This window comes from Girardinichthys multiradiatus, chromosome 20, assembly GCF_021462225.1.
Source record: "Girardinichthys multiradiatus isolate DD_20200921_A chromosome 20, DD_fGirMul_XY1, whole genome shotgun sequence".
NCBI lineage: Eukaryota > Metazoa > Chordata > Actinopteri > Cyprinodontiformes > Goodeidae > Girardinichthys > Girardinichthys multiradiatus.
The window spans coordinates 10,982,356-11,054,444 of NC_061812.1; the positions used below are offsets into that span (position 1 = coordinate 10,982,356).

General features: G+C 39.8%; 2 protein-coding genes and 1 non-coding gene across 3 annotated transcripts; all 3 read right to left on the minus strand.

Annotated features, from left to right (window-relative positions):
• Window positions 1-13,444: 13,444 nt before the first annotated feature.
• Window positions 13,445-13,516, minus strand: trnap-agg. The gene has a single exon. It is a non-coding gene; the product is annotated as a tRNA-Pro (tRNA).
• A 947-nt stretch (window positions 13,517-14,463) lies between these two features.
• LOC124857148 (guanylin-like) lies at window positions 14,464-17,691 on the minus strand. The gene is made up of 3 exons (XM_047348282.1): window positions 17,563-17,691; window positions 17,106-17,292; window positions 14,464-15,348 (listed from the first exon to the last, which is right to left on the minus strand). The coding sequence occupies exons 1-3, from the start codon at window positions 17,632-17,634 to the stop codon at window positions 15,278-15,280; spliced, it is 330 nt and encodes a 109-aa protein (XP_047204238.1). The 5' UTR covers window positions 17,635-17,691; the 3' UTR covers window positions 14,464-15,277.
• Window positions 17,692-24,694: 7,003 nt separating this feature from the next.
• si:ch211-220m17.5 (guanylin family protein) lies at window positions 24,695-25,769 on the minus strand. The gene is made up of 3 exons (XM_047348442.1): window positions 25,602-25,769; window positions 25,249-25,441; window positions 24,695-25,125 (listed from the first exon to the last, which is right to left on the minus strand). The coding sequence occupies exons 1-3, from the start codon at window positions 25,674-25,676 to the stop codon at window positions 25,067-25,069; spliced, it is 327 nt and encodes a 108-aa protein (XP_047204398.1). The 5' UTR covers window positions 25,677-25,769; the 3' UTR covers window positions 24,695-25,066.
• Between the last annotated feature and the right edge of the window lie 46,320 nt (window positions 25,770-72,089).

The following is a 72,089-nucleotide window of genomic DNA, read 5'->3' on the forward strand; positions in this document are numbered from 1 at the left end:
GGGAGAAGAGCAGAGGAGAGAGAACACAGCCTTGGGGGGAACCGGTGCTGATGGTCAGGGAGTCAGAGACGTGCTTCCCCAGCCTCACGCGCTGCTTCCTGTCAGACAGGAAGTCAGTGATCCACCTGCAGGTGGAGTCGGGCACACTCAGCTGGGAGAGCTTCTCCTGTAGCAGAACTGGGACGATGGTGTTGAAGGCAGAGCTGAAATCCACAAACAGGATCCTGGCATAGGTTCCTGTGGAGTCCAGGTGCCGGAGGATGAAGTGAAGGGCTAGGTTGACTGCATCATCTACAGACCTGTTGGTTCTTTAGGCAAACTGCAGGGGGTCCAGGAGGGGGTCGGTGATGTCTTTTAGGTGTGAGAGCACAAGGCGCTCAAAGGACTTCATCACCACAGAGGTCAGGGCGACGGGTCTGAAGTCATTAAGCCCTGTGGTCCTTGGCTTCTTGGGAACAGGGACGATGGTGGAGGACTTGAAGCAGGCTGGCACATGACATGAAGACTGGAGACAGCTGATCAGCGCAGTGCTTCAGGCTGGCTGGTGAGACAGAATCCGGACCAGCAGCTTTCCGAGAGTTCTGTCTCCTGAAGAGTTTGTTGACGTCCCTCTCCTGGATGGACAGAGCCGTCCTCGGCGTGGGTAGGGGGCTGGTGGGGGGGAACTTCACGGTGGGGGTTGGAGGTGCCAAGGCCCCTCTTGAGGTTGGGGAGGTGGGGGTGGTGGATTGTGGCTGCAGCTGTTGGGGGGCGTCGTGGGGGATGGTTGCAGGACTGTCCCTTTGTCTTTCAAAGCGGCAGTAGAACTCGTTCAGGTCGTTGGCGAGGCGTCGGTCGTTGATGGAGTGGGGGGTTTCGGCTTGTAGTTGGTGATTTGCTTGAGCCCTTTCCAGACAGACGCAGAGTCGTTGGCCGAGAACTGGTTTTGGAGCTTCTCAGAGTACAGTCGTTTGGCCTCTTTCACTGCCTTGCCAAACTTGTACTTTGCCTCTCTGTATATGTCTTTGTCCCCACTCCTGAAGGCCTCTTCCTTATCCAGTCTTAACCTTCTGAATTTAGCTGTGAACCAGGGTTTGTCGTTGTTGTAACTCACCCTGGTGCATGATGGTACACAGCTGTCCTCACAGAAGCTGATGTAGGAAGTCACAGCCTCTGTGTACTCGTCCAGACTGTTGGTAGTAGTCCTGAACACATCCCAGTCTGTACAGCCTAAACACGCCTGGAGATTCTCCACAGCCTCACTGCTCCACTTCCTTGTCGTCCTCACAACAGGTTTGCAGAGCTTTAGTTTCTGCCTGTATGCAGGAATCAGGTGGACCATGATGTGGTCGGATTGGCCCAGTGCAGCACGTGGGACGGCGTGATAAGCGTCTCTGATGGTGGTGTAACAGTGATCCAGAATGTTGTCCTCTCTGGTCGGACATTTTATAAACTGTCTATATTTGGGGAGTTCGTGGGTGAGATTACCTTTGTTAAAGTCGGCAACTACGATAACTAAGGAGTCCGGGTTGGTCCGCTCCACACTCAGTATCTGGTCGGCGAGCATGCGCTGTGCGACCTGCACGTTAGCTTGCGGCGGGATGTAAACACCGACCAGGATGAACGAAGCGAACTCACGGGGGGAATAGAAAGGCTTACAGTTTATGATGAAGGATTCCAGGTCTGGAGAACAGTGCTGCTGAATCACTGTCACGTCGTTGCACCAACCACTGTTGAGGTAAAAACAGATTCCTCCACCTTTCGCTTTGCCGGAGAGTTCCATGTCTCTGTCCACTCTGTAGAGCTGGAATCCTGCCAGCTGCAGCGCAGAGTCCGGTATTAATCCACACAGCCACGTCTCCGTGAAGCACAAAACTGCCGATGAATAAAAGTCCCTGTTTTTCCCCAACAGCAGTTGTAGTTCCTCAATTTTGTTGGGAAGTGAGCGCACGTTAGAGAGAAATATTCCAGGTAACGGTGTTCGTAGTCTACGCTGGTGAAGACGTACCAGCACCCCAGCCCGTTTCCCTCTCTTCCGGCGTTTCACCGCATGAACAAAGGTGAGCGCACCTTTGTCCAGAATGTCCAAAAATTCCAGAGCAGTAGGCAGAAAAGTGGGAAATAACTCCTCTGGTGTAGTAGCCCTGATGTTCATGAGTTCTTCTCTGGTGAGAGAGCTCCGGGTACCATCACAGAAGACTGTTTTAAAGCAAAAAACAAAACAAAACAATGCGCACCAACACGCCGAGGCGACCATCTGCGGCGCCATCTTGGAAAGCATAATGAAGTTCAATTAGCAGTTCACTCCAAGTCATGTAGAAATATAGCAAACATATGGAGGTGCTCTTGTCCTTTGGCCTGCATGCAATGCTATGTTTGGAATAAAACTAACAGCACAAACCCCTGAACATATCAGCTCCACTTGTGAATTTGTTGGTTGTCACATTATACTGTGGGAAAGCTTTTTTTCTCAAGGACATGGGAGCTGCACAGAGTGAATGGAAAGATAATTGAAACTAAATGCAGGACAATCCTGGAAACCTGTTAGAATAGTTGAAACTGGGGCAGAGGTTTGGCTTCCTGTAGGGCATCAAAACTAAATGTAACCACTGTTCTAGTTTCCCCTATGAACAGCGCCCAGATTCTCTGACCTACACCCTATCAAATGTGCTTCCAATGAGAAAATAGTGTTTTAATTGGCAGCAGAATATGTGGTAAATAGAGTGCATAACTGAACCCAATAGCAAGGCTAAATAATAAATGAAAAAGCTACAACTAAAATCTAAATGCAGTGCAAATTCAACCTCATACTAAAATAAGGAAGGAAAATTGGTAAAGTTAAAGATGTACCAGTTTAATAAACCGTACTGGTCAGTAATAAACCAAGGGCAATGCACATTAACAGAGCACAATTAAATTTCAGCACAGTAGAACAATAGCACAAAATGTACCCATTAATGAGATATTGAGCACCGGAAGTACTACAACCAAACCGCACAACCCAAACAGACCCAAACTCAGAACTGTTCAAAACAACCATTTATACAGATGGTATACATAAGAAACAAATCACACTATTCGGTTTCTTGAACTTGTAAAGCTGTCCGATAGCTTTACACACATTGCAGGCCTGGTAGGCCTCGGTTAGCATTCGTCCTCGGAATAGCAGTTCCAATGACGACGGCTCCAAAATCACCTCGAGGAATGGGTTACTCACTCCACTATGGATTAATTGTTCCAACTCCGGTCCAACAGTCCGTTCTGGCGCACGAGCGTGGTTCGGTTCTGTGGATCCAGAAACTCGTCCATCAATGGCCCCGGCTGACCCTTTTTGTTCTTTTTTTTTTTCTGTTTCTCCTCTCCCTTACGGACGGGTACACTTTTTTTCTTTCCCTCTACAGTCCATCCGCACCAATCAAATTGCATAAACTTTATTTTTGCCCTTGACTGACCAGTAAGGTAAAGACAAGTGAAAAGATGCATTTACTGGCGGTAGTAAATAACAGTTATTAACAAAACACTGCATTACTATGTGTTTTTAAACCAACAGAAAATACCTGTATGTACTATAATGTTATGGACCTTTACCGTGTGTAAAAACTCCAATATGTGAGTGTAAAACATTAACCAGATCAAATAAAAGGTGATTATTACTGTTTAAGGTGAAAAGATCTACAATGCATTGTATCTAAGAAAATGTTTGAGGGGTGTAGGAGAAAAAAAGTTGTATAATAATAACCTGAGGGGTTACATCCACCCCCTTCTAAAAGTCCAAATGCCCTCATTGGACTATCTATGCAAAACAAATCAATTTACCCTCAAGTGGCTAAATTACTTGTCAGAAAACCCCAGCGAAACTACAGGAGGCACACACTGGAACACAGGGGCATGGCTCCGTCTTCCAATGGTGATTCTCACTCCACGGTGTACTATCACGAATGGCCTGCCGACAGAATGTCCGGGTTTGTCATAACTGAGCCGAATGACTGGTTTAATCTCTCGACGTGACTGATGATCACGAGGGGCTCTGCACTGCTTTCAGACTGACTAGCCAAAGGGAGCGCTCCCTCAGCTAGACCTGTGTCCGCCACAGGGTCGTCAGGCAGCTGCCTAACCTCTGGTTCCTCCTCAGCCTCTGAGACTGTAACAGCACTCATAGACTCTATTGGACAAACACTGTTTGAAGGTAGCGTTGAGTCTGTAGTGACGGCAGACTCCTGTCGGTTGCAGTGATCTGCAAGGAGATCTAGTGCTTGGGAAACAGACTCTCTCTGAGCAGTGGATAGGTACCACAAATCGTTTTCTTCCACCTCAGACATAATCTCCTTGTCAGTTCTTGGCATTGCAGTGTCATCATGTCTGTTCGTCTCGGTCTCTGCTGAGGACCTTGTTTCGGGTCGGTGGTACTCTAGTTTCTCTGCACGATCAACAGGAAACCGAACCAGGTGTCCAATAGGTAGGAGATGGTCACGATGCATGGTTTTGACAATGACTCTGCCCTTTTCTGGCTTTACCTTGTAAACCGGCAGACTTGGCAATTTTTCAACCACTATATAGGGGCTTGAGTTCCACTTGTCTCCAAGTTTATTCTTGCCAGGTACACCTTTAGCTCGCATAAGTACTCTGTCTCCTGGTTTTAGAACTTGATTTCTTACTCTTGTGTCATAGTATCTTTTGTTGCGCTGGTGGTTCTTGTCAGCAACTTTTTGTGCCAGTTTGTAAGCCTTTTGCAACTCTGCTTTCAGCTTTTCTACATAATGAAGGTAACTTTGGTGGTCTTTGCCATCGGGAGACGTTCCAAAGCATAGGTCAACTGGCAGACGAGCCTCACGACCAAACATGAGGTAGTATGGTGAATAACTGGTAGCGTCATTTTGCGTACAATTGTAAGCGTGAACAAGCAAACTGATATGTTGACTCCACTTCTGCTTTTGAGAGGGATTGAGTGTGCCCAGCGTAGATAGGAGTGTGGGGTTAAAACGCTCTGGTTGTGGGTCACCCTGGGGGTGATAAGGAGTTGTCCTAGACTTCTTTATTCCCAACATTTGTAGAAGTTCTTTAATTAACCGGCTCTCAAAATTACGCCCCTGATCAGAGTGAATCCTCACAGGCAGCCCATAGTGAACAAAGAACTTTTCAACCAAAATTTTGGCAACGGTTGAGGCTTTTTGATCTTTGCTGACGTAGGCTTGGGCATATCGAGTAAAATGGTCTGTGACTATGAGAACATTGGCCACTCCCTTCGAATCAAGCTCAATAGATAAAAAAATCTATGCAGACTTGGTCGAGAGGGCCACTGCTTGTGATTTGATGTAGTGGAGCAACCCGTCGAGGTAGAGTCTTGCAGGCAACACACCTGCCACAATTCTTGATGTAGTCTGTAGCATCAGAGACCATCTTGGGCTACAAAAATCTGTCTCTCAGTAACTCAACTGTGCAATCAACTCCAAGGTGCCCTGACTCATCATGAAGAGCCCTCAGTACTTGTGGTCTGAACTGACTTGGGAGAACTAGTTGTAAGTTCTGAAGGCCATCAGGTATGGAAACTTTTCGGTGCAACAGTCCATCTTTCATCAGGAGTTTTGAACTTTCCTTCTGTAGAAGCAATAACTCAGGATGTCTGTTGGAGGGCCAGACACCAGACTGAACTGCTCTCTTGGCAAGACCTATTGCAGGATCTATATCTTGGGCTTTGGCCAGGTCCACTTTGCTTAGTCTCTCCAGAGTGCTTAACTGCAGGTGAGTAAAACAAGCATGTGCCTCAGGAACAGCACTTGGCTTGGCCCCCAGTTGGTCAATAAGTCGTTCTGGGTGCTCTGAGGACGGAGTCCTGTCCACAGGGTGGAAAAGAGCTTTAACTCCAGAAGGGGGTATTATTCTCCAACCGCGTTCATCATCAATTGCATTTCTGGACAACCAATCAGCATCCACATTATCCCGGCCGGGTTTATATTGGATGTCGAAATCGTAAGTGGTGAGGGCAGCTAGCCACCTATGACCCATTGCGTTCAACTTTGCGGTAGTAAGTACGTACGTGAGGGGGTTATTGTCCGTCCTCACAGTAAAGCGGGCCCCATAAAGATAATCATGGAACTTATCCACAACTGCCCACTTTAACGCCAAGAATTCTAGTTGGTGAACAGGGTAGTTTCCCTCTGACTGGCTCAGCTTGCGACTAGCAAATGCGACAGGGCGTAAGCGATCAGAGTGTTCCTGGTTAAGGACCGCTCCAAGCCCGTCAAGGCTGGCATCAACATGAAGGATGTACAGCTTTGTAGGGTCCGCAAAGGCCAAGACTGGGGCGTGGGTGAGATACTGGATAATTTTTTGGAACGCCTCAGTGCATTCAATGTTTTTCTTTCACTTTCAAGCAGTCTTTTTAGTTTTATGGCAAACTCATCTGGTTCTTCAGCAGTTTCAGTAAGCAAAGATAGCCTCCACAGTGATTCACCAGCATGGGGAAATATCTCTTGAGGTGCTTTGCTAGGGTCGACTGGATTGCGACACTCACACAGCATGTCCGTATTCAGTAGAGGGACAGACTTTTGGGCTCTGACACGAACTCTGCTGAAAGCTTTAACTGTCTCCATCAACTCTTCAACCAGCAATGCTGGTGTTGATGGGAACTCCACTCACGACAAGTGCATAAACTGGATTTACATTTGATTCACTGCACCAGGTTTGAAGCTCCATTGGTGGTAGCGGGAGGGATGAGTTGGCCATTGTGGTGTGATTATAGTTATTCTAGTCTTGATTATAGGACAGCTACTCGGTCTAATATCCCAACGGTGCCTCCATTTTATGTAACCACTGTTCTAGTTTCCCCTATGAACAGCGCCCAGATTCTCTGACCTACACCCTATCAAATATGCTTCCAATGAGAAAATTGTGTTTTAATTGGCAACAGAATATGTGGTAAATAGAGTGCAAAACTGAACCCAATAGCAAGGCTAAATAATAAAAGAAAAAAACTACAACTAAGATCAAATGCAGTGCAAATTCAACCTCATACTAAAATAAGGAAGGAAAATTGGTAAAGTTAAAGATGTACAAGTTTAATAAACCGTACTGGTCAGTAATAAACCAAGGGCAATGCACATTAACAGAACACAATTAAATTTCAGCACAGTAGAACAATAGCACAAAATGTACCCATTAATGAGATCTTGAGCACCGGAAGTGCTACAACCAAACCGCACAACCCCAACAGATTAATAATGAGATTTTTAGCCACTTAGTGCAACCCTGCTGTCTCAGAACTGTTCAAAACAACCATTTATACAGATGGTATACATAAGAAACAAATCACACTATTCGGTTTCTTGAACTTGTAAAGCTGTCCGATAGCTTTACACACATTGCAGGCCTGGTAGGCCTCGGTTAGCATTCGTCCTCGGAATAGCAGTTCCAATGACGACGGCTCCAAAATCACCTCGAGGAATGGGTTACTCACTCCACTATGGATTAATTGTTCCAACTCCGGTCCAACAGTCCGCTCTGGCGCACGAGCGTGGTTCAGTTCCGTGGATCCAGAAACTCGTCCATCAACGGCCCTCTTTGTTCTTTTTTTTTTCTTTTTCTCCTCTCCCTTACGGACAGGTACACTTTTTTTATTTCCTTCTCTTTACAGTCCATCCGCACCAATCAAATTGCATAAACTTTATTTTTGCCCTTGACTGACCAGTAAGGTAAAGACAAGTGAAAAGATGCATTTACTGGCGGTAGTAAATAACAGTTATTAACAAAACGCTGCATTTACTATGTGTTTTTAAACCAACAGAAAATATCTGTATGTACTATAATGTTATGGACATTTACCGTGTGTAAAACCTCCAATATGTGAGTGTAAAACATTAACCAGATCAAATAAAAGGTGATTATTACTGTTTAAGGTGAAAAGATCTACAATGCATTGTATCTAAGAAAATGTTTGAGGGGTGTAGGAGAAAAAAAGTTGTATAATAACCTGAGGGGTTACATAAAGGTACATCCAAGGCCACAGCTACAGCTGCAATGTAATGGTTAACTAAAGGCACATTCTTGCATTAGAATGTCCCAGTCAAAGTTCAGACTTAAATCTAATCGAGAGTCTGTGCCTTAAACATCGATGCTCGAGATCCTGTCCATCCTGTCTGACTCAGTTACAAAACTTCAGCCTCTACATGTTCAAAACTGGTAGAGACACTCCCCAAAAGCCTTTCAGTTATAACTGCAGAGAAAATGTGGCTCTCCATATTTGACTCACAGAGGTGGAATTCAAATGCATGTAACGGATTTTTGTTTGTTGAAAACTTTAAGAAACATTAATCATTTTGCTACTAACTCAAAATTATGCTCCAATTTGTGTTTTATGGCTGTTTGTATTCTATGGCTTACATATATTCTCAGCAAAATACACTGAAGTTTGTGGTTATAAAGTGACTAAATTTGTAAAGGTTATTTTAACTCACTTTTCTGGAGAGTTCCTACCAGTTAAACAGGAGATAACAGAGGGATGTGACTTTAAAATGTTCTGCATATGTTAAATATTAGCCAAAAAACCATGAAGTTGCCTCTGTCAGTTATTACCCTGAACATGACCAAACCATAAGCAAAACACAAAGCTATTGATGTCATTGTCTTGACTCAGATACTTAAAAGTCCTCACAGTATGGCTGCTCATCAATTTGTTTGAAAACATGAATCTCTTAATACCTAATTTGCAATATCTCACTTCTAATATTTTGAAAGATATAATTATAGAAGAATGGACATAAAAAAAACAATACTAGAAACTGACCCTAAAACTGCTTATTTGTCAAGCTTTTAAAGGTCGAAGTCCCTTGATAGTTTCTTTTGTTAAAATATTGCTGCACAAACGGCCATTTAACCCATAATACCCAAATGCCACATGAGTTTGTTTATAATTTTGAAACCTAATGTGGCATACAGTTAATTCAACTGAAGTCATTAATTTCCAATGAAAAGCTGAAAGTTCAACTGGTGAAACAGTTTTTATATGTTTAGATTTGTCAGAAGCATAGACTGCAGAAAAGAATGATGATTATTTGGACAGGGAGACTGAATGTGCTGTTGTTCTTAAACATACAATTTATTGTTGTTGTGGAATTTTCTTATCAAAGTGGGTAGAAGTTGACTCATAACAAGAGAAAATCCGGACTTTGTCTTATAAGTTTTATTCAAAGGCATTCAGCGTTTGAAGACCCTGACACTGAGGTTAGTCAGTGAAACAGAGCCCCGATCAACATTTACACACAGTATTTATACCAGAACATGACTGTGTTATCTCAACTTCCAAGAGTCTGTGTTTTATGACCCAAACCCTTCTTGAGTTCAAAGGTGACAAGGTTATCTAGGAACAGACCTAACTGCCCTTCCTGACATCATCCTAAATGATGGGTCTTAACCATTAAACTCTCCAGCATTGGAATTTAGAGTCCATCTGCTCTAAAAAACAGAACACTAACAAAACACAGAGGTCAGAGGTGAGAGGTAGATGGAAGGTCACCTGTGGGTGATAAAACACAGAATCAAATGAGAGAGGTGAAGGGAATATCAGAGCACTTTGAAATAATTTTCCATTACATTGTATAATATGCATATGGAACATTAATAATTCAATAAAAATGACATAGCACTTTGAAATCACACAGTAATGGTATCTATGTCAAAGTACCTGCTACCTATGTCAAAGCTTACTTTGACGTAGGTAGGAGGAAGGGATCAAGCTGTGTACTTTTTGGTTGAAATGATTTACTATTAATTTAGTTCACATTTACTACCAGAAGTCACATCTTTTATATTTAGATATGTAAAAAAAAAAACATTTTTTCTTTATCTCTTCTTTTAATTTATACAGGCTAATTTGGCCATTAGTAGCCTAAACTTTAAGAATCTGGAGAACATGTAGACGTTTTCACACTTATAGCCAAGTAACACCTGGATTAATATGATTCCCAAACAGGTTACATTATTAAACATCCTCCCTCACATTGAGCGGTAGAGCTGCTTTGGATTAATCTTGTATGACATATCTGTTTCCAGAAAGCCAAAAAGTCACTATATACCATCAGTGTGGGGTGTGACTATATGAAACACACTGATAATGTTGACTAAAATGGGTTCGGTCTGTTGCAGGCCTTCTACCGTTCTTGTCACTCTAAAACATTTGCAACACCAGGTGAGAAACTTGCTTACACAGGCAGGTTGGTTTGGATAGCTTCTTTCCCTTAATAAATTAAATGATAATTTAATCAAATGTTTCTTGTATTTACTATAATTATCTTTGTTCAATGATCCAAATCATTTAAGTTTTTAACAAAAAGCAGAAACAGTAGTAAATTGTTGGAGGACACATAGTAAGAGTAGCTTGACTTGACAGAATGCACAGTGGGTGTGGGAATAATAACTGAAGGAAGCAGAATTTTGTGCCTCCAAAACCCCCGTTGGCGTTTTGGAGGCAGTCTCACAAAAGGAAAACTGACAAAGGAGTACATACATGATTATTTTGTTTAATTTGACTCAGGACAAGATGTTGGAAAAAAGACTGACATTCACATCTCTGGGGATTGGTTTCTCACTCCTATTAGAGAGAGGCACAGATACTGAAAACATAATCCTTTGTATAAAGTCTTCTAAGTAGGGTTAAGTCTCACTTTTTCTCATTTGTTCAACATTATAACTGGAACTACAGGATTTGGATCTGAATCTGTCACTCCAGAGGGTGCCTTGTTGTTTTTGCCTTTGCCATTTCAAAGATATACATAAGAAAATTCATTTGGACCATAGGTTTAACCAAATAATTTAATGGTGTTTTTCTTTCTTTGTTTGTTGGCCATGCTGTAGAAAGCAAACATGGGCCCCTTGTCCGTGTAAACTGGGATAAGCTCCCCGAGTGTGACACTGAACAGGATAAGAAACTCTCTTTTTAATATGAACAAGTTGTGGAAATGAAAGAACTCTTTCCCAGGGAGCTTAAATATCTTTGAAAGCATGTTCAGAGCAATCTCACTCCTGTCTTATGGCTCATTGAGACAGGAAACATTACCGAGGTTACCCTGAACTTAGCAAGAACACCATGTCAAGGAGTATTCCTCTGAAGATTGTGTGCTTTTGAAGTTGCAAGAGCTCTTTTAATAACAAAAGCTTGTGCAATGAGAAAAAAAGTGTGATATTTATGGTCAATGTACTAAACTAGTAAAAGGAAACCCAATCTCTTCTCAGGCCTGGGACATCTTGGAAATTTCTAGTCAAGACTTTGAATAGGTAATTGTCTGAATCTTAATTTTTGTTGAAAGTTAAGACAATGTAAGATCACAGAGAGAAAAGATAGTAAAGAACTATGTTTTGATGAATTTATTTCATGCCTTTTTTACTCCTCACAGTGTTTATGTTCAAAAAAATCAAAGTGGGTTTGTTCAGGAAATGGCTATGCCACTTCTGGTTTTCTATACAGTATATCACTAATAGTGACATACAGAATTAAACTTTTAAGATTGAAACTGACTAAAGCAGATGGTTTTAAACAACAGAACTATAGCATTTCCATAATATAACGGTCAGGAGCAGTGTAGTGGAGGACCCCAGAATGCAGACGACATCAAGCAGCGGAGGTGTGTAAACAAAAAGATATAAGAAATGAAACTCACTTCAGCAGGTGGTGGCAAAACAGGCATGGACAGACAGGCAGGCAAGACAGGCTGGGCATGAATAGGTGACAGAGAGCAGTGATCCATAATGTTTCTGAGGAGTAAAATAACGGCAGTGTATATATGGAGCATAGTGCAGGTGAAACAAGAAGACTGATTGCATGGTGCAGGTGGACCGAATGAAGCTGATTGCTGGCTGACAGAAACATGGCTGGAACAAAACAGAAATTCTGATCAAACCTAAGAAGCATAACTGTAACAAAACATAAACCAAAGAGCACTATGAACTGAAAACAACCACAAGACAACAAACCTAAACTGCATCATCACCTCAATAATAAGCAGAAACAAGATCCCAAAACACAATAATTTGGAAAGTATAATGATAATAAAAGAAAAAACAAAACAAAAACCAAACACCACCAAATCATGACAATAACACAAAAGTTTCTCTTTCACTGTTGAATAGAAATTTGGCTTAAAAAAAAAAATCATATTTTGTGAATGTTTGTTAAGCAAAATAAAGAAAGAAACAACTGTATAAATTCATTGCTTTAAATCATTTCTACTTTTAAAGAATGCAATGTTCTTTAAAACCACTGGTCATTTTGCAGTTTCCCAGCCCTGCAAAATCACATGCATGAAATAGCAGGGATTGCTGCAAAATTAACGACTCCATGTAGGATTGGTGCAAAATCTGCACTTGATGCAATCAGCTGGTGTTTCCCTTTATAAACACCAGTTGCATAATAAACTGAACTTGAGTGCTTTGTATTATAACTAGGACTGAATTGGAACGTGAGTCATTTAATTAAATCTGTCAATATAATTGGAATAAACTATTTTCCTTATGTATAGAAATTGGATCTGGCTGTCCTGTAAAGTGCCATGAGATCAAATTTTTTGTGAATAGACGCAATATAAATAATCTGAATTGAATTGAAACTGAACTAAATGAACAACGAGACACATGAAAGAAGGTAAGAATAAAAAAAAATCAACTAAGTCTGGCAACGCAGAGGAGAAATCATACCTTTGCAGGGGATTTTGGCAAGCTTTATGCAAGTTGATTGTATATACGCAGAAGACAATTTAGTGTAGGCTGCCCTCTGGTGGGTATAACCTTGAACAAACACACTGGAACACGAGAGCCGAAAGAAACAAAGTATATATTAAGGCATTTCTGCAGTGAAAGAAATGATTGTCAATTTATTTACAGTTTTTCTTGCAAATAAGAACTAACACTTAAACTGCAACTTTACAAAATGTATTAAAAAAAAAAAAGTCTGCATGTTAATAAGTTACTCAAGACATTTTGGGGTTGGTTACTTTTTAAGGGCAGGCCAGGAGAGTAAAACTAATGCTGTTCTGATTCAATTCAATTCAATTCAATTCAATTCAGTTTTATTTATATAGCGTCAATTCCCAACACATGTCGTCTCAAGGCACTTTACAAAGTCAATTCAATCGAGTAATTCAGATTTCAAGTCAGGTACATACATTCCAATTAATCCTAACGATCAAACAGTGCAGTCTGATTCAGTTTGTTATTCAAATTGGTTAAAAGGTTATTTTATCTAAGGAAACCCAGCAGATTGCATTGATGTATTTTTGTACATATTTTGGTAACACATCTCTTAAATAAACATCGAAGCTTATGTTAAAAGTTTTAACTGTGTCACATTTATATTTTATGGCAAGTAGAAATAACTATTTCAACTTACTCTTGTACCTAAATACATTTTTGGAACATAAAGCGATGAATGAACTAAAGCATATGTGGTTCACTTTAATCAGAAAATGCACGTGAAAACAGAGGGCTCGTCCGGGATTTGAACCCGGGACCTCTCGCACCCTAAGCGAGAATCATACCCCTAGACCAACGAGCCACAAACCCCTAAGTCTATCCCTCCGGATCTCCAGTGACGCGGTTGGTGATGCACGACGTCTTTTCATTGGTGATCGCATGTCATTGATTCATTGATCTTTTGAAGCAGATGTATTTCGGCGCTCAGTCGCCGTATCATTTAGTTTCAACAATTTGATGATTTGAATTAAAGATGAGCTATTATTCATCTACACATTATAACCGATGTGCTCCTTAATTCGTTTGCCTTAAAATCCTTAAAGAATTACGCATTAGGTTGTGGTACCTGCCCGTCAAAGCCCTATCCTTTACTTGATTTGTAAGGCCTGTAAATGAACGCGAGAGGGCGACAGTTGTTCGGCTGAGGCAAAAGCCAAAGATCGAACTAACACAAGATGGCTTACTATTTTTTATTTCCGTCCTCGGTTATGTGACACAAAAAAGTGTGCTTAACTCTCCTACAATATATGGTTTAAATAAATCTCCAAATGCTCACGTAAACCAGGCCTGCTACATTCAGTTCATATGGGCTTTAGTGTAACTTTAAAAAAAAAAATGTAAATAAATTCGGTTATCAAAGTATTTTTTTTTCCTTTCATTGGAATATCTTACTGTTTAGTCTAAGCTCTCAATTCACCGGCCTTTCTATGTTCCCACCCTGTCTTGGTCAAGGTGGGAACATATGGTTCTGATGACCCGAAGTAGAAACGCAACTCCTCCGCATTAAGAGGTGGGATAATAATAAGTAATAATCATAATTTACTGAATTTGTGCTACGCTTTACATTTTCAATCTAAAGGTGCTACAATATATAAAAATCCATATGATCAGGGTGCCTTTCGGATGGTGGTTTTTGGGAACACCTTTGGATCATCCAGAATGAGCTGGAGAGTGTCGCTGTGGAGAGCAATGTGTGGATTTGATGTTACTCCCACAGCTGGGATACGTGAAAGACAATGAATGGATGGATGGATTTATGGATGTTTTATTTAACTTCATTTTGATTTACTGTACATTAATTGCATTTTGTTTTTTTGTAAAGAGACAAACATTTCACTAATGCTACAATAATAGTTGAAAGAAGTGTTGTATTTGTGGGAGTTACAAAAAACCTAAAACAATCAGGTTTTAATGCACAATTTCTTCTGGGACAAACTAGTACAAACATGCGTGGGTCACCACTGTTTTTACTGGAATTGCTAGAGGTCATCTCTTTCATTTGATCTATCCATTATCTGATCCATTAGACTCGTTTGGCTGTGCGGGTTTCTAGATGATTGCAATGTAGAGGAGACGCAAGCAGAAGAGTAGCTGTACATAAAACTAAATGAAGGTTGTCTAAAGGATAGATGAGTGACTACCGTGAAAGCTGTGATTGAAGGCATCATCATGAATTTCTAAACATGAGCCCATTAATAGACCTACAAAACTTATGTTTCATATAGTAGCTACTTTCTTGGCTTTCTAATAGCTTGAATTTTAAGGTCACATCAGAGTGATGTGGTGAATCTCTAAGACAAACTTTGAAGTATTATTTGGTCACAAACAATAACTAAAATATGTATGCATACAAATGCCACAAATCATGATTTTTAAATGTAACTGCTATCCAAAATCCATTTTGTTGACCGCTGAGCCATGGGACCTTTTGGACTTGTTGATTGTTTTTTTTTTTATGTCAATGGATACCTTAAACATAGACATGTGGAAAAAGAAGCTATTGAAGATAAGTCCCCCTTGAAGCTCTCGATCGATGTGTTTGACCATCTAGCAGATGGCCCTTTCAGTCCAGACACCCAAAGCAGGAAGGGTTGGCACATATCTCACAAGTATCTGATGACATGATGATGTACACTGGAAAGACCAGAAACAAAGGGTAGATAAATATTCATCCTACCTTGAAATATGGGCTTCTATCACTCACAGAGCACTCTCAGCTTAATGAGATGCTGCTTGTAGTTATGATGGGATCCATTTCCCTTTCAGTACAGCTGCAATTACTGTATGCCATTTCATGAGAATAAAATGATCCCAAACGCTATTTGCTCAGTTTTCTGTAAGCAAATTATCTGCTGTTATAATTCCATTTGAGCAAAGTAACCAAATCGTATGCCTGGTGTTGGTGTTTAACCTTAAACACTTAACCTTGAGTTTTATCACTGAGGGACAAACTCTTCTTAAGCTGGAACTCTAGGAAGGAGCCCTTTCCTGTATTAATGTCACAAAAGTCAGAAATAGACATTGGTGCTGACAGGAAAATAGCTCGTGTTTGAGAAGGCCAGCTGATATTAAACATTCTGACATTTTAGGAAGTTCAATATTTGATTTCAATCTGTAATAGAAGATTGCATGGTGGATATGGAGCAAGCTGATTTCATTCAACCCTTCGCCCAAACTAACACATCAAACACCAAAAAGCATTTAATACAGTCAAGGAAAAATGAAAGCACAACCTCTTTGAAGTCAAACAAATGATCTAGCCTTTACCGGGTTCTGTATTGTATAAATCTTTTTACACTGTATAAGATGAACACAAGAGATTCTAAAACACAGTTAAATTTCAGTGTGCTTTTAGTGATCTCTCATATCCTTGTGGAAGAATTTGGCCACACCTTTTTTACCACATTGCTTCAGTTAATTGAGGTACTCATTTAAGCAGGACATAACACTATTAAATGCCATTGTGGGTGAGGTTTGGACTTTGACTGAGCCATTACAACAACTCTATGATTTTTCTTATTTAGCCATTCTGTTGTATATCTGCTGCTGTAGTTTTGGTTCTATTGCATGCAGTTTCAGCAATGCTTTAGCTGCTGAAAAGAAGGCCTCACAGTACTTCTGTGTGCATGGTTGGCTCAGTCACTGCAAAGTGCCCAGGTCCTGAGGTAGCAAATCAAGCCCAAATCATTATTTAGTTGATATATGTGGTGTTTGCACTGACGTGTTTGGCTTTTAACAAACATGACAATACGCACATTGACCAAACATCTCTACTTTGGTCTTATGTATCCAGTGTCTTGTAGTTTATCCAGATGCATTTGCGTTGCCTTATGTTGAACTTACATATTTTTTAGAGAGAACCTTCCCAACAAGGCATATTTGTTCAATCTTTTTCTAATTATACTGCAATGAACTTTACTGTTTAACACTTTAAAATGTAACATGCTCACTAAGGTCTGACATGGAACTCTGGGGTTTGTTCAGGTTCCCTCAGTAGAGGGTAACTTGGATGAATTTGCTTGAATTTCCAGTTCTGGGAAAATTACAAAATGTCTTTTGTTTTCATTTGTGAACAATCCTTCCCGCTGGAAAGCAATAAACTTCCTTTTTTAAAATGGTTGTACAGCCCTTCCTAGATAAATTGATAGCATCATCTACTTCTCTAAGGTCATTGGTGATATATTTCTATTTCCGCATTGTGGTAACACAAATCCAGCTGGTCTTAATGAGCTTGTCAGACTGGCTGATGATCAGGAAGTTAAGTGAATTTGATTAGACAATTGTTTTGCAATCATATAGATTTCAAAATATACATTACATGCAGCTTAGGGAAAAGAGCAAATACATAAATACTGTATGTTCTTAAAGAAACACCAATATTCTATCTTTACCTAGTCTTGAGAAAACAATCCCAGTGCCCTTTCCTTGGCACACTGGGCGAAAGACTTGAGGCAGGAGAGGGTGGGCACAAACTGCTGCAGTACTTGTCTCTGCAAGGTGAGGGTTAAGGTTTTCTTCCAAGTCCATCAGCTCCTTTAGCTGCTCCACCGCCTTCAGGGGAAAGCTCCTGTCCCCGATCTGCAGAGAAAAGTCAGAGAAGGCGTTGTAGGCATAATAAATGTGTTGCACAACCCAAATCTTCCACATGAAGACAGTTTGAAAAACACTTCTTTACAGGGTTTCTTTGATCAAAACGTGCTTGTTTTCGAATTAGACTAAAGTCCTAGAGAGCTTCCTTTATAAGATTTGCAGCATGGGGAATTAAAATAACATTTGTGAGTGTGAACTGAAAAAAAAAATAATTAAGAAAACCAGTTATACAAAAGTAAATATAAATTTTTGACATACCTTGACCTGCACACTCAGAGTTCCCCTCCACACACACAGCACCAACACAAGGGCAAGAGCAAGTACCCTCATTTTCAGATGAGTCCAGATACCTCGCAGTTTAGAGCAGTCTTTCTTCTGTGATCCCGGTATTCCTCCACAGCTTCTTTATAACGTGGTAGCACAGTTTGGTAAGTGATTTATTAACACAGACAACTGGCATGGAGAAAGAGAGGGAATGTAAGTGCTCAAAGATAATTAATGGCTGTTCCAATGTACAACGAGTGCTTTAGATCCTCTTTTTTTGTTTATGACCTCTCTTCTGTCATTTGTTTACAGCACTTACTGGGCTCTTTATGCCATCATCAGACCTCAGTATTGACTTTGGGAGTTGAAACTTACTCAACATCCCACAGTGCCACCTAATCAATCTAATTTCTTGATTTTTCTCACAAAGAGAAAGTGCAGAGCTGTTGGATGAAGAACAAGCCAATCATTTCTTGAAGCACTTATAATTGTTTACAAATGTCACTATTTTCCACCTGCTAAGTATTTTTTACTGATTAACAATTCATTTTCTCTAAACTACATGTGCTTCAAATAAAAGTGCTAAATTCATGCAAACATGTTTTAGATCTTTCTTCTGTTAACCAAAAAGAAAAAAACCAAAAAAACCCCAAAACAAACAAATAAAAAAAACATTATTATAAGTCAGTACTACATTTGGAAGAATGTTAAAGGCATTATACTCTGGGACATTTTTTTTATTAAAAGCTGGTCAAATTAATTCGCAACAGGTACATGTGCATCTCTGTAAATTGAAACACATGTGAAACTCAGATATGATATAGATTGATTCCAGATATAGTGATCTATTTCCAGCATTTCTAAAAACTCCGAAAATTATAATATTACATTGGGCCGATATAAAAAGAAATTCAAACACAGAAATTCGGTTTAAATCAATTCAAAAACACTTTAATAATCCATAAGGGAAATTAAATGTAGCTCATATTAAGTTGTAGATGCTGTGGGCAGGATGGATCTCCAGTAGTGGCCTGTCTTACAGTAGGTCTGAAGAAGCTTCTGACTAAAGACACTGTTTGTGAGGATCTGTCAGTGTTAGGTTTTGAGTTTTAGTTCTTTGTTGGTCTCTCTGAACTTTTCTGTCTCTGTCCTTCAGTCACTGTTGTGTCACCTTTCACTGTAGTTTAGATTTAAGACTTATTCCTTTGTTTAGACTACTTTCTTGGATTACTGTTTGGATTTGTGTGCTTATATATTCCTTACAGATCTGTTTCCCCCCTGTTAATGCTCTTTAGTTAGTGTCATTGTTTACTTGATTCTGTTTACTTAGATGTTTCTTGTTACTTCCCTGCACTCCCTGCTCATTGGTCAACTCCCTGTTCCACCAGATGTTCCTGATTCTCTCCCTGATTAGTTCCCTTAGTTTATTGGTCCATTCCCCAACCTACATTTGCATTTAATCTCTGGTTTTCTGTTCTCATCACTGGTTCGTACTGCTTTCTACCCTGACGGTTACTACCTACTCTATGTCTGTAACCCTGCCTGTGCTCCATGTCCTTCAAGTTACCTGTTCATTATTAAACGTTTCTACTAACCACGTGGCTCCCACACTCTTGTCTGCACATTAGTCCAGCAAAGAACCAGTGTAACATGAGACCGTTGTTGTACGACAATCTCATGAATAGGATGCTCAGTGTTCTCCATAATGTTCTTTATTTTATGAATAATCTTTCTTTGCACAATCATCTCCAGAGGTTGTGGAGGAGTCCCCAGAACAGAGTGAGACATCTTTATTAGCTTGTTTATTAGATTGAGCTTATTAAGGAAGCCCAGGTTGTTCCAATAGCCTGTAGCTCGTCTTCATTGCTGGGTCTTGTGTCTCTCATCTTCCTCTTGAGCAAACTCCATTGATTATGATATTTAGGTCAGGTGAGTTTGCAGACAAATGAAGCACAATGATACCATGATAATCAAACTAATAAACTCTGGGATTTTGGTTTCCAAATAAAATGCAATGTTTAAGTTAACCCTAAAAGTGTACTTTGGACCACTGAGTAACGGTCTTTTTCTGCTTGATCCAGGTAAGATGTCTCTGGTTCAGGAGTGACTCAACAAAAGGAATGGAACAGTTGTTACTAATGTCCTGGATATGTATGTGGGGCTCCTGAGCACTGATATCAGACTGCTTCTTATGTGTCTCTTCAAAGCTGCAGTTATGGCTGTTACTTGTGCACCTTTTTCTGCCACATTTTTTCCTTCCACTCAACGTTTTGTTATTAGCCCACTCTATTGTACAGTCCGCTTCTTTAGCAATGCTATTTAGTGGTTTGCACTTGAATTAGATAATGAATTTTGGGTGAAAGAAAGTAAAAACTAACTTTTGAATGAGATTGACACTGTGACTGTGGTTTGCAATATGAAAGTTGTAAGTTCGGTTCTAGCTTCCTGTGCCAGATGTGGATGTGCCCCTTACAAGATAAATGAACGTGTAACACATATTTAAATTTATTGAACATGACTGGAAATTTGGCCCATTTATAATACCAACATGTAGTATAGGAGAACATATAAAAAATATTGACGACCTAGTTTTGAGAAAACAGAAGAAAGTAATGTCTCCTAATAATTTTACTATAGCAACAAACTGTTGAGAAATTAAACTGAGCAAAACGTAGTCTAACTACTACAGGAACTGCCCAAAAAATATACACAGTTGGTTTAAGGTATATTTTGTATCATCTATGAAATGGAGACTTAGTTGATATGAAAAAAACAGCAGCTTCTTATAGTTGTGTTATCAGCCTAAGGAATAAAATATCTTCCTGGCACAACTTAAAACTTATGCTGCTATGTTGGAACAAACTCCTTTAATTGAGAATCTGGTTCTTCACTTTCTGCTGCTGGCTGAATGAGACAACTTAATGGAATTGAGTTAAAGGTCTCAATCCAGTGAAGAACACAATGCCCTTTTAAATGGTTGTTTGGCTGCATGAGAAATATACTAGATATTTAAGAACTAGGAAAATAGTTAAAACATTTAAATATTAAGAGTCTAATGTCAACAGTTTTTCTTCTCTGCTCCTTTTCCTAAAGCCACAAAGCAATCCAATGACAAATCAGAAAACCGGTCGGAAGAAAAATAGTCTAAAAGCACATAGTTGGAGCATTTGTTGGGCATTAAAAATAAAATGTTTTGTTCTCCAATGAAAGCTTTCCAAGAAGCAATAAACCTAAATGATCATAAACAAATAATAAAAAGATAACATTAAAAAACAGGGATATAGGATCTTGTACTTTAAAGCTGAGAATGTTGTTCTCCGAGTGGAGAGGTTTCTATCTCCTCACGTCTACATCTGTAATGTAATGGTGGGTCAGAGTCTGGATTTACTTAATCAGCAATGAAAAGCCAATTCATAGTTGTAGCATCTGTGGGAGAAAGCTAACTGAGAGTTTGCTAATGCGCTCAAGGTTGTGTTGCAATACATTTTAAGCCAGCTGCACCGCAGCAGTCCACACACACATCAATTGATCTGCAGTTCTCATTTCAGTCTCCAAATTTCCCTCCAAAGTTTCTCCTCAAATGAAGCGTCCATGATGTTCTGTTCTATATTTGGCCACATTTTGCATGGGAAACTGATCAATGTGTAGGCATGCTTTTATTCGCGTTAAAACAAGCACAGGTGTCCAGTCTATCATGCGACCACCACAGAGTCAAAGAAGCATGCACACATCTCAAACACAGAGGCAATTTAGAATTGTAAATGGACCTAATAGGCATGTCACTGGATGGTAAGATGAAACTTTCAGCACCTGGAGACCAGAAAATGAAGGATCAAAGGGAAGAATAATTTGGATGTCTTTAACATTTAAAGCTACAGTAAGACAGAAACTAATAGAAGGGAAGTTTACTAATATAGCGCCATCCAATACACAAGGCAATCCAAAGTACTTCACACTAAATCAAAGAAAGCACATTAAAAGCCAGTCTCTAACCTGTTACGTCTACATGAACCTTCTTACTTGACAAGAAACTCAGAAATATATTTTGGTATAATGTTTTTCATAGCATTTAGTGCATTATAGACCAATTGTATAATTTTAAATTTATCCTTTTACAAATACAAAACTAGTGCATTGATTTAAGAACTGACGTGATGACATCCATTTTACTGGCTCTGGAAGCAGCATTTTGAATGAGGTGCAGCTGCATGAATCATTTTTTTAAAGAGACCAGTAGAGACATCAATGCTGTAATCTAACCTACTGGAAATAAAATCATCCACATTTTTACAATAATAGTAAACTAAGTTAGTAGGAGACTTTTTATATGGTTGTTAAAATTTAGGTCTGGGTCCATGACGACATCAAAGTTTCTTGCATGCTCTGTAGTGTTTATCCCCAATGAATCAAAACATAAATAATCCTTTATGTAATTCATCATAGAAATTCGTTTTTTTTTATTCATCTTCTTGTGCAAACATGTCAGTTGGATGCCTTTTTAAATACAGTATGAAAGATTTATTACCTGTCTCTGTGTGATTAAACATTAAATGTTCTGTTATGACGAAGAATGAAACGTGACAAATCACAGCTACCTGCTCACATAAGCAACAGCTGTTAGCAAAACAGTGAGTGAAAAGGCGGCTTGGAAAAAACAAATGAGGGTTGCCATAAATTTGTCATGGACCTTTCCACTGATTTGGGATTGCGTAACTCCTAACTAGGTGGTGCATTCATGGGGCAATTAGCTGCTGCGGAAAACAGGAACAGAAGGCAAAATAAAGATGTCAACATTAAAAGTCATTCATAGGTTATTTCACTTGACATGTTTGGCCAGAGTTCACCTTCATTTTTACACACCAGCACTGCATAACTAATTATACAGAACATACAGAACTTTGGAATTTTATTTCCGAATTGATATAACTTCATTCTACTTTTTCAGTTTAATGAAACACACTTCTAAGTCTGAACACCAAAAAATGAGAAAACCTTTTAAACCTTATAATAAATATAATATATATTCATGCAGCAATCAGAGCCTGAATTTGCCCAGATGGGGTCGCTTTGTTAATTTATTAGGCTGTTAAATTAACAGCTTTGTCAATTACATTAGAAGGTTTAGAGGTTATGCTGGTATGCCGAGAACCCCCGGTGCTGTGAGCTGACACTTTTCTGCATGATAATGTAATTTAGCTGCATAAAATGAATTATTTACATTGCTGAACATTGATGTAATACAAATTTCAGTGTGAAAGTGTTTGAGCATATATTGGACATTGTGATGCAGATATACGTTATAGTATTTCTGCTCCACTATGGCAATCTTATTATTTGGGACAACACATGCTCAACTAACCTTTCTCAGGTGAGTTGGGGGAAAATCGGATACTAATGTGACTCTTCAGACTTTGCAATTGATTGCCTGTTGTTCGAGTTTTGCTTTTGACTACTGAAATCTAACAATCCTTATGTGCTGGGTATGATCAACCTGACATAATCACAATTTATGCAACTGCATTGGACCTCCTACTGGCCCCCCAAAATAGATTGAAATCACCAAGGATTGGTGGAGAAATGCACCAGTTACTAAGGGAAAGCTGCAGAGTTAAAAAGTTGTGTTAACCAGAAATAATTTAAAGCAAAGTTACATTTTTTTGTGATTGAACGTGAGCATGAAAAACATTTCACACACATTGTAATTGGTTTATGAATGAATCAGTAAGGAAGTGCCCTCTATCTGTGGTTGCCCTTAAACACAACACTAACATCTAACCTACTAGACATAAAATCATGCATGTTTTTACTTTGATAGTCCCCCTAACCCACGCAAAAAACAAACCCTCCTCAGATCAGCAAGTACAAACTCTGAATGAATGGAAGGAATGATGGATGTTTTTACTGACCTGCCTTGTTAATGCTTGTTGTATCATTTTTGTTCTGTACCCTAAATTGAGTAATTACCACCTCTGGCAAGTGTCCAGTATAACTCATCCTTCCCTATATCTGTGTTCAGCTACCAGGTCTTATCGACATTTGGAGAGTAAGTGAAGAGAATCATGAATGGATTAATTTATTAAATGTATAAATTAATCTGCTTTCTTCCAATAAACTTAAGCAAAACTTGAAGTGCATCCATCCAACTGGTTTAGTGCACCCTATGCACTGTCATGTGGTATGTCTTTTATTCTTTCTTTCTTTTTTAATATTTTTGTGGCAATAGTGGCCTTTATTGACATTTTTTTCAAAGTAGGCAGACAGGAAGTGAAAAGGGGGAGAAGACATGCAGCAGAGGTCTGTGGGTCAGGATTTGCACCTGGGATGTCTGCAGAAATAGCTTGGAATCAAAATTTATTGAAATAACAAGAAATTAAGCACTGTGCTTTCTGGCTATTTTAACCCTATGCAAAGTACCCTATGTGTCATTCTGAACTTCTAGAAAGCTTTATGGAATCACTATTTAATATTCATTTTGAAAAGAAAATTTTTAAATTGAACACTTTATCCCAAGTGCTATTTATTTAATAAACAATGTGTTGTAAGTGATAGGATTCGTCAAGGAAAACCCAATCTGTGATATAATCCTTTTATTGTTGTCTTGCTTAACTGTAAAATGTGTTTTATTTAATGCAGAATTTAAAACTTATCAGTTACAATATTAAATAAAGTCCAGTGATGCTGTAGTGGCTGTCGGGCTTTGTTGAAGGTAGGTCTGCAGATAAAGGTCTGTTTTAGGCATCATAGAACCATGGGCCGGCTCTGGTTCTAGAACTACAACTGACAAAGTTATTAAGGCATTCCAGCATTTAATATCTTAAGAATTCAATAGGGATTTAAGGAGCATACCAAGAAACCTAAAAATCTTACTCACAAACATTTGGATTTGAAAAATACAAAATTAATAAATTGTATTATTTATTAATACGAATAAATCTTGCTAATGTTGCTCATTGTAACTACTATTTTCCGGCTGTAAATAAAGAGCTTTGTCCTATAAGATTTCTCAACATTAAAGGTCTGAATAGTTAGGCATACTGAATATTAACTACAGCAAACATTTTCTAGGAAAAAGCACAACATGCACAAGGTCAGTGAGTGAAGGTTCTTTATTGAAAATAATAATAATATAAAAAAAAAGTGAAAAAGAAAACATCTCCTTAAATATATAGTAAGGTAAAAGAAATGTAACAACCAAAGTAAAATCCAAAATAAACAGTTTGGAAAAATGCTGTCAGTTGAATAATAAAAATAAGGTCAGTACGCGACATAGTAACAGTTTTTGAAACATTCCTCAGTCTGATCTTTTGTGGCCATTTTTTGGTCTAATAGTTATTTCAAAATACATCAAGTGCCCACTGAGGCTGGGTCAAAATCAGGGATAAAGCGTTTGGTTCATCATTTCAGAGAAACAATTATTAGGTTTTAAAGGGGATGGGAGGACAAAAAGATCACTAGCCAGGCAAGGCAAGGCAAGATGTTTCTGGCTTGCAGCAGGAGTTTAGCAACCAGTGCAGGCGGCAAAGGCACATATCTCACAAACGTCAATGGGAACCACAGCTGAAATAAAGACAAGAAACAAACAGATATCAGCTTAGTCACATTGTTAAAACTATTTCATATTAATAACTTGACATGTCTTCTTAAAATTTCAACAGACTGTTGAGTTTATAATCATCTTACCTAGCCTAACCAGAGATGCAGACCCTCCGGTCTGCTTGCAGAGGGGCAGCAGCTCCTGGGGGAGCATGGGCTCGGCACAGAGGGACACGGGGCTTGCCCTGAATCTCGGGTTTAGTTGTCCCGTCATGGCCCTGTTCTCCGACAGCTCCTGGAGCCTCTTGACAGCTTCCAAGGAGAAACTCAATCCATTCTCCTGAAGAAAGAAGCAGATTTTATCGTTAATAAAAATTCATTGACATATATTCAGGTAAATGATGCTACCTCTTCTAATGGATGGAGTATGTTATCAAGCCTGCAAGACCGCCAGTCTCATCATATACAATCATGCAAAAATCTTCTAGAAAATCACTTACCTCAACCTGTATGGCCTCAGAGGTCAAGCTAAGAGCCAGGACAAGGAGAGCAACAATGGCAAGAGTGGCCTTCATTGTGGTAGTTGGCAGCAGTTGGCAGTTTGTTTTTCAGCTTCTTTGGTTTCTTGGCTGTTCTCAGCAGATGCTCAGCGCGGTGTGTCTGGTTTTTCTCCTTTCACAGACCTCCTTTTAAACACTCAAGCCCAGGAGCCCAGTCATGTGACCAGAGTCGCTACAAATGAGAGCAAAGTTTTTCTCATGGGTTAATGAGTACAGATTCGTTTTAAGAGGTTGTAAAGAGGAATGCATAAATCCTACTTTGACCTCATCATCTGTCTGATTATTTTTATGGATCTAAAGCTCATTGGTCTGCCTGCCTGGAGGTGATCTCACCTGTAGTGGGTTAAACAGTTACCAGGAGATTCATGGATGACCACACAGCCACACCAACTCATTGTTAAAAGTTCAACTACTCACACCTTATCACTTCGCTTTGTTTGAAGCATGAAATGTCTGCCAGGCCTAAATTATAAACAGTAGAGTTAAAGGCTGCTACTCACAGAAAAGTGCAAACTAAAACTTTCTAGATTTTGGAGTTGCAAATAGCAATGCTAGAGCAACCATTAAATCTATATACAAATATTTCCCCGGCCTATATCAGATACTTGTAATGCTGTCTTTAGCAATTTGCACAAAAATAGAGCTTATTAGATCTTGAATGAATTGATTGCTGTTGTTGCCTTTTGTGCAGATACATATTTGTGTATTTGACTTGTTTTGCCTTTCTGTCTAGCCAGATCTGAATTAATTATTGCAAAAATAGTAGACTAGCTACACTCCCCTAAAGGATTTTAGGCCTGCTGGACACTGAGTATGCAGAACTGCAGCTGTGAAAGCTTTTAGGTAATGAAAGGGGCTAAATTAAAACAGAAAGGGCGTTACAGAACAAATATCTATAGATGTGTTTCACTCCAGGTTGCAACATGCCCTTTTTGCCAGTAATCAGAACACAGACCTGTGACCTTCCAAAATCTAAACAGTCTAATTGTCAGACCTCTTAAGGACAGCAGGGGTTGCACATACCAACATACACTCACCGGACACTTTATTAGGTACATCTTGCTAGTACTGGGTTGGACCCCCTTTGTCTTCAGAACTGCCTTAATCCTTTGTGGCATAGATTCAACAAGGTACTGGAAACATTCGTCAGAGGGTTTGGTCCATATTGACATGATAGCATCACACAGATGCTGCAGATTTGTCGGCTGCATCCACGATATGAATCTCCCGTTCCACCACATCCCAAAGGTGCTCTATTGGACTGAGATCTGGTGACTTTGGAGGCCATTTGACTACAGTGAACTCGTTGTCATGTTCAAGAAACCAGTCTGAGATGATTCATGCTTTATGACATGGTGCGTTATCCTGCTGGAAGTAACCATCAGAAGATGGGTACACTGTGGTCATAAAGGGATGGACATGGTCAGCAACAATACTCACGTAGGCTGTGGCATTGACACAATGCTCAGTTGGTACTAAGGGGCCCAAAGTGTGCCAAGAAAATATCCCCCACACCATTACACCACCACCACCAGCCTGAACTGTTGATACAAGGCAGCATGAATCCATGCTTTTATGTTGTTGACGCCAAATTCTCACCCTGCCATCTGAATGATGCAGCAGAAATCGAGACTCATCAGACCAGGCAACGTTTTTCCAATCTTCTATTGTCCAATTTTGGTGAGCCTGTGCAAATTGTAGCCTCAGTTTCCTGTTCTTAGCTGACAAGAGTGGTACCCGGTGTGGTCTTCTGCTGCTGTAGCCCATCTGCCTCAAGGTTCGACGTGTTGTGCGTTCAAAGATGTTCTTCTGCATGCCTTGGTTGTAATGAGTGGTTATTTGAGTTACTGTTGCCTTTCTATCTGCTCGAACCAGTCTGGCCATTCTCCTCTGACTTCTGACCTCAACAAGGCATTTGCACCCACAGAACTGCCACTCACTGGATATTTTCTCTTTTTCGGACCATTCTCTGTAAACCCTAGAGATGGTAGTGCGTAAAAATCCCAGTAGATCAGCAGTTTCTGAAATACTCAGACCAGCCCGTCTGGCACCAACAACCATGCCATGTTCAAAGTCACTTAAATCACCTTTCTTCCCCATTCTGATGCTCAGTTTGAATTGGAGCAGATCGTCTTGACCATGTCTACATGCCTAAATGCATTGAGTTGCTGGCATGTGATTGGCTGATTAGAAATTTGCATTAACAAGCAGTTGGACAGTTGTACCTAATAAAGTGGCCGGTGAGTGTATGTACTGTTTTTGCTCTGGTGTGACACAAAACCTACCAGTACTCACACAGCTCTGTAAGCTTTTGGCATACCACAGACAAAACTGGGAGGTTTTTAATGAGCTCAAGAAGGCCACTTTTTCACACACAGCATGAAGGACCCATTAGTCTAACTACTGGGAGCAGTGCTGAGCATCTTCAATACATTGTTGTCATCTATCTTTAATTCATAGCCTACTTTGAATGTCTGTGAGGAAGAAATAAAGGCAAGGCAAGTTTATTTGTATAGCACATTTTAGCAGCAAGACATTTTAAAGTGCTTTACATTATGCAAAAATTACATTGCAGTGGCATGATAAAGGAACATTAAGAAAAGTTGGACTACAGGCTGAAATTAATGATGTTTTAGTTAATATTTTAAATAGAACAATCAAAAGCAACTCTAAACAAATGGGGGTTTAACCTGGATTTAAAAGAACTCAGGGATTCAGCATTCCTTGCAGTTTTTTGAAAATTTGTTCCAGATTGGTGAAGCATCAGAACTGAATGTTTATTCTCCATGTTTGATACAGGGAGTCAGTGTAGGGACTTTAGAATTGGATTGATGTGTTTTACTTTCTTAGTTTCAGTGAGGACGTGGGCAGCAGCGTTCTGAAATAGCTGCAGCTGTCTGATTGACTTTTAAGGCAGACCTGTCAAGATCAATAATCAATTTGACTAAAGATAAACACATGGAGTTTTTTAAGATCCTGCTGGGACATTAGTCCTTTAATCCTGAAAATGTTCTTCAGGTGATAGAAGGATGACTTAGTGATTGTCTTTATGCCCCTCTGAAGGTTTAGGTCTGAGTCCATCACTACACCCAGATTTTGAACATGATCAGTTGTTTCTAGCTGTAGTAACTGAAGCTGTGTGCTAACTCTTGATCACGCCTCCTTTGGTCCAAAAGTAGTGACTTCAGTTTTGTTTTTATTTAACTGAAGAAAATTATAAAACATCCACGCATTGACTTGTTCTATGCATCTACCTAATGTATGAATGGGCTCAAAGTCATCTGGTGACATTGTAAAGTAGCGCTATGTGTCATCTGGGTAGTTATGGTAATGTTATGATCTATGCTCAGGGGGGGGGCATGTAGATATTGGATAGGAGGAGTCCTAGGATGGAACCTTGGGGAACCCATCATGTGATTTTGTCAACTCTGATGTAGTTACCTATTGACAAAACAAAGTCGGTTTACTTCAAGTAAGTCTCAAACCAGCCAAGTGCTGCACAGAAAGACTGGCCCAGTTCTCCAGTCGCTCCAGTAATATACTGTGATCAACAGTGTAAAATGCTGAAATCAATAATATCAGTACTGTGGTTCTTCCACAGTCTGCATTTATGCCGACACACACCTTGATAAGGGCAGTCTCAGTAGTCTGGTGAGCACGGAAACCTGACTAGAACACTTTGAAAGGGCTGGTCATAGTTAGAAGGTATTTAATTGTTGAAACACAGCTAACTGATAAATTTGAGATTTGAGATGGGCCTTTAATTTTACAATAGCAACTTGTCCACATTATTCTTTTTTAACAATGGTTTGATAATTGCTATTTTTAAAGCCTGGGGAAAAAACACCTGACAAAAGGGATGACTTTATTATTTGAATCAAATCAGACGCCATGATGAGCAAAACTTTCTTTAGAAAGCAGCAGGTAAAATATCAAAATAAAGAAAATCTAGTTGTTTTGATAGTAATTATGTAAAAATGTTCAAAAGCACTGATGCTAAAGATTTGTAACCAACACAGAATATTATATATTCACCGACCTCAAATCAGGGATATTCAAAATGTAGGATTCCTTTGGCCTGGTGTAGGTACAAGATATGCTCGGGTGGTCAGATCTGCTCAGGACCCTACGCCTGCCGATGACATCACTCTATCTGACTGTCTGAACATTGGTACGATGACGTAAAACATTGTGGCTGGTCCAGACAACCTGGACATAGTTTTGGAGGGATTGCTGTTTGTACGAAACATGGACGACTTTTACAAAGAAATCTCCCATTACCTATCGAAAGGAACTTACCACAGCCTAACCATCACTTCTAAAAGTCCTGAGAGCAGAATCAGTGTGCAGAATCAATAAAGTGTGGGGTTTGATGTTAAATGTTTGGACTTTAGGGGTGGGAGGTCACTACCTTTGAATACTATTTGTATCACTAGAGAGATGTAAATATAGGATATTTGGTGTAATATATTTGGTTTTTTGGCGTATTAAGGTATAATTGATATTTGTTCTGACAAATAATAGTGCCAGACACACATTATAAACAAACTAACTAAATAAAATTGATTAATCTTGAAATTAAAAGGGCTTTGTTTGTATGGCGTAAAGAGGTTTATGTTGCCAAAAGAAATGTGAAATAAAAGCAAAAATATGTAATGATAGAGACCTGGAGCAGATTTGATTCTTATGAATGGGCGCCTGTAGCTTGTACTTATAAAATGGTGTGAAATGTAGTTTGTCCTAACAATGTTGTTGTATTGTGATGTCATTGGTCCTCAAGCAGATTTGACCACCCGAGCAGATCTGGTACCTACACTGTTATCCTACTGTGTGGGATGTTCCCGAGAACAAACGAGCATGCAGCCTGTAGAATGTGATATATAGCCAATCAGAAAGCGAAGTGACAAAGACACAGATGGGAAACACTCTGAACTCATGTCAGATCTCGAGAGGGCTTGCAAGATTTCCCATTTAAAATCTGAATGTTAGTGAAATCTGTTTGTGTCCAGTGTGTTGTGTCTGCCATGTGACTGTACACCACACACTGTAAGACAAACCTGTTATATAAACAGTTTTATATCATCTTGTGTGGTGTCTCTTCGGTCATGAAAATTATTTGTTTTCAGTTTCCTTTTACTTGTTTTCTTTCTATATCAGTCATTATTTTACAAAGACCTGTCCTCTGGTGTGTAGAAACTAAACTTGAATTGTTTAGCTGTAATGACCATGGTTACCTTTGGAACTAAAAGGGAAAAGCTAATAACACCCGAGAACACCATCCCAACTGTCAAATAAGGGAGTGGAAGCATCATGTTGTGTGGGTGTTTTACTGTTGCACTTCACAATGTTCCTAGACAGCAGCTTGTGGACAAACATTATGTGGAAATATTGAAGCATTATCTCAAGACATCATCCATGAAGTAAAATCTTGAACATGACCCTAAACGTACTGCTAAATTGGTTACAAATCGGCTTGAGGAGAAGAAAGTCAATGTTTTGGAATGGCTATTACAAACCCACAAACAGAAAAAGAGCTGAAAAGGTATGCGTAAGTAAGACAGCCTACAAACCTGACCCAGTTACACCAGTCCTGCGTGGAGGAATGGGCCAAAATTCCAGCAAAAACATTCTGAGATGCTTGTGGAAGGACTGCCAAAATGTTTGACTCAAGTTGTTCAGTTTAACAGGCAGTTCTACCAAATACTATTTGACCTTATGAAATCAGAGAAAGTGGAGACAAATCTCTCTTTATTCTTACCTTTTAATTTTAGTAAACCTAACTGACCAGAAAGAGGAAACGTTTTGTCTATTTTAATGTCTGTTAGAAAAATTTTATATTATGTGTTTTTTGTACTGTGTTTGTACTGTAAATATCTTGCTTCAACTGTTCGCAGAGTACATTCATATGTATTTTCTCTATGGTATGTTGTTGCAGTTTATTCTATTAATCAAGACAAAACATAGAATAATTATGTACTATAGTGTATATATTAGCATAGCAAGCATCCTGGGGTATTTTAAATCCCATCAGATACCTATACTATAGTCCATACTTTATGACTGAGTTGACTTTGGTGTAAACATTGTGTATAACACTTCATCTTCTTTTAATTTATAACCACATTAAGATCATTGTTTTATCTTGAGCGGTCTTTGTACAACATCTGTCTCATAACTTTATAGGAGGTGTGTTTTTAACTGCTCTGGATTTACGCATTTTGATGTCATTCATTCAACTTTATTGTCCTGTTTAATGTGCAAATATGTTCAACAGTATCCACTTCTCACTGTGAGAAGTGGATTCTCACTCACCATATGACACTTATTTTTTTATTCAAGTTTACTCACATAAAAAACAATGTGTTAATATGCTCAGACAGTTTGATATAACAATTAGTTTTAAATGAGCACATCCTTGCCATTCATGCAAACTCTCCTTTGTTCATAAGGCGGTATTATCCATAAAATAATGTGTTGCAAGGCAGCTTTATGGGAATAGAAATACTGTAATCACAAACAAGTCCATCATATCAGGTTCCCTTATGTATGTTTTTGTTTAGGCCGTGGTTGGACTCAGAGGTTAAAGGATATAATCTTTGAGAAGTTGTACGCTCGAGATCTGCGGAAAGTACCAGAAATTTGGCTATTTGGATTCACAATTGAGACACACCAGTAAAACTTTTAAGGTAGTTGGAAATTCGCAACTGCCTGAACCAAAACATTTATTGTTTTTCTAAATCTGGTGCCTCAATGTGGTCTTGGAAACTTCTGCTAACTGGCTATCGACAAAAAAATCTTCTGGATGTTATATAAACACGATGCTCTTCCCCAGCACTCCCCTACCAGCTGTGTACTGAAAGGACTATGTGGCCGATTGATAAAACTTCCACCTCTCTTCTCCAGGACAATGCCGCTTCTATCAGTGTTGACAGTCTAATTCTTGCAAACACACTCAGACTTATATATATTCGCACCCTCAAGATTCCACCTTACCCTTGCTAAATCTTTACTTATGTGTGTGTTGCTTACCCCTGCTGAGGGTTTTTGTACTATGATTTTTTTCCTCCTATCTTACTTTACCTAAATGTGTGATTTCTTTACTTTTCAAAGATTTTCAGATTTCTCAGAAGGATTACCAGCAAAAGCCAAATATTATTAGTATTTGAAAATTTGGACTAAAGCTGTTTTTACACCAATGACCAGAGATTTTTAGATTTCTTAGAAGAATCATATTACAACAATTTCATGCCAGTGAAAGCCAAACATTATTGGTATTTAAAAAGTTTGGACTAAAAATGTTTTATACCAGTGACCCAGCTTCACCACTTAGACTTTAGTGAGTGCCCATGACTGTTACTATTTCAATGATGGGACCACAACTGCCTCATACCAGCGACCTCAAGGATTAATATTATCATCTTTCTTCTTGCACAGGATGAATTCCTTACTACAGAGGACTTAATGATCTAATTACCTATATTAGAAAGATTGGATTAGAACCAGCTCTTACCAGTAAACTCCCAAGGATTATTAATGTAATTTGATTTGTTTTTCTGTGTTTGATTTTCTGTATCATTGTAAATGTTTTTCCTCATGTACAGCTTTGAGTGCCTTGTTCTTGAAAAGCGCTATATAAATAAACTTGACTTGACTAATATGGTGACTTGGTACTGTGTTTGACTTTCAACAATGATGAGCAACACTAAAAGCTTTTTCATGGGTTTACTCTTGTTCAGTTCATTGTATAACCAAAAGCTTGCCAATAATAAAAGATTATGAATCAAAATAAATGTTAGTTTCTAAACAGATTTCTAACAGTCCCTTCCTTCTTGTACTGTCTTCATTTTTGAAAAGTCCAGAGTAGATTATTTTGGATTATTTGTTGGTTGTGTACATGCAATATCATCATTATTTCTACATGATCCTTTCCACAAAACATAAACAGTTTTTACTAACAACTATGGTAAACAGAGCAGAACTACTAATGAGCAATAAACACATGACACACCGGGAGTGGGAGTCTCTGATGGGATAGGCTTGGATAAGCAATTGATTAATAATGAAAACACAGTTTTGCCAATATTTCCTTTTAAAGTCTCAATTAGTCATCACAGTTGTCCCGGTTGCAACATTTGTTTCATACTGCCAACGGAGACAGGAGGGTGTGGCATATGTGGCTGGGATTGCTATGTTAATCAATAATCTCCATGTTTAACAATCAGGCCACCAGGCTGCCGAGAAGTCAAGAGGTCTGTCTGAAGGAAATGTGTGGGCACTGTAACGTGACCCACAGCACAAAGAAATAGGTTTGGACCATGTAGATCCCTCTTTTGTACATGTACTCTTTTGTCCGGGTGAGGATGGGGGTCGTTGGGGACTGGGTTCGGGGTGGGGTTGCTCTGGTTCGGTCCAGCCCAGGCTAATCCGGGTTCAGGTGCTTTGGTGGTCAGCCTGTCTCCAACCCTGGAGTGAAGGGGACCACCTCCTAGGTTTGGGGACTGGTTGCCCCTATAGGGTATCGGCACCTGGACCTGGGAGTATAGAGTATGTTAGAAACCGACTCCATGAGCATGGTATGAGGGCCCGACGTCCACAAATGGGGGTTGTGCTCACAGCCCAACACCATGCAGGATGCTTGGCATTTGCCAGAGAACACCAGGATTGGGAAATTCGCCACTGGTGCCCTGTGCTCTTCACAAATGAAAGCAGGTTCACACTGAGCACATGTGACAGACGTGACAGAGTCTGCTGCCTGCAACATCCTTCAGTATGACTGGTTTGGCAGTGGGTCAGTAATGATGTGGGGTGGCATTTCTTTGGAGGGCCGCACAGCCCTCCATATGCTCGCCAGAAGTAGCCTGACTGCCATTAGGTACCGAGATGAGATCCTCAGACCCCTTGTATATGCTGGTGCGGTTGGCCCTGGGTTCCTCCTAATGTAGGACATTGCTAGACCTCATGTGGCTGGAGTGTGTCAGCAGTTTCTGCAAGATGAAGACATTGAAGCTATGGACTGGCCCGCCCATTCCCCAGACCTGAATCCGATTGAGCACATCTGGGACATCATGTCTCGCTCCATCCACCAGCGTCACATCGCACCACAGACTGTCCAGGAGTTGGCGGATGCTTTAGTCCAGGTCTGGGAGGAGATCCCTCAGGAGACCATCCACCGTCTCATCAGGAGCATGCCCAGGCGTTGTAGGGAGGTCATACAGACACGTGGAGGTCACACACAATACTGAGCCTCATTTTGACTTGTTTTAAGGACATTACATCAAAGTTGGATCACCCTGTAGTGTGTTTTTCCACTTTAATTTTGTGTGTGACTCCAAATCCAGGCCTCCATTGGTAAATAAATTTGATTTCCATTGATGATTTTTGTGTGATTTTGTTGTCAGCACATTCAACTTTGTACAGAACAAAGTATTCAATGAGAATCTTTCATTCATTCAGATCTAGGATGTTTTATTTGAGTGTTCCCTTTATTTTTTTGAGCAGTGTATGTATTTGAGAAGACAAACATAACATAATTGGAAAATTCCTTTATTCTCTATTTTGGAGTTTTTTTTATGATCGTTCAAATTGTGTTTTAGATTAATAAGGTCGCTGAATATCAAGTAATTAAGCTTCTGGTAATGTCATAGTGTGTTTGCAATAGGACCCAAGTGCAGATGGAACCAGACGTGAAGTAGAGATGAATATTTAATACATAAAAGGCGAACTTACAGCTTGAAAGTAGTAACAGGAGACTGGATGGAAAACATTAGGCATGGCAGATGAGGAGGAGTAACAGACGTGGAGCAGGTAAGCCAACAGTAGAATCCAGCACATGAGCAGAGAAAAAACAGGCAGCTAAATAAAGGGGAGAGAGAGGAGAAATGGCTTGGAGAACAGGTGAAAGTAATCAGGTGAGTATGAGAAAGAGCTGAGAACAATGAGGGCTGAGTGGACTTAGCGAGAGAACAGTAAATGAGCAGTAAATGAGCAGAATCTGAGCAGGGACAAAACTCAAGAAGATTTCTAACAGGAATGTCTAAATTTAACAAAGCACAAGAATAAACCAAGGACAAGTGGACAAAGCAATGAATGAAGGTAATATAATCAGGGATAAACCAGAGATGTAAGTGGTAATCAAAACATTAAAGAGGTTTCATAAATGTTTCTTTAGTGGCCTCTCCTTATCTGAGCCTTTGGGTTTGTAAATCAGATTGTTACAGAAATATCTGCAGCTGTGAATCCTCTTTAAATTGCCAATTACATCACAGTTTGGCCAATGAAAGGATCACAAACCAAACAGTGAAAGGCCAACACACTTTCGAAAATAAAAAGTGCTATTTGCAATTTAAACTGAATAAATAAATAAAAATAGGGCATCCTAATGTTAGGTAAATAAAAAAAGAATAGCTGATACATCATGATAAAAAACAATTTTAAGAAATGTTTTATCTTTTTCTGTTACTTGTTACCTTACTGTCTTAGAGTACAACCCATGACAAAATATACAGAACCACTTACCTTGGATGTTCACCGTTCATTCAGTCGTTTTCTTGTAGAAAAGCAAAACCACATTATAGATAACATAACTATTTAACAGTGCAGCATTCTGGCTTTCTAAAACATACCTCAGAATATTTTATTATACAGGTCCTTCTCAAAATATTAGCATATTGTGATAAAGTTCATTATTTTCCATAATGTCAAGATGAAAATTTAACATTCATATATTTTAGATTCATTGCACACTAACTGAAATATTTCAGGTCTTTTATTGTCTTAATACGGATGATTTTGGCATACAGCTCATGAAAACCCAAAATTCCTATCTCACAAAATTAGCATATTTCATCCGACCAATAAAAGAAAAGTGTTTTTAAAACAAAAAACGTCAACCTTCAAATAATCATGTACAGTTATGCACTCAATACTTGGTCAGGAATCCTTTTGCAGAAATGACTGCTTCAATGCGGCGTGGCATGGAGGCAATCAGCCTGTGGCACTGCTGAGGTCTTATGGAGGCCCAGGATGCTTCGATAGCGGCCTTTAGCTCATCCAGAGTGTTGGGTCTTGAGTCTCTCAACGTTCTCTTCACAATATCCCACAGATTCTCTATGGGGTTCAGGTCAGGAGAGTTGGCAGGCCAATTGAGCACAGTGATACCATGGTCAGTAAACCATTTACCAGTGGTTTTGGCACTGTGAGCAGGTGCCAGGTCGTGCTGAAAAATGAAATCTTTATCTCCATAAAGCTTTTCAGCAGATGGAAGCATGAAGTGCACCAAAATCTCCTGATAGCTAGCTGCATTGACCCTGCCCTTGATAAAACACAGTGGACCAACACCAGCAGCTGACACGGCACCCCAGACCATCACTAACTGTGGGTACTTCACACTGGACTTCTGGCATTTTGGCATTTCCTTCTCCCCAGTCTTCCTCCAGACTCTGGCACCTTGATTTCCGAATGACATGCAGAATTTGCTTTCATCCGAAAAAAGTACTTTGGACCACTGAGCAACAGTCCAGTGCTGCTTCTCTGTAGCCCAGGTCAGGCGCTTCTGCCGCTGTTTCTGGTTCAAAAGTGGCTTGACCTGGGGAATGCGGCACCTGTAGCCCATTTCCTGCACACGCCTGTGCATGGTGGCTCTGGATGTTTCTACTCCAGACTCAGTTCACTGCTTCCGCAGGTCCCCCAAGGTCTGGAATCGGCCCTTCTCCACAATCTCCCTCAGAGTCCGGTCACCTCTTCTCGTTGTGCAGCGTTTTCTGCCACACTTTTTCTTTCCACAGACTTCCCACTGAGGTGCCTTGATACAGCACTCTGGGAACAGCCTATTCGTTCAGAAATTTCTTTCTGTGTCTTACCCTCTTGCTTGAGGGTGTCAATAGTGGCCTTCTGGACAGCAGTCAGGTCGGCAGTCTTACCCATGATTGGGGTTTTGAGTGATGAACCAGGCTGGGAGTTTTAAAGGCCTCAGGAATCTTTTGCAGGTGTTTAGAGTTAACTTGTTGATTCAGATGATTAGGTTCATAGCTCGTTTAGAGACCCTTTTAATGATATGCTAATTTTGTGAGATAGGAATTTTGGGTTTTCATCTGTATTAAGACAATAAAAGACCTGAAATATTTCAGTTAGTGTGCAATGAATCTAAAATATATGAATGTTAAATTTTCATCATGACATTATGGAAAATAATGAACTTTATCACAATATGCTAATATTTTGAGAAGGACCTGTATTGTTGTATCTAAGAGTACTGCTTTTTCCCAGATCAAGTGGAGGGAAACATAGAATCACTCAAAAAGAGAAATATTTCAATTCTAAACCAAGTAAATACCTCAAGGAACAGACTGAACAAGATGGTTAGGAGGGCAAGGTGGTGGGTGAGAGGAGGATGTTAGCCAAGGTCACATCTATCATGTACATAACCTCTCACCCACTGCATCAGACTGTAGAGGAGCTCTTTCAGTGGCCAACTGAGACAATGCGGGAAGGAGCACTGCCGCAGGTTCTTCATCCCCACTGCTGTCTGACTGTTCAATACTACTGTATAATAACTCGTGTAATAACCTCCGTATTTGTGAATACCTGCAATCATTGCTTGCTGTTGGGCCGACCAAGCTGCACGTTACCATGGTGATGTGGTCTCGGTTGTCCTCCTTGAGACCGGGAAACTGCTCCACTCAGCTTTGTAGAGACAGCGTCTCTGCAGGGAATTCTCTGGAACACAGTTTGTTTCTGCAGGCCTCAAAGAGAAAATCAGGAAATACTTGTACCTTAATTATTCCCTATCTTGAGTGATACCGGATACGCATACAGTGATTCATTCATACTTGTGCATATGATCGCGTGATCTTATGACACCCTTGGATCCAGTTCGAAGAGTCTATTTGCCAGCAAATAAACATTAGCGCGCTGGGTCTCTCTGTCCAGGTCCTTGTGTGACGCAAAAGAAAAAAAATCCCCCCATGTCCCCTCGCGGGTTCCGTAGGATTGCAATCTGAGGTGTTTCCCACCAAAACGTTATTCTTAAATTTCCACTTGTGAATGTCTTGTCACAGTCATCTGTCCTGCTCCTTTCCCCAACATCCAGCCCCACACCATCAATGAATGTGGAAACTTTGTTGTTTTTCAGACACTTCTCTCAACATTTTATGGGCATGGCACCAAACATATTTCAGCATCATCTCTTTTGGTCAAGTTCGCAATCCACTGCCTGCTATTTTCATTTGATTATCCACAGTCCATCACCGCTCCTTTTTAGCCCATTGGAAATGTCTTTTCTTTGTTTGGGTTATGATTGTTTATTTTTGATTTTAATATTAATAAATTGCCTCTTTGCATCAGCTGATTTTTAACAGTATTCCCATTTTTCTGTTTGTCTTCCTTATCTTTAATTCTGCATTTCTTATTTTCAAAGCATAGTTTCTTTGAGCTTTTTTGTCCTGATGCTTTTATGTTGTTTTGTTTTCATAACCTTCTCATTTATTTTGTACTCATTTATTTTGTACAACAAATTTAGACTTCTCTGGCTGGGAACTAGTAGACTCTTTTGCCAAACACTATGCTGAACTCCATTTTTGAATTCATTTTATAATCTCTTTCATTATTTCGATTGACAGCTCTCTGCTTTTGGCCATGTTTTGTTTCAATCACCTAGGATTTACAGCTTGTTAATGTAATTTGTGGAGATATTTACTTTAGAAATGCAAATAGCAATGCAATTCCTCAATCTTCTCGTGTTTGATTGAGAAAAATATGTGCCATTTCATTGATTTACTAATCCAGATTTTAAATAACAGTATCCTGTTATGATATGTTTTTGTATTTTAGCTATGAAGTCACACTACTCAATAAGCTTCCTCAAAGCACAGTTAATCTATACGTTTTCCACCAGTTGCAAAAACTATTAGTTTCCATTTGTAGCTGCTAGACTAAAAGTGCAGTTTAACAATGCATCTTTTGTACTGTATATACTGATCCAATTTATATCTTCGGTACAGCATAGTAAAGATATAGAATGAATGTTGGACTCTAAAGAATACCTGTTGTGAAGCACATGTAACGTTGTATAATCCGACGTGTACACAAACACTGCTGTTACTACTTTACAACTTCTCCTCAGTTGTATGTCTCTCTCACAATCCATCAGCCATATCACCAATGCTTTAAAGGTTACTACATATCATATTCATTGCTAATGATGGCTTTCGCATTTTAGTTTATTAGACCAGAAGACAAACATTGGCGTCTTTACAGAGAAGCCATAAATTGACACGGACTGCTGGACTGTTTACTTCAGAGAGGATTTATAGGAGAGTAAGGTTTATTTTATGCTGACCTATTCCTTACCAATAAATCTTCAGCATTTGTTTTATCCACAGCCTGAATGTCATATGTGTTGGTGTTTTATCTTTTCCATGCTTTTCCCATCAGTTTGGTGTACCCTTATTATACCCTATACAGTAGAAAATACAATATTGTACTTGGAATGCTGCATCAAAGTTCTTTACATGTTTAGTACAGCTGGCATACCTGTTTTCAAAATCTTGGCTAACCTGCAAATTCTTCCAGATAGAAAACATCAACCTTTATTCTACATCAACCTATTATTAAAAATGAGTGTATGGTTCAATGTTTATTTGAACTGCAAACAAAACATTTCTCTGCATCAAAGTTAAAAATTGAATAGTGAAAATATCTGCTTATACTAAAACGAAAAGAGATAAATCAAGTTGCTGCAAAAATAAGTAATGGCAGGGGAGAAAACTACTACACTTTGGCAAAACAATTTAACATTTGTGGTAAAATTTGTAGTAATCCCAGCTGATCTTCTTATTTGAAAGGCTAAAAATAAAAGTTTAAAAATTGAAAAACTACTTAATCACTTTGGAAAAAAAAACAAGAGCCTTATTGTTTTATCATTGTTTGTCACTGTAATTTTCTGGAATTATGTTTCATTTCAGATGAAAATGCATTCAGCTGCTTTGGGAATTTTACAATAATGAGACTGTTTACCTCTATGTACTAAGCACCAAATAATCAGATAAATATTTATCTGACCAGGTAACCTATTAGCTAGATGCATTGATTGGAAGTCTTCAGCTCAAGTACAGCACCATGTGCATCATGGTCAAAGTGATTCACAGTGTTTTCTGTTTGGGGATTTGTTCATGTCTGTGTGAACTACATGTGTTAGCATGATCTGGGTTAGTTATGAGACATTAGGATTATAAGAGCCAGATACAGCTCTGTTAGGATTCCCAGAAAGATGCTATTATTGCACCAATATAATGCAATTGTTCAGTCAAATGTATCATATTATTCCTTAGTTTATGATAAAAAAACATAATGATAGCAACTACAACCACTCATAAAAGATACATCTCTTAAATTATTGTAGAATTAATTTGCCACAGATCAGGATTAATATGTTCAGAAACAGGTTTGCAGTTGTTGACATTTTAGTTACATATTGATTATTTTATTGATCCTAATTACCGTAAGGTGCAAAAGTCAGTCAATTAGACTGTAGCTGATTAATTTTAGCCACTCAAGTAAACCATTAATATGGTTCACTAGAAACAATATGTAACAACACCATAACAGGGTTTAGTCACAATTGGAAATGTTCACATTCTGGGTAATAGTAGGAGAAGAAGCTTCATGCGTTAGGATCTTTAAGTCTGAATGAAAGAGTAACTCACATTTGAAGAGAAAATTTGTTATTTACTCATCCCAATCAATAGAGGCCACATGGTTGTATGCTTCTTGTTTAATCTACTGTTTGTGTTTAGGTCAAACATCCACACTTTCAATTACTTTATATGACAGATTGTGTTATGATTCTGGCACGTCTGCTCTACCCTGTCTCCCTGGCTGCAATCAGCAGATTAGATGCACCTGGTGGCTGATGCAGTGTAGCGCAATCTGTGGAATGCCAAGAACCTGTGTCTTCCCTGATATACAGGTCCTTCTCAAAATATTAGCATATTGTGATAAAGTTAATTATTTTCCATAATGTCATGATGAAAATTTAACATTCATATATTTTAGATTCATTGCACACTAACTGAAATATTTCAGGTCTTTTATTGTCTTAATACGGATGATTTTGGCATACAGCTCATGAAAACCCAAAATTCCTATCTCACAAAATTAGCATATTTAATCCGACCAATAAAAGACAAGTGTTTTTAATACAAAAAACGTCAACCTTCAAATAATCATGTACAGTTATGCACTCAATACTTGGTCGGGAATCCTTTGGCAGAAATGACTGCTTCAATGCGGCGTGGCATGGAGGCAATCAGCCTGTGGCACTGCTGAGGTCTTATGGAGGCCCAGGATGCTTCGATAGCGGCCTTTAGCTCATCCAGAGTGTTGGGTCTTGAGTCTCTCAACGTTCTCTTCACAATATCCCACAGATTCTCTATGGGGTTCAGGTCAGGAGAGTTGGCAGGCCAATTGAGCACAGTGATACCATGGTCAGTAAACCATTTACCAGTGGTTTTGGCACTGTGAGCAGGTGCCAGGTCGTGCTGAAAAATGAAATCTTCATCTCCATAAAGCTTTTCAGCAGATGGAAGCATGAAGTGCTCCAAAATCTCCTGATAGCTAGCTGCATTGACCCTGCCCTTGATAAAACACAGTGGACCAACACCAGCAGCTGACACGGCACCCCAGACCATCACTGATTGTGGGTACTTGACACTGGACTTCTGGCATTTTGGCATTTCCTTCTCCCCAGTCTTCCTCCAGACTCTGGCACCTTGATTTCCGAATGACATGCAGAATTTGCTTTCATCCGAAAAAAGTACTTTGGACCACTGAGCAACAGTCCAGTGCTGCTTCTCTGTAGCCCAGGTCAGGCGCTTCTGCTGCTGTTTCTGGTTCAAAAGTGGCTTGACCTGGGGAATGCGGCACCTGTAGCCCATTTCCTGCACACACCTGTGCATGGTGGCTCTGGATGTTTCTACTCCAGACTAAGTCCACTGCTTCCGCAGGTCCCCCAAGGTCTGGAATCGGCCCTTCTCCACAATCTTCCTCAGGGTCCGGTCACTTCTTCTCGTTGTGCAGCGTTTTCTGCCACACTTTTTCCTTCCCACAGACTTCCCATTGAGGTGCCTTGATACAGCACTCTGGGAACAGCCTATTCGTTCAGAAATGTCTTTCTGTGTCTTACCCTCTTGCTTGAGGGTGTCAATAGTGGCCTTCTGGACAGCAGTCAGGCCGGCAGTCTTACCCATGATTGGGGTTTTGAGTGATGAACCAGACTGGGAGTTTTAAAGGCCTCAGGAATCTTTTGCAGGTGTTTAGAGTTAACTCGTTGATTCAGATGATTAGGTTCATAGCTCGTTTAGAGACCCTTTTAATGATATGCTAATTTTGTGAGATAGGAATTTTGGGTTTTCATGAGCTGTATGCCAAAATCATCCATATTAAGACAATAAAAGACCTGAAATATTTCAGTTAGTGTGCAATGAATCTAAAATATACGAATGTTAAATTTTCATCATTACATTATGGAAAATAATGAACTTTATCACAATATGCTAATATTTTGAGAAGGACCTGTATACTGACTCTGACAAGCAGACAGTGCCAGATGTTTGAAAGCCATTGTGTGAGTAGATATCCAGCGTTCCTTCCTGTCTGATCATTGCTCTTGAACTTGCCTTGCCTGTTGGATTTATGCCTCTGTCTGCTCCTTGTCAGACTATTTGGATTTTGGTTGTCGACCTTGTTTCCTGCATCTGGTTTATGCCTCTGCTTGCCCCTTGCCTGACGCCTCTTGTTCCGATTGTTGACCCTGTTTCTGTCCTTGGATTATTGAGCCAGCCTAGCCCTTGGATTATTCAGCCAGGAGTCACTTCTTACCTGTGCTGTGGAGATCACCGCCTGCCGACCACTGAGGTTTCCCCTCTGGGTTTCAAGTTCCACTCAAGACAAAAGCAGGTTAGTGACTTTTCTGATCCCTGCAAAATCTGGAGAGACTATAAATCACTAATCCCTCTTTCTGCCTCAGTGATTCCTGGAAGCTGTGAGGAGTGTTACATGTGTGACGTTTTCCTGTGGCTGAATAAACCTTTTAAACTTTCAGTACTGTGTCTGGCTGAATCTTGGGTCTGCCTTTTCTGATTCATAGCAGATTGATTCACTATCAAGTATTAGGTGTTTAGAAAACAAATAATCCTACAGAACTGAAATAAAGAGACATGTGGCGTACCCATGTTGATGAGACCCTTTCCTGGTTGGGTTCCGGCATGGAGGAAATAATTTCCACATTACGTTTTGGTAATCTTGTCTTCGAGCTGCCACCGTCACAAAGAAACCACGTCCAAGTAACACGGACAACAGCAGAGGTAAGGGAGCCACGCCTCTCTCTGCCTGAGATGTTCAGGGGAGACTCAGACCAATGTCGAGCTTTTCTAACTCAGTGTGAAATTCATTTTGAGCTTCAGCCGTCATCCTTTCCCACTGAACGTTCCAAGGTGGCGTTGTTATATCTCTGCTGGCAGGAAAGGCAAAACAGTGGGGAACTGCTGAATGGCATAACAGGTCTGCATCTTGTAATCTTTATGAAACTTTTTCCAAGGAACTCATTCAAGTTTTTGACCTGGTCATTCCAAGTCTTGAGGCCGCAAGAGGATTACTGTCCCTCAAACAGGGTGATCAACCTGTCTCGACCTATATAATTGACTTTCATTTGTTGGCTGCAGAGAGCCTTTGGAATGAGGCAGCACAAATGGATGCATTCATGAAAGGATTAAACGAAGATATCAAGGATGAGCTAGCGACCCGTGACTACCCTTCTTCCCTGAAACAACTCGAGGATTTGGCTGCTCGCATTGATATTCGGCTGGCAGAGAGAAGGAGGGAGAAGCGACATGAGAAGGGTTGCTCATCATTAACTCAGGTTTCTGCACACCGGTATGAGAGAAGGAGTCGATCACTTCTCACTGAGGAAAATGAGGATTGTGAGCCCATGCAATTGGGCAGAACCAAGATTACCCCTGAGGAGAAAGATCGTCGGAGGAGATTCAAGCTCTGTTTTTATTGTGGAGAGAAGGGACATTTAGCACTCAGGTGTCCATTAAAAGGACAGGCTCAGCAGAGGAAGGGAGGTCTCTACTGAGCCGAAGTCAACTAACTGCCTCCTCCTTCTTGTTTCCTGCTCGTTTTCAAACCTCTTCCATGTCTCTCCAGGGGGCCGTGTTTATTGATTCAGGAGCAGACACTGAATTCATGGACGAAACATTCGCAAATAAGAACGGCATAAAACGTATTCCGTCATCTGACACAAGAAATGTGCTAGCTTTGGATGGTCACAGCATGAACAATTCACACCTCAGAATGGAGGAGATTACCTTAACAGTTGGAGGTAATCATCAAGAAAAAGTAACTTTCATGATCATTAATTCACCTGAACGTCCTGTAGTCCTAGGGGCCTCCTGGTTGCAGAAACACAACCCTCACATTGACTGGAAGAAAAAATAAGTTCTGGGTTGGTCTGAGTCATGTTCCGCTGAATGTCTTTTGTCTGCTGCTACGAAGGTCAGTGTGGAGAATGAGGTTGAGGAGACCTATCCGGATTTATCCAAGGTACCGCAAGAATACCATGATTTAAAGGAAGTATTTAATAAAATCAAGGCCACAGCTCTGCCACCCCACAGACCATATGATTGTGCTATTGATTTACTTCCTGGCACATCACCCCCTAAAGGCAGAACCTATTCATTATTTTGTCCAGAGCACAGGGCCATGAAGAATTATGTTGATGAGGCATTAAAGGCAGGGCACATTCAACCTTCTTCCTCTCCTGCAGGTGCTGGTTTCTTTTTTGTTGGGAAGAAGGATGGTTCGTTGAGACCATACATTGATTATAGAGGCCTTAATGAGATAACAGTTAAAAATAGATATCCCTTACCACTCATGAACACAGCTTTTGATCAGATCCAGGGAGCTGTAGAAGTACCCCCTTACCGGGGTCTTCTGCGCGTTCGTTTATTCACCGTAACCTAGAGGAATTCACAACACATTAGAATGCCAACGCCAAAACAAATTCCTTGTATGTCCAAAAACGTACTTGGCAATAAAGCTTTTCTGATTCTGATTCTGATTCTGAATAACACGCTCAGACACCGTTGTATTCAAGTTAAATACCTGGGCCCAGGGAGAAGAGAGAGAGCTCATGTGGTCAGGACACACCGAGATTTCTTCTGGCTCTCTCTCACTGGGCTCATTTCTTTTATTAAAACACACACGAAAATGGGCAGCGCCCTTGTTTACAATATTTTCTACACATAGTCACGTACACACTTTTCCGGCTTACCATATTTAGACAGGTATTGTCCCACAGCTGCATCCTGTATCTACTGATATAAGCAGGGAGTAACTCAGTCAGTTGTACTATCTCTAATTTTCACACACATGCAGTTTTCAGTAATTTTCCACTTTCACCATACCCCTGAGATAAATACTTCTGCAGGCCACACAATGTCTTATACTAACACATGTTACACATTTTATTTCCCACACTGGTTTTGAACATAGTAATGATGTACACACATAATATATTTCCACAGAGCCAATATATTTTCTAAGCTGTATCTAAGGAATGTATATCATCTGGTCCGAATCAGAGAAGGAGATGAGTGGAAAATGGCTTTCAACACGCCTATGGGCCATTATGAATACAAGGTCATGCCATTTGGACTTACTAACGCTCCTGCAGTTTTTCAGTCATTGGTCAATGACGTTCTAAGAGACATGGTGGGTCAATTCGTATTTGTTTATCTTGATGACATACTGATTTATTCTCAAGATCTGGAAACCCACAGAAAACATGTCAGAGCTGTTCTCCTGCGTCTTCTCCAAAACCAGTTGTTCGTCAAGACAGAAAAATGTGAGTTTCACATCACTACCACTTCCTTTTTAGGCTTCATCATTTCCCCAGATCAAGTGCTTGTCGATCCCTCCAAAGTAAAGGCCGTTTTGGAATGGCCTGTTCCAACTGATCGCAAGCAACTTCAAAGATTTCTGGGCTTCGCAAACTTCTATAGAAGGTTTATTAGAAATTACAGTCTGGTTGCTACTCCCCTGAACGCTCTTACCTCTTCCAAGACAAAATTATTGTGGAATAAGGATGCAGAGAAGGCTTTCAATAGGTTAAAGGAACTCTTCACGTCAGCTCCAGTGTTACAGTCTCTTGACCCAGAGAGACAGTTTATCGTGGAGGTGGATGCCTCAAGCAATGGGGTCGGAGCCATATTAAGCCAAAGAGGTGAGGATGATCGTGTTCACCCATGTGCCTTTTTCTCAAGGACTCTGTCACAGGCTGAGCGGAATTATGATGTGGGAAACAAAGAGTTACTGGCCGTCAAGTTGGCATTGACAGAATGGAGACATTGGCTGGAGGGGACTAAGGAGCCGTTTATGGTGTGGACTGACCATAAAAACTTGTAGTACCTGAAATCAGCAAAACGGCTGAACCCCAGGCAGGCAATGTGGGCTCTGTTTTTTGGTCGTTTTAATTTCTCTCTATCTTACAGGCCAGGGAGTAAAAATGGCAAACCTGATGCCCTATCCCGGATTCAAGAGCCCGCAGAATCTCAGTCTGCGGTTGAAGAGAAGTTTATCCTTCCTGAAACTGTCAGGTTGTCTGTATCCCGAGTTGAGGTGGAAAGAGAGGTCCAGGAGGCCATTAGGGATTTGCCTATCCCACCATCATGTCCACCGGACCGCTGTTTTGTTCCCGAATGCCTTGTGCCAAAGGTAATGGAGTCTTGTCATTGCTCTCGCCTCGTTTGTCATCCTGGTATCAGTAGAACGATTCAGACAGTTCAGTCTCAGTTTTGGTGGCCATTGCTGGTCAAGGATGTCAAAGACTTTGTTTCTGAATGCACTCAATGTTGTCGAGCCAAGCCTTCTCGTCGCCCCCCTGCGGGGTTGTTGCACCCATTGCCCATTCCCCCTCGCCCATGGTCGCACAGTGCGATGGATTTTGTGACAGGTCTACCGGTTTCTAATGGTCACTCTGTACTACTAACCATAATTGACAGATTTTCTAAGATGGTTCATCTGGTACCCTTGGAGAAGCTTCCATCTGCAAAGGAGATGGGTGAGATATTGACCCGAGAAGTTTTCAGGCTCCATGGAATCCCTAATGACATTGTTTCCGATAGAGGACCCCAATTTGTGTCACATTTCTGGAAGGAGTTTTGGTTGGGAATTTCTGTTAGTCTTTCCTCAGGGTTTCATCCTCAGTCTGATGGCCAAACCGAGAGAGCCAACCAAGAAGCTGAAACCAAACTTCGTTGGCTCTTCGCCAAGGACCTCCCATTAAGGGTAGAATCCCGGAAATTGGCACCCCGATTTGTTGGACCTTTCCCAATCTCCAAGATCATCAACCCTGTTGCTGTATGACTGAGATTACCCAACTCCATGAGGATTCACCCCACGTTCCACGTTTCTCAGGTCAAGCCCTTCGTGGAGCCCCGACTTGGATTATTGAGCCAGTTTAGCCCTCGGATTATTCAGCCTAGAGTCACTTCTTACCTGTGCTGTGGAGATCACCACCTGCCGCCCACTGGGGTTTCCCCTCTGAGTTTCAAGTTCCACTCAAGACAAAAGCAGCTTAGTGACTTTTCTGATCCCTGCAAAATCTGGAGAGACTATAAGTCACTAATCCCTCTTTCTGCCTCAGTGATTCCTGGAAGCTGTGAGGAGTGTTACCTGTGTGACGTTTTCCTGTGGCTGAATAAACCTTTTAAACTTTCAGTACTGTGTCTGGTTGAATCTTGGGTCTGCCTTTTCTGATTCATAGCAGATTGATTCACTATCAAGTATTAGGTGTTTAGAAAACAAATAATCCTACAGAACTGAAATAAAGAGACATGCATGCACACACTCTCATACAAAATAAATGTTGAATCAGTTCAATTTATCGAGCTCATTTAAAATATAACACCAAATAGCTTGATGAATTCAAGGTCCAATTCTATGGAAGTAGGACCGCTTTATTTTTAAAGCTAGAATTAGTCCGTCCATCCATCCATCCATCCATCCATTTTCTGTACCCGCTTCTTCCGTACATGGTCACGGTGGAGCTGTTGCCCATCTCCAGCGGTCTATGGGCGAGAGGCAGGGTACATCCTGGACAGGTCACCAGTCCATGACCTTGTAGTAATGTTATTGGACTGTGGGAGGAAGCCGGAGTACCAGGTGAGAAACCCACGCATGCACAGGGAGAACATGCACCCTCCATGCAGAAAGACCCCCAGCCGGGAGTCAAACCCAGGACTTGCTTGCTGCAAGGCAACAGTGCCACTATGCAGCCCACTAGATTTGGTATTTTCAGTTTTTGTAAAAGTCCACAGTTAGGCTTGCTTAGGATGTTCTAAGCAACATCGCTAGTTACATATGTTGATACATAGGCCCAGGCCACTTAACATTTACTGTCTTTTACATGCACGAATTTGCAAATATTTCCTTCACACGCCACAAGCCTGTCCCATTTGACTTTGCATGAGAACACCAAAGATGCAGTCATAAAAAGGGGAAGAAGTGTTATTCTCTGACAAGAAAATAATTAATCCAAACACCGGTGATGGCTTCCAACATTACTGGTATGAGTAAGAGATTCCACTAAAGATCTGTGAAGATTTTCACAAGGCACATTGGAGTTGTCTCTATTGTGATCTAGAAATCTCTTATGTTCAGTGAAAAGGCTCAAGGTTGTGCGGGAGCGTCAAATAGGGGTTGATGCAGCGGGTATTTTTTTAGATTGATGGTCCTCGTCAGTGCAATAATGATTGGGTCTTTCAACAGGATAACACTACTGTTCAAAACACATGTCTGACAAAGGACTTTATCTAGGAAATTCACGCCCCTCCATCTTGCAGGTTTACCTGATCTAAATCTCATGGACAAATGAAAATTAGATCAGAATGGATGGCAAAAGATGGTTAACAAAAACAGATATCATTTTCAGACTGTGGATGCCCTTTGTGAAGCCACCTTCACCATCAGAGTAATGTTCCCACCAGTTTACTGGAAACCATTGGAATTGTGTCTAAACAATTATTTTAAGCGCTCTACAAAGGCGACAAAGCTACATACTACTAAGTCTTAAGAAAAGTTATTTTTAGTTTTTTGAGGGGTAATAGTCTAACACTTTCAATCAGCTGATCAACAGCCAGTTTGAGTTTGCGCTCCACAGGCTCAATTGGGTTCCACAGATAATGACATCTAGGTCAAAGCCTTTTCATTCATTTAAATTTCATTTCACTGCTGTGTGAATCCATTCAAAGTCATGTAATTAACATAATTCGGTTACCATGGTTTCTGGTTTTATAAAATTAAAAATTATTTGCACCTGAGTAATGTCACCCTCAGAGTTGAGGTCAAAGGTAAATGATACAAAGTTTGACGCTAGCTGAGGGCTACACATTTCTGCACAAAGCAGGTCCTTATACAACCAATAAAAGTCCTTTTAAGGGAGCAACCCATACTTAGTATAAGACAGATTTGTGTATACATCAATTTTCAGGGATACACTCTAGATGGATTTTCTTTACATTATCACTTCAGAGAAGTCTGTTCAGTCCTTTTGAATTATGTCCCTGGTTTGTTTCAAGCCACTGTCGAGGACAACCGTTGAAGCCATTGCACAGCTGTATGTCAAATGTGTTCATTTATAAAGATGAAGTTCAGTGAAAGAATTAATAAATAGACCGTCTCTCTTTTGAGTGCTTTGTGTCAAATGTGATAGTTTACTTTTGCTGTACTGTTTCAAACTAATACAACTCTATAAACATAATCTAAGCACACACAGTCATATTTCTTTCCCTGATCTAACTTATACATGGAGATAATCAACCTAAGTAAACAAAAGCGGCATTATTAATAAAGTTCATGTCATATAATTAAATGTAAGAGTATAAAGGCACCATTTACATTATCTGGCTGTGATAGAATTTACACAAAAATGTGTAGTCTAACTAAGGAAAAAGTTAGCACACCCTACCCACATAACTAGTGTTATGCTTTTTGTACCCATCCACTGGTCTCTATGAAGTTCCTTTTAAAGACACCCCACCGCATCTCAGTGAGATCATGGTGTAGGCTCTGACTTGGTATGGACTTTCTATTTCTTTGTTCTTATCTTATTTTTGGTGGATTTAGGATTGTATTTTCTTCACTTGCTCTTGATTTTCTCCAGGAACCCACCTATACACAAAACAATCAGTGGTGGATTCCATGATAGCTAGCTGGCCAAGTTCTGTAGCAGCAAAGCATCTCCAGACCATGACACAACCAGCTCTATGCTGCACAGTTAGCATGAGCTTATTTTCCTGGGATGTCGTATTTGGTTTAATCCAAACATGTCCTTTGTTCTGGTGTCCAAATAATCCAGTTTTAGGCTCAACTATCCATTGAACATATTTCTAGAAGTCCTGTTCTTTGTCTATATTTTTCTACCAAACCTTTGTCTGACCTTCATGTTTTTCTTAGAGAGCAACGCTTTTCTTCCATGCAAACCTCCCAGGATCAGGTTGAAATTAAAGATCTGTGTCCAAGTACGTATGTTAGAAAAAACAAAGGGTTTTGTCAGATATATTTTGTCACATGACTGTATAATCTTTGGCTGTTGTTTGTAAGACTCAACACTCATGGTTTGGGAGCTGGGCTGGTGTTTCTTGCAATTAGACATTTTCAGGATAATTTATTTTTCTGCAGTCATATGTAAAAATATGCTTTTAAATTCTTTGTGCTTATAAATAGATAAATAGACTTATAATTCAAATTTCGGACCACATAAAGGCTAGACTAGGAAGAAAAGGATTGTGCTCTCTTTTTCACCGTCATTAGCTCACTGATAAGGTTGCTGTTTTGTAACTGAAATTTGTTGCCTGAATAACCATCACCTCTTCGTATCAGTGTGAGGCTAATTCTGCCTCAGGCTCCTTTGAGAGCTGGCCTGTATTTCATCAGCTTTGTGGAAAGAAAGCTGTGTAGGATTTTGTAAGGGACTATTTCCTTTTTTTTGGCAGCTTTTCTATGAGCAGCAATATGCTATGTTCATATACGTATATCAACTATATACAGTGCTTTGCGAAAGTACTCGGCCCCCTTGAACTGGTCGACCTCTTGCCACATTTCAGGCTTCAAACATAAAGATATAAAATTCTAATTTTTTGTGAAGAATCAATAACAATCGTGAAGTGGAATGAAATTTACTGGATATGTCAAACTTTTTTAACAAATAAAAAACTGAAAAGTGGGGCAGGCAATTTTATTTGGCCCCCTTGCGTTAATACTTTGTAGCGCCACCCTATGCTGCAATTACAGCTGCAAGTCGCTTGGGGTATGTCTCTATCAGTTTTGCACATCGAGAGACGGAAATTCTTGCCCATTCTTCCTTGCAAAACAGCTGGAGCTCAGTGAGGTTGGATGGAGAGCGTTCGTGAACAGCAGTCTTCAGCTCTTTCCACAGATTCTCGACTGGATTCAAGTCTGGACTTTGACTTGGCCATTCCAACACCTGGATACGTTTATTTGTGAACCATTCCATTGTAGATTTGGCTTCATGTTTTGGATCATTGTCTTGTTGGAAGATAAATCTCCGTCCCAGTCTCAGGTCTCTTGCAGACTCCAACAGGTTTTCTTCCAGAATGGTCCTGTATTTGGCCCCATCCATCTTCCCATCAATTTTGACCATCTTCCCTGTCCCTGCTGATGAAAAGCAGGCCAAAACCATGATGCTGCCACCACCATGTTTGACAGTGGAGATGGTGTGTTCAGGGTGATGAGCTGTGTTGCTTTTACGCCAAACATATCGTTTTGCATTGTGGCCAAACAGTTCAATTTTGGTTTCATCTGACCAGAGCACCCTCTTCCACATGTTTGGTGTGTCTCCCAGGTGGCTTGTGGCAAACTTTAGACGAGACTTTTTATAGATATCTTTGAGAAATGGCTTTCTTCTTGCCACTCTTCCATAAAGGCCAGATTTGTGCAGTGTATGACTGATTGTTGTCCTATAGACAGACTCTCCCACCTCAGCTGTAGATCTCTGTAGTTCATTCAGAGTGATCATGGGCCTCTTGGCTGCATCTCTGATCAGTCTTCTCCTTGTTCAAGATGAGAGTTTAGAGGGACAGCCAGGTCTTGGTAGATTTGCAGTGGTCTGATACTCCTTCCATTTCAATATGATTGCTTGCACAGTGCTCCTTGGGATGTTTAAAGCTTGGGAAATCATTTTGTATCCAAATACGGCTTTACACTTCTCCACAACAGTATCTCAGACCTGTCTGGTGTGTTCCTTGGTCTTCATGATGCTCTCTGCGCTTTGAACAGAACCCTGAGACCATCACAGAGCAGGTGCATTTATACAGAGACTTGATTACAAACAGGTGGATTCTATTTATCATCATCAGTCATTTGGGACAACATTGGATCATTCAGAGATCCTCACTGAACTTCTGGAGTGAGTTTGCCACACTGAAAGTAAAGGAGCCGAATAATATAGCACGCCCCACTTTTCAGTTTTTTATGTGTTGAAAAAGTTTATAACAAATTTTTACATCAACATAGGCTGATATTATTTTGCTTGTCTCTTTAAATATGTGCTGGTGAGAGTCATTGAGACCTGTGAAGTTGTGCTGTTTTCAGTATTTGAGATGTCTGTTGTAATTTAAGCATAGGTATTGCAATTTTAATCACTCAATAAAATTAATAGAAAAGTCACACTTCCACCACAATACCAAGAAAATGATGTATTCTTGCAGGTTTCTCACTTTTCCCTTTTACACATTGCTGCATAATGCTGAAAAAAATATTATCTCATAATATTTGAAAGAAGTTACTATTTAAGTTTTCATCCTACCGTTTATTAATAATAGTGTGCAGGACGAAGAAATCCCCCACTAATGGACTGTACTAGGAGGATGGCATATAGGACGGTGCCCACCTTTTCCTCTTGCTGGAGTTGTTACCTAGAACTCCTATACTTTATAGCAAAAATAAAAAACACAAAGACTGCGCAGTCAAGTTTTTCTGGCCGGCCAGACAGAAACACTGCAGCCCCTTTGCTACTCACCACGAACGCTTCTGGTCTCCTCTCCAGCTTCAGCAGTTTTTATTCAAAAGCAAGACATGTACATGCAAAGAAAAAACATACACTTTATCAGATGTTAGTTGAACTGTCTGATATATCTTCACTGTTGCCGGGCAAATTTTATCTAAGTCAAACACACACAGAGGCCTGTTTAGGCAAGCCACTAAGTTACACAATACATTTTATTTCACACATTATTAAACATAACTTGAGCATAGCAATTCAGACCCTATTAAGTATTTTAAATGTTTCCAACATTACCCCCTTTTGAAGTCTCAATGAGACTTCACCCTAAAATGCCCGCAGATTATATTTTAAGCAACTTTAAATCTTCAGCATGCCTTCCTCCTCCTCATGATTATTCCTGGTAATACTTGTGAGTAATATAATCTTTGATACCTGTAAAAAAAGAAATTAATAGAGATACAAAAGTTTTAGTTCAGTTCTTTTTCAGTATTTTACAAGTAGGAGGGAAAACTCTACCACTTTCAGTGAGAGGGAAACTCAATCACTACTGCCTCTTCTCCTGATGTCTTTCTTCTCTTAAGCTCTCAGGTTAGACTGACCTAGAGCTTTGCGTTCTCACACCTGGGGATTATTCTGCCCCTTCTGTTGTGTGAGAAATTTGATCTTCCTTCCCGGTGTTTTCTCTTAGGTTTTCCTGGACCTCAGCGAGGGATCTCTGTGGAGCTTCTGTTGTCGCACACTGACTCCAATGGTAACAGGTGTCACCTTTACCCTTGAGTCTCACCGCGTGTGAGGTTCTTTCTGTGACCTGGAATGGACCGGTCCACCTGGGTTCTGACCACTTCCTTTTGATCACCTTCAGCAGGACCCACTCAGCTTCCGATGTGGTGGTGCCGGCTCTGGTCTCTGGTTCCGCTGGAATCTGTTTGGAGAATGCTGCAACAAGACTGTGGAGAGATCTGTAATAATCACAATGAGACATAGACTGTTCACATTCATTTATTAAAGGTAGCCTGGTTTGGGGACCTGGAAATGGTCTCCCTGTCTGCAGTTCATGTGGAGTCACACCATGCCTCTGATTCACAGAGCTTCTTACAGACATCAAGGCTAATGGCAAGGCTGTGACCCAATTCATTTTGGTCTATGCACAGATTTTAGCCAATTTGGTTTTGAGTGTTCGGTTCATTCTTTCCACCTTTCCCTGGGACTGTGGATGATACACCGTCCCAAAGGAATGTTTGAGCCCCAAAAACTTTTCCACTTCTCTGAGCTCCTCGTTTTTAAAGTGGGTGCCATTATCTGATCTTATCTTGGCGGGAAAACCATGTCTGGGAATGTAATGATTTATCAAACCCATTACCACAGACTTGCTGTCTTTTTTCTTTGTGGGCCAGGCTTTTGGCCAGCCTGTAAATGCATCCACACACACCAACAAATATCTGAACCCATTCACTCTTTCAGTCATATCTGTGTAGTCAATGATGATTTATTTCCCTGCAATAGGATCCACTGGGAATTTCCCTGGCGCTGGCTTCAGGGTAGCTTTGGCATTGAACTGTCTGCAAATTTCACATGAGTTTATCCAATGCACTGCCATTGGTTTTAAATAAGGATGCCACCAGTGTTCGAGATTTTTTATCATTTGTGTGGTCCCTACATGCCCCATGCCATGGGCTTCTTCCAAGGCTGCTGTAGTGAGCCCTGGTGGCAGGATTGGACATCCGTCTGGACTCCTCCAAAGTCCATTTTGGTCCTCACTGCCTCTTCTCGCCTTCCAAACTGACTTTTCTTCTGGTGAGGCCCCCTTTTGTAGTTTCCCCACTTCCTCCGGGGTGGGTTCTGGTGTCCACCCTACCTCTGAACACAACAATATGTTTCTAGGTTGGTAACCAGCGCACTGCTTTGCCGCCTGGTCGGCCGCCTGGTTGCCCTGTGCCATTCTGGTGTTACTATTGTCGTGTCCTTTGCATTTAATAACTGCCACCTCCTGTGGTAGTAACAATGCTTCAGCCTCATTTCCTGTTCATGCTTGATGGGTTTCTGTCCTGCTGTTCTAAACCCTGTTCTCAACCATTGCTTTAGTTCCACATGCACTGCTCCTATGGCATATGCTGAGTCTGTGTAAATGTTTACTTTCCGTCCTTCTCCTAATTCTGGGGCCGCTATCACTGCCAAAACTTCTGCTCTCTGTGCTGATTGTGTGTCTGTCAGTCTCTCCGCTTTCACTGTCACAAAGTCTGACCCTGTGTCCTGCACCACTGCATAAGCTGCTTTAAGTCCTTCTGTGTCATGTCTGAAACAGCAACCATCTGTATACAGATTTCTAGCATCTGTCAGAGATGTGCTTTGTAGGTCTGGTCTGATTTTTTCATTAAACTCATCTTTTTCTGCACAGACATGTGGTTCTCCTGACATAATTCTGTCTGCCATGTTTATGCCTTCATGTGTGTATGTGATGTTAGGAGCTTCCAGCACCCTGCTTAGTCTCTGTTGTCTCAGTGGTGATAGTGTGAATGTTTTTGAGTTCACAAAAGCCACCACGCCATGTGATGTGAGAATATGAAGAGAGTGTCCCATAACTACATGTGCTGTTTTCTGGATTATTTTAGCCATCCCTGCTGAATGTCCGGTGCATTCATGATGTCTTTGTTCCAAGTTGTCCAGCATTACACTTATATACATAAGGACAGTCCTAGTACCCCCTTTTTTCTGAAACAGCACCCCATTGGCTGTGTGTGCTGTTACAGAAACATCCAAATAAAATGGCAACATGTAGTCAGGGTGTGCCAAGTGTGCAGCTTGGGATAAGCTTGTTTTGAGAGTGATAAAAGCTTCTTCAGCTTCTCTGGTCCATTCCAAGGGGGCAGTGAAATTTCTCATGCCCTGTTTTTTCACTAGGTCTCTAAGGGGAGCTGTGAGATCAGTGTAGCCGGGGACAAATGATCTGCTGTAACCCGTAAGGCCCAGAAATGACAGCATGTCTTTCACGAGTAATGGTTTGGGATGAGAAAGTACTGCAGATTGATGTGCAGGGGACATACCGGTCCCTGGCTGGGAGACCACCCTGCCCAAGAAGTCCACCTGTCTTCTGTAGATTTGAAGATTAGCTTTACTGACTTTATAGCCTGTCTTGGCCAAATGTGAAAGAACAACAGCAGTAGCCTCCAAACATTCAGTTACAGTAGGTGTGGCCAAAAGAATGTCATCAACATACTGGATGAGTGTAGTATGTGGTGGAAGTGGGCAGTCCTGTAAGGAGTCTTTAAGAACTTGGTTAAAGATTCCTGGGGATAGAGCAAAGCCTTGTGGCAAACGAGTGTATCGGTACCTATGTGATCTGTAGGTGAAAGCAAAAATATCCCTGTATTCTTCAGCTAAAGGCAGGCAAAAGAAAGCATTTGCCAGGTCAATGCATGTAAACCATGCATGTTCAGGAGTAAGATTAGTGAGAGCAACATAAAGATTTGGAACAGGGACAGTAGGAGTGGACAGTGCTGCATTAACGGCCCTCAAATCGTGTGCCATTCTCCAAAGAAACGTGCGAACGCCATCAGACCACATTTTAAACCACCCTTCCTGTTCTTTGGATAACTTTACAGAGGCGACAACACCCTCTGGAGCTACATAAATGTCAGTGGTGACAATGTCCCCCTTCTTACCCTCCAGCTCGTCAGCAAAGCTTTCCTGGTAGCATTCACAGTTATTTCTGTCATAAAACAGGGTGGCATGCAGGGGTCAGGAGGAGGAATGTAGGGTGCCAGGGTGGAGATCCAGGATTTCCACCGAACGAAAGAAGAGAGAACGCCTCTGCATGCTGTGGTTTCTGGGTGTAACAGGACCCAGTAAATGTCAGCCAAAGGATCGGGCAAGGGCTGGATTAAGTACTGTCCAGATGAGAAGGAGGTGCTGCTGCCACAGGAAAGTTGGGTGCCATTAGGGAGGTTCACCTGTAGTCCATCAGAACCACTCAGAATAGTTGCGCCCATTTTGATCAATATGTCTCTGCCCAGTAAATTTACTGGTGTGTCTGCGGACACTAAGTAACTGTAGTTCAAAGTTTGCCCTCCTATTTCAGTTCTTAGGGGCTTGGTGTAAGGTAGGACCTGTTTAGCCCCAGAAAACCCCATGACAGTGGTAGTCCTTGTGGAGAGAGTGTTGGGAGGGGCTTGTTTGATGGTTGAGCATGTAGCCCCAATGTCCACTAGAAAAGGAAGACTTTGTCCATACACCGTCACGGACAGTAAGGGGTCCTCAGTCCCTCTGTCCGGGGGGTTGTGTGGGGACCCTCAGTGGTGGTCCAGCCAGAGACCGGGTTCCTCCCAGGCTGGCAGTTGGAGTGAAGGCTGCTGCTGCTGACCTCCACGTGGTGGACCACCTCTCCCTCTGTAAGGGCGAGCTGCTGGTTTTGCAAAAGGGCAATGCTGTCCATGTCTGCCCTGAGGAGTCCTGTAAGGACATTCGCGAGCCCAATGACCTGGTTCCTCGCAGTAATTACATCAGCATTACTCGACCTCCATGGTGGTCCTGTCTGGAATCCACGTCCCCTGGGCCCACCCCGCCCCCGGAAGCGACCAGCATGTCCCTGAGGAGGACCAGAGGCCAGTGGCCACTGTGCAAACGTATCCTGATGTCCAGGAAATGGAGGAGCTTGGGGTGGGTGAGACACAGCACCTTCATACATTATTTTGGTAGGTTTATTTTCTTTTTTCTTGTCTCCTGCTTTCTGCTTAGCCTCTGCTAGCTGCATTTTTAGTAATTGAGTTTGTAATGTTTTGAGCTCTTCCTCATCTTTCTTATTTTCCTCTCTTATTTTAGATAAATGGTGAATTAAATGACAGTCCCACGTTCCAGTGTCAGATCCTGGCAAGTCAGGATTATCTTCCATGTTGGTTTTAACCTGAGTGGGTAAACCCCGCAACACAGCATCCCTAAACCAATCTCTCTGTGACCCTTCTCTATCTGGATTGGTTCCTGTTTGCGTTTGCCACATGGATTTACATTGGTCCAAATATTCCCTGGGGTTAGTGTTGGGATTCCATTCGAACTTAGGAATGGTGCGCCCCCTGGTTACAGGGTATAGCTCCCTCAGCGCGTCCCCTATGTCTTGGGCATGGAGAGAGAAATGAACTGTCTCTGGAAAGAGAAGGGAGCGAGCACTCGCTTCAACCTCTCTCCAGCTGTGTGGTTTCATACAACGCGCTGCAATAGCCCGGTAATCCCCTAGAGCTAAAGTGGTACCTGCAGTAAGATAATCTAATGTTTGTAACCAAATAGAAGCACCCTCAGTTATGGGAGGAAGCTTGTCAGAGAGTGTGGTAAGATCTCCCAGGGTAAAAGGTTTGTATTTACGCTGACCCCTGGACCCAGGTTGATGAAGGAGGGGCATCTGTTTTTTATAGAACCCAGGCTCCCCTCTTGATGCCACCTTACGGAGGACGCGTGGTTGCATGGTTTGAGTTTCTGGTTGGGGGGCACTGCACTCAGGTGTGTCTTCTGGTGGTTCATGCAGGGTTGAGACGGCTTAATCATTTTCCTGGGCCTCACATTCTACACTAGGAGTGGGTGAAGCCCAAGGAGTAGATGTCCGTGGTGGAAGTAATCTATGAGGAAGTGTGGCATCAGGCTGCCAGTCACCATACACAGCAACAGTCACTGAGCCTACTTGCTTGGATGGGGCAGGTGTTGCCATGGTCATGCTTTGGGGTGAATAATCTGTGCAGGGTGAACGGGGTGAGGGATGGTGCTGAGATGGAGTTAAAGTTGGGATGGGAATTGTTACACCATCCAAGATTTCTCGCATTTTTCTTAGCTTAAACCCATCTGGGCTTATTTTAGTATAAGAGCCAACAGAGAGTGCTTCAGAGCAAGATGGGTCAGTTACAGACAGAGAGTCTTGTGATTCAGATAAGAAAGAAATTAAGTCCTTTTGTTCTTCTTGTGGAGCTGTAGGGGCGGGACAGTAGGTGAGAGCAGCCTGTGGGCTGGGCAAGCCACGAACAGTTACATGCCCTTCTTTGACGTCAAGTACAGGGTACAGCCCTGTGGGAAGAGATGTAGGAGGGGGAGGAGACTGGGCAGAACCAGTGGGAGGTGCATAGGGTAGTGGCTTGTCAGCTACTTCCTTATTCCTGTCAGTGTGTGGTTCTGTATGTGTGGTGTCAGGTTTATCAAACATTGCATATTTTCCTCCCTGCCATATCAACACCATTTGAGACCAGAAAGTCTCATCTTTTGTTGCTTTGTCTCTTAAATCTTTCCACTTGCCCTTAAACCATCCACTTTCCTTGCATTTCTCTTCTGCCAACTCCTTTTCTTTTTTAGCTTTCTTCATGTTCAGCCAAAACCATCTTCCAACACTCTTTCTACTCTTTTCATCTGTTCCATCTCTCTCCACTTCCTCTTGTATTTTCTGGTTCATTTTCTTAATTAACTTTTCAGCCTGTTTTTCCTTCTGAGTCTGCTGCACCAGCTGTCTTACAACATGCACCTGTTCCTTAAACGTTTTCCAAACCGGTGCTTCTGCACCTGAGTCATTGATCTCCCTGTCAAACTCTCCGTCCATCTTTCACACACTTGTGGCCAACCGGAACGTATTGCACGCTATGTCCCGAGCTTCCGGTCTAATTAAGAATTATTCTAATCAATTCTCAAGACACCACAAGTGTTTCAGTCATTCATACAAAACAGCAATCAGTTATCTGTCCTTGTTAACACCCGAGGTTCGCCAGACAGATAACGGCATGCCCACAACAGCAATGAGAGTTTTGCTGACCGCAGCGCTCCTCTCCACTCACACTATTTCTCATTCACTCCTCCTGACAACGTCTGTATCACAGATTATATTTTCCGTGAACAGCTCATGTATTTTTATGTGTTTGTGTTTTGTGCAACTTCTATTTCTTCTGGAATGCACTAAATGCCGTCCAGTTATGACTAGTCTTGCTGAATCATCCTATTTTCAGCTCATAGTTTTCTCATGCTGGTCTTGATATAAATGTCATTTATAACTCACAGTCATGCTCTCACTATTACTGGTCTCACAGATTCATATGATCTGTTCACAGTAATTCATTGCTTCACAGGACTTTCACACCCTTTTGTTTTTGCCTGGTCTCAGCGTATAATCTTGACTTATATTTCACACAGCATTCGTAGCTCCCCAGACCACGGGCCTCAAACCCAGCACAATCATGAATTTTCGTCAAAAAACTTGTGGAGTTGCCAAAGTCAGGAAAAAAATCTTCAACCTCTTTTAGAACATTATTGTTATTATTGACCTTGTTCACTTTTTCTTACATTTCCTCTTATTAATAAATTTAGCAGTTTTCCACTTACTTGGACATAAGACACCATTTAATTTAGGCCTATCGAAAAATGTCAAAAGCAGAGTTTGATTAAACAGGTTCTGCTTACCTTATTTTTTAGTTTAGATGGGTACCCGGTGTCAGATATCCGTTGGTGGATCTCTGTTTTATCCGAATCTCTCTGCTTTTCCCAAATCACGTCGGGGTCACCAAATTGCTGGAGTTGTTACCTAGAACTCCTGCGTGTTGGTTTGTTTTGGAAAAGCTATCCTATACTTTATAGCAAAAATAAAAACACAAAGACTGCGCAGTCAAGTTTTTCTGGCCGGCCAGACAGAAACACTGCAGCCCCTTTGCTGCTCACCACAAACGCTTCTGGTCTCCTCTCCAGCTTCAGCAGTTTTTATTCAAAAGCAAGGCGTATACATGCAAAGAAAAAACATACACTTTATCAGATGTCAGTTGAACTGTCTGATATATCTTCACTGTTGCTGGGCAAATTTTATCTAAGTCAAACACACTCAGAGGCCTGTTTAGGCAGGCCACTAAGTTACACAATACATTTTATTTCACACATTATTAAACATAACTTGAGCATAGCAATTCAGACCCTATTAAGTATTTTAAATGTTTCCAACACTCTCCAGACAAATGTTTTTCCAGACATCAGAAACAACATCAGAGAACATAGCATTTTATTTTCTGTAGTTTCACTGTGTCTTTGATGTTTTGCTTGAACAGAAATGACTTCTTTGGTGGCTCTTTTGTCACAAGTCTTTACCTCCTGCTAATGTGTGCAAACTCTGCATGTTGCAATGTGATTTCTAAGTTCAGTCCTTAGTTATTCTAATTTGACAGTTCTCCTCAATATTCCACTGTCATATGAAACATTTCTTTTGGACTTTGCATTTTCACCTGTAATTTCTTCTCAAGCTGTTAGCAGTCAACTAAAAAATGGCTGCATGCTTTTCTTTGGAGGAATCCATGACTTTCAAGCATTTCCTTCACACCAATTATCTGTAGCAGCATCAGTTTACTAATTATATTATTAGGATGATCTTACCTGCGCTCATGGATGAACTGAAATTAGATTGAAATTTACGATATTGTGTGTTATTGTGTAAAATGAAATTAACTAATGAATTTTTTGGGTTAAAAATACAGTACAAATATGTATTTTTGTCTTAATAGGTAATAAAATGCTTCTAATCACTATCCACAACAGTCTATTAACAGAGTGAACTGTCACCAAAATGAGTGAAGCCCCAACATTTGCAAAACTTACGTTAGTGGTAATGCAGTGCCTAGCATCCGACGACAGATGCATTTTTTATATATATTTTTTATATATATATATATATATATATATATTTTTTTTTTTCCCCACAACCTTTTCACAATTTGAAAGAAAACTAATAAAGTAACAATTTTAGATGCGATATCTCTACAGTTTTTACACATAAACAGGACAGGGCACACAGGAAATGAGTCAGTCCTGCTTCGATTCCTGAAGTACCTCATAAGCTAGATATATGGTTTTTATGATGCTGCAGTTGGAAGCAAAGATGATGGAAGCTGAGAGAGTGGAAATAGGAAACATGCTTTACAAGATGCACTGAGGCCTAAAACATCAGAACTTAAGTGATTTATCAAAGGCAGTTGATGTTATCCATGTATTAGTTGTCCATGACTAAAACACATAAAGAATGAATAATGTTTTAAGCTACAATAAATTGCTTATGCTCTAATTATTTATAGATCCTTGAAAGCATCAGATTTGACACAAAAATTATATTTGCTTGAAAAAAAATAATACACTAAAATAAAATAAAAAAACAATTTAGGAATTAAATACCAATCACTTGTTAGACATAGTGATGAAACTACTTTCTTTAGTGACAGTTTGATTAATTTAATCCATTATTCAAATATTTTTTTCAGTTGCAATTTTAACCTCCAGCATCAACAAAAGTATTTTGTCACCATTGATCTGCAACTTACTGACTGCTCCATAAAACAAACAGTTTGGATATTTTGCTCAACGCTACTGTTATTGCGTGTCACAGCTTGCAAGTTGTTAGTATTTAAAACACCTGTCAGCTGTTTTAAAGTAAAAGGCTTTTTCTGTAAGTACTCAGAGCAAAATGCCAAACAGGTATAGTTAGCGACTACCTGATGAAGACATACAGAGAGCATTGTTCCAGTGTACTATAATACACTCTAAAACTACAAGGTTTGAAATATTTAACTTTATCTCTAAAAAATCTTTGTATGAGTTTCACTGTCACTATATTCTAATTTTATGAGATTTACCTGTAAATATGAAACTCCAAACAGTCTTTGCAAGCAGATATCATTTAACACAATTTACCTGAAGACACTGAAATGTCTGACTTTATAATAAACTCTTGTTAAATTAAATGTAATTGTCACCATAATTTGTTACATGTTAGGTGTTTAGTTTCCTTCAGCCACGAGGCAGTCGTCTGCTTTAGCTTAAAATCTGTTCTTGCTCTTAGTGTTTGCCAGTATGTTGAAATTTCTCTTCAAGCTGATAAAGACCTAAAACTTAAATCACCCAAATCTTGGTGTAGATCCAGCTCCATTTTCAAAAAGTGCATGTAAGGTAAGTGTCCTGCAATGACCATTAAGGAAAGATTGAAAGTTCTTTGAAAATTGTGTGCTGGGGGGAGATCAGAGTAATGAAATAAAGTCTCTAAAATGTGTCTTTTGCTCTGTTAAATGATTTAATTATCTTGCACTTTCAGAGAGTACACTGCTGGCGTGAAGGACCTCAATTAGTTATCTCAGAAAGTGGCTCAATGGTCTTTGCCTCGCTTAAATATGCAGTTGTTTCTTTTGGAGAAAGGGAATTGGAAGCAAGCACATTATTTATTGAGAACACAAGATCAGCAGAAAGCAGAGATGGTTAATAATTATAATAATAATAAATAGCAATTAATTAGTAAACTTATTGTCAAGGTTTGAGGTTATGTGGGACCAAAACACAGACAAACACTGGGCAGCAGGATGATGAGGAAATGGTTCTTCTTTTAATGAATAATTTCCAAAAAAAGTTACATGGGTGGACAACAAGAAGCTGCGGACAATCAGCAGGGAACAGCAAGGTACTTAACGGAAGGGAAGGGAACCAGCAAGTAACAATGAGAATCAGTGAGTTTTTAAACAGAGGGAAGTGCAATGTGGAACCAATGAGAAAGGGAGGCAGGTAATCAGATGAATACTGAACAGGTGTGAGGAGCAAGCTGCAGGGAACTGAGAGGGAATGTATTTGAAGAATAACTAATTAACAGGGAAACCAAAACTAGATAACAAAACTCAGGGAACAGATCTAAGGAAACTATTAATAAACATAAAGTATAGGAATCTGTAAAGTAACAACTAACAAAAGTAACCTGAGGACATGAGGGAACTTAACAGAAAAATAAACAAACACAAAATACTAAGTGACAGACTGCAACTAATGACCTAAGGGAAAGGAAATAAACATAAGAGACTGAAATAAAAGAGAACCGAACTGAAATAACAAAACCCAGGAAAAGTAACTGATTGTTGTAGCCCTACTAAATAAGTTATTTTCATAAAGTCCAAAAAGAAAAAAGAAAATCAGGAGAAACTGAAGATGTAACACATTTGTGTGAAACTTCTTTAAGAATTGTGACAGTGGTTTCAGTTGTTTAGCAAACTCCATTTAATATTATGTGTAGTGCTGTGAAAACAGTTCAACTTCCTAAAACATTTTTTCCTGTTTTTGCTTTTCTGTCACACTTTCAGATCATCAATCAAATTTTAAAATCAGTCAGTAATAACAAGAAGAATTTTTTTTATTATGATTTCATTTATTAAGTAAAAAATTTTTATAAAAAAACCTTCATTAGGTCTATATGTAAAAAAGTAAATCCCTGCTTCAGCTAAATCATTAGTCAATTGTGAAAAAAATCACAAAACCTGAGTTCATTATACCTGGATATAAGGAAATTCAAGAACAAAAGAAAAAACAAGTTCAGATCTATCAGTCCTGAAATAGCCATTTCGAAGGCTTTGGTACTTCGATGAACCACAGTGAGAGCCATTATCAAAAAATGCAGAAAACCTGGAACAGCGTTTATCAATCCCAGGACTAGCTGGCCTACCAAAATTACTTGAAGAGCAGATGAGAAGAACTGTGGGCCAAAATTCCTGCACAATAACGTAAAAGACTCACTGCCAGCTATCCCAAACCCTTGATGGCACTTGCTAGTGCCAAAGGTGGGACATCTAGTCATTAGGTTTAGGGGGCCAATAACTTTCTCACATAGGGCTTGGTGAAAAGAACACTAACTGAGTTTAGTCCCCCACTTACAAGTCAGATTTCCCTTAAACACTTGCAGTAGCAACTGCATTATTACGGCCACAGCAACCATCTTTAAATTGGCTTTGTTTAGGTCTTCAACATGGTCTCGCCTCACTTAAAGTCTTGGTATTGATTACAAGACATGGACCAGGTTGGTATGAGTGACCTATTTCCCTTTGCAACGTCAAATAACTGCAGGTTGTGTTAACGTAGGAGGACTATGCATGATGTGTTTGATGACATGAAACACATGTGAGCATAACCAAAAATACAAGATGTCTGTAAGGGGGCAAATACTTTTTAATATTAATACATTTTATTTATAAGCATTTTTCCAAACACTCAAGGACATTGTACAAACAAAATAAAGCAACAAAATAAAATTATACACAGAATTATATGGGCTCCATCAACCCCGAACTAATACGACTTAATACGAAGCCGGGTCTGAAGGAAGGACAACAGGAGCCTCATCTTGTGGTAATGTGCAGTGTGGTCAGCGAACAGAACGGGCCGCCCATCCACAGCTACGGAGGTTAGCTGGAAGCTAACCCTTTGTTCACAGTGGACCTTTCTTCAAACGTCGTCGTCGCCCGGACAACTCCTAAGCACAGTTCATGAGGTTAGGTTTTAGGCAGAGAGATAGAAGTGATTTAGAATGAAATAATCTGAACGTTTTTCCATTTTATAAAGTTTGGTTTTTGTGTGTTGAACTCAGCAACTTAGTGCTAGCAGACTTATCTGCAGCACACGTGCTCAGCTTTGTGTTCTGTGTTTGTGTGTTTTTAAAGTTAAGACAAACTTTACTTGAAGGGTGATTTTAAACACAGAAGATTGATCATAACGCGCCGTCCGCGCTTATGCATTTTAACCCTTTTATTGACGGTATTTTTAAAGGTGTGTGTTTGATTCTGGTGCTAAGCTATCAGCTTCTTTTGTTAGCTTCAACTGCTAACAGCTAAGGACACGTGCTTGCTGCCAAATAATACTTACCCAGAAAGGTTTAGTTTTCAATCCTGTAAATAATATTTCCCTAACATCATTTTACTAAATTTGATAACTAAGTAAACACCATTAAGCCCCATTTCTCCAGAAAGATTTGGCTCTTTTCCACAATAATCCTTTAAATATTTTACCATTTCCTTTAATAATATTTCTTTAAATATTATTTCAATAAATAAAGGCAGCTAATGAGACACCATTGAGAAAAGGTCATCCAGAAGGTTGGTTTTATTCAGCAAATCATTCTTTTAAACATTATTTTATTAAAATAATATTTTATCTGATCTTGCATTGTGAATGGTTGTCTAAACTTTGCTGATTATTGCCTAAGTTAGTTCCAAGACTAACTTAACTTCATTTCCAGATTCTTCAAGATAATCCTTGGTTTTCAAACATAAATAACATTGCATGGTAATGTTGCATCACTCTTTTGGTCATGGTTTCCAATCATCTTTAATCAACTTGTTTATATTGTACATAGCCCATTAGTCTTCGTTATTCTTTAATTCTGCTTGGTAGTTTAGTTGGATTGTTTTAGCATAGTAAAGAGTTTGTTGATTGAAATATGTTTGACTTTGAGTTGACTTATTTTTGTTAATAAATTCTTGTATTTTAAGAAATTGTGTGAATTCATTCCATATATGTGCAGAGTTTATGCTGTTCAATAATGTCAGAGCTCGTCTCACACCTTTCTATTCTGTCCTAATACCATTGCCTTACTGGGCTGGTATTCACAGGACAACCCTTAACAGACCAAAATATTATTTGATAAAATATTAATATTAAATATTAAATAATATTCTCAGATTCCTAATCACAACATTTCAAAATCTTGTCAGATTTTTCTTGAAAAAAGACATTTTACCTGAATGAATAAATAAATTTTATTTTTTTGTATACAATTTAACCCAAAGAGTGCAAAAACATACATCACCAAATTTCAACATGTCATCATTTGTTAAACAAAGGCAAAACCAAATGGAAAAGCTTTATAGAAAAATTAAATACATCTTAAACACAAAATGCATTAAACCCTAACTGAAAAAGGATTTACCTTCTTTCTACCATGACTTCATTTATAATATCTGATTGAGTTTGTAACCTAGATGCTTCATGTTTCAGCTAGAATGTGAAATTATTTATGTTAGATGCCTCCCTTGAAATTGAGCAAGAGAGAAAGAGAAATCAAAAAGGTCCTGAGGAAGACACTTGATGTTAAAGCCAATCAAAACCGTATAAAATGATGGCTGGAATATATACTGAATAAAACATCCCTGAATTCAGGTAGTAACAGATCTAAACCTGAGGCACCATATTTCCTTTTTGAGATATGTGCATACGTTTCAATATGTTAATGTCAAAAGAAATTCTACTTCCACTTAAAGAAACCTAAATGACCATAAACTAAGCCATAGTGAACTTTTGCTAAACTTGTGCTCCATTTGTCTATGTTATGGTCCACAAATGAAAGTCGCTCAAAGGACACATAGCATATGAACTCCACACCAGGGCAATGGCTGAACTAAAGTTTATTGAAAAGTATTTTTACTACACACCAGAGAGGAGAAGGGTGTCCTGGCTGACAAGACAATAAAATATTGGTTCAGAGAGCGACTTGGTGTGTGTGGCATGTTGCGCTTAGGCCATTCTTTCAGGCTTTAATTTATTGGCCAGCTAATCAACTTTGAAATGACAAATATGATTTAGGAATGCTCATTTATAAAGTAGACATTTGGGTTGCATAACAGTCAACCTTTAAGAAGAATCATGGTCACAGTTTTTGCAGACATGACTTGGTCCCTGGCATCTTCAGCGAGGAAGTTTCAGGTTGGGCTTGAGATGCTTTTAACAGCTCAGTGTGACTGTTACTCAGAGGACAGACAACAGAGTCTCTACTGATGTATTCCTCAATGTTTTGAGTGTTTTAAGTGTTTTATTACTTGTTTATTGTTGCTCATATTTTGTTTAAAATATAATTTTTGTCAAGGTTAAGTGAGAAATCCAGTTGATTCAAAATGGCTGCAGATTAAGATATTAAATGTAACTTTTAGGCTTACAAAGTTTTATAATTTACAAGTCCGATACTGACTTTCTATCATCTTTGAGCTAAGATTTCATCACCCCATCACTGGTCGTCCAGCCATTATTCCAGTGCTGCATATGGCCCTTAAATCCAGTCAGTTTTAATTATACACCTCACAATTTCAAATCATCAGAAAGAATCAACCAACAAAAGCAAGCAATCACTACAATCACTCCATCTTTTGAGTATAATTATATACTCAAAAGATTCCACTGAAATTAGTTGGGCCGGATGATTAATTCACAGGAAGGTGGTCCCAGATAGCAGAGAGTATTTTTGTTTGAATTTAATTGAGGGTAAGAAGTAAAAATACAGCTATTCTCTGTTCTTTAATTAATAGGTGTCAAGAGGTCTATTGTAGGTTGTCTCAGAATAAAACCAAGGAATACTACATGGATAGCGCTCTTTTTTATATGTCTTTGAAAAGCACTCCTCACTGTGTTCAAACATTATCTCCAAAGCTCCTTTTTATTACAGCACCCCTCTACAGACCATGGGGATTTACAGCATCGATTGAATTCACTCAGGTTAAATATTTTGAACTTCTAAGTGTAAAACTTCTAAGTCTGAAATATTCAGTCTTCTTCTTCTCCTTGTCATTATCTTGTTGGGAAATCTGATCTTATGTACAATGACAATATTACCATTGGAACCCCTGATAAAGATATGCAAAAAAAAAAAAAATGTAATCTTTACTTCTGTACCATAACCTCAAAATGAAAAGGTTGGATTGTTCTAGAATAGTAAAGAGTTTGTTAATTAAAATATGTCTGACTTTGAATTTAATAATTTTTGTTAATAAATTGTTGTATTTTAAGAAATTGTGTGAATTGCCCCCCTGGATTTGCTTTCTGGATTCCTCCATGTGCCTCCATCAGAAACTCACCAGACGGTCCACCCTCCAACCATCCACCATCACCTCTATGTTCTCCTGGAAGAAATAACTAGAAAAAATTACCAACCTGCACTGTTCACCAAAACCTGCTGATCTCAGCCTCTGTGGTAAAGGATCCACCTTTTTTCCTCTATCTTCTCGTTTTGACCTAACATTCTCCAGAGTTTGCCTCCAAAGGGATTAAATGATGAGACACTTCTTGATGTGTCTTTTATGTTTAAAATTTGACATAAATGTTCCAGATTGAGTGTATTTCTTAAACTCACTGTGCATAGCCCCCACATGTATATGAGAAAGACACTGGTCCTTGTTTAAGATAATTTTAAGATTTGTCCTTATGTTATTTGATTAAGATTTTCTTCAAAAGGAAAGTGTTAATAAAGTATACATTATTGTTTGATGTTGCATTTTTCGTACTTCTTCTAACTGTATTTAAGAAAGTTTCTAATTATTGGAATTTGTTTGCCTGGTTTGTGGTAGAGTCCAAGAACTTTGTATTTTGTTTCTGGGATTAGCCCATCCTTCTTCCTGTTTTAGGGAATAGATGCACAGTTTTTTGTTTCTGTTTTTAAATTGAGACAAACAACCATTCAGACACATTTTTACTCTTGGCATTCATATGTCAAGAGTAAATAAAAGTCTACATTTACCTTGTCAAAAGTATAGGTGAAGATGAATGACGCAGAACATTACTGAATTTTGTTTTATTTTAATTTGATAGGACACAATGCCAATTTCAAAGCATTATACACCATATAAAAGAGCAACGCTGAATAGCTTGATCCAAATACTGTAGGTTCTGCTGTTTTCTGTGTCCTTCGAGACACTCTGCCGCACTTCTGCATGCTCTGTCAGCAGCCCCTTTCCATGATACTCCTCCCAAAGACAACCAAGATTGCACCGATTGACCTGGAACCCACTTATTGTTGACAGAAGGCAGAAGATCCTGCAAAGACCAACCAGGATGATGCAGTGCAGTACCATTTTCATTCAGTGATAAGGCACTAATAACATAAAATACTTTCATATATTTCAAAATATAATTAAGAGTTTGAAAATTGAAGCAAATCTTACTTTCAATTGAAAAATTACAGTAAAATGAATTACCATCCTCCGCCTGCAAATGTTATGACTGAAATTATTCTTTAAATAAAACATTATTAAATAAAGTTAGTAGAACCAGACAAAACAGATTAGCACAACATCTACCAAATTTTTAACAAGATTGTTAATGACAACAGATCATCTGCATTGACTCATAAAAAACTATGACAAGAAAAATTATATTTATTGCCTGTGTCATTTGTTTGACATATTCGTAGATAAAGCAAATGCTATTCGGAAAAACCATATCTCTCAGCACTACAAGAACTTATTTTTTTGCTTGAGATTCTTCAGAAATCAAGAGTCCAGGACACTGAAGATTTTTGCCTCCATACAAACCAGACACCTTCATGTCCTGGAATTTCCTTGGCAGCAGAGTACAGTATAATTTATGTTTTATTTATTTGTGAGGTAGGGTCTGTGTAATGATTAATACTAAAAATTTTGCTTTGGCTACACACTGCTCAAAATATCCCAACAGAGGTTTGGATCACATTTTAGGGTGAGACTAGTTCTAAAGCAACTTTCTACCATCAAAAATTTGTCATATCTCAAAAATTATTATTAGTCTATTGAGGATGATGAATTTATATGAGAAAAGTCAGGAACTATTTAGAAGCTCCTACAAACTTTATAGTAAGAATCACCTCATGCCACTTCTGAAGAAAAATGTTAAAGCTTGTTTAAAGTTGGCTGCAGAAGGTTTGGACAAGCATTTGAAATACTGGGAAAAAATATTCTTCACTTAGATGAGGTCAAAGCTGAACTTGTTGGATGTCATTGCACACACTGTGTTTGGACAAATAATGGTTCTGTGGATCATCCCAAAAAAACCATGACAAAAGGGAAGTTTGTCTGCGGGAACATCATAGTATGGACTTACTTACACCATATGCTACCCACAGACTTCATATAATTAAAGGAAAGGTAAATGGAGAAAGTACTGGGACATTCTTGATAAGAATCTGAAGATGAAATGAGTGTCCCAAACACACATCCAAGAAAACTCTTCATTGATTTCAGAGAAGGAAGGCAAAACAGCTAGAATGGCTCAGTCAGTCACCTGATTGGTGTCCAATAGAAAATATATGGAAAGAACTGACGATCAGAGTGCATATAAAGGACTCCAGAACGTTCACCAATTGATGACAGTTTGTCTGGAATAATCTGTCAAAATCAAACTTAAGTAAAGCATTTGTCTAGAGATGTCTTGAATTCATAATTGCCACCAGGAGGCTATTCTAGAAAGTATGTATTACTTTTCTGTAAGTGTGTTCAATACTTATTCCTCCCTGTCATTCCAGGTTTTACCCATAATTCCATTGTGGACTAATTTAACTTTTTGTATGTGTGGATAACTTGGATTGTTGCTGACATCTAGTGTAAATTTCATGTCAACAGAGCCATTAGAAATATTGGAACAGAGAAAAACGCTGGTTAAAAGTTTTTTACACTTTTACCAAGTGTATAATAATAATTCCCCAAGTTCCATCCTATGCTCAGGTAAACAGACAATATGTAATCATACTATAATTCAGCTATGTTGTAACACTACTATGAAAATCAAATCCATAGAACCAAATTTCACATATTTCTATCTGTTTC

What these genes read in the sequence shown, in the direction of transcription:
- si:ch211-220m17.5 (XM_047348442.1), bottom strand. Translation starts at nt 25,676, where the DNA reads ATGAAGGCCACTCTTGCCATTGTTGCTCTCCTTGTCCTGGCTCTTAGC. An exon ending in CTGAGGCCATACAGGTTGAG is followed by an intron (nt 25,442 to 25,601) that starts GTAAGTGATTTT and finishes TTCTTTCTTCAG; the next exon opens with GAGAATGGATTGAGTTTCTC. An exon ending in TGCATCTCTGGTTAGGCTAG is followed by an intron (nt 25,126 to 25,248) that starts GTAAGATGATTA and finishes TCTTTATTTCAG; the next exon opens with CTGTGGTTCCCATTGACGTT.
- LOC124857148 (XM_047348282.1), bottom strand. Translation starts at nt 17,634, where the DNA reads ATGAGGGTACTTGCTCTTGCCCTTGTGTTGGTGCTGTGTGTGTGGAGG. An exon ending in CTCTGAGTGTGCAGGTCAAG is followed by an intron (nt 17,293 to 17,562) that starts GTATGTCAAAAA and finishes TTTTCTCTGCAG; the next exon opens with ATCGGGGACAGGAGCTTTCC. An exon ending in GATTGTTTTCTCAAGACTAG is followed by an intron (nt 15,349 to 17,105) that starts GTAAAGATAGAA and finishes TGGTCTTTCCAG; the next exon opens with TGTACATCATCATGTCATCA.